This window comes from Ixodes scapularis, unplaced genomic scaffold (genome assembly GCF_016920785.2).
Source record: "Ixodes scapularis isolate PalLabHiFi unplaced genomic scaffold, ASM1692078v2 PGA_scaffold6__148_contigs__length_123643588, whole genome shotgun sequence".
Taxonomy (NCBI): domain Eukaryota; kingdom Metazoa; phylum Arthropoda; class Arachnida; order Ixodida; family Ixodidae; genus Ixodes; species Ixodes scapularis.
This window is the reverse complement of record NW_024609881.1, coordinates 28,238,823-28,310,911: the sequence shown is the minus strand read 5'-3', so window position 1 is coordinate 28,310,911 and position 72,089 is coordinate 28,238,823. Positions and strand designations below refer to the sequence as shown.

The 72,089-nt window shown below is 45.2% G+C and overlaps 1 pseudogene; it reads left to right on the top strand.

The window, feature by feature from the left end:
- The first annotated feature begins 49,897 nt into the window (after positions 1-49,897).
- Positions 49,898-54,670, top strand: LOC121046480 (annotated as a pseudogene).
- The last annotated feature ends 17,419 nt before the right edge of the window (positions 54,671-72,089 follow it).

Sequence of the window (72,089 nt, the reverse complement as noted above, 5' to 3'; positions counted from 1 at the left end):
AATTGCGGTGGCTAAGCTCTGCTATGCCGGGATATACGTAGCGTGAGCATATGCGCACAAAATGAGAGGCGCTATCAAGCGGCTCCGGTGCAGCGTCAGATTTGGCTACTGCGTAACGGAGGCGCACAGCTGGGCACGCGGCGGCGCCAGTGCGTCTGCCGCGGCTATGACGTCACTTTTCAACAATGCGCAGATCGGCGAGGCGGGCGCGGTGGCGGCGGAGCGCGCGGCGGCGGCGGCTCCGGCGCGCCAGCTGTGCGCCGTGTGACGTCACTGCTCCTCGGCCACGCGCAGCACGAAGCACGGCTCATTATGCTGGCCACGCGAAACTGCTCAACCTCGGCCAGTGTAGCTCACGCTACAAAAAGACCTCCCTTTAACGTACCACGGCATTCGGTTCCTGTCTGCAAAAGCTGCTCCTGTACCTATGATATATTCATGCTCATGGGGCTGCACAGTATATGGCGATGCCGTATGGCGGTACATCATGCTGATATCGATGTGGGGCCGGTGTATAAGTATTTTGTGGAACACATGTGTTTCCTTAAAGAGCTGTACAGGGCGCAGCAGCCTCAACCTGAGTGGCTGCCACTTCTGGAGGATTTGTCCTCCATCAAAGACTTCTAGCTGTGACATTAGCCAGGAAGGGTGATGGTTTTACCTTTTTAGTCTATCTTGATAACTATGTATGCCACCAATGTTAAACAGGCAATAAAAAAAAAGCGCCAGCGTGGCCGAGTGGTTACCGCGCTTGACTGTCGCGCCGTTGGTCTAGGTTCAATTACAGTCAGCGGACTGTTCTATTTATTTTTTCAACTTGGCGTACTCGTAAGTTCGAGAACATTCTCGTCTGATCGAGTTTCGAATGTTCTAGGCACCGAACGTTCTATGCCGAATTTCGCAGAAACCCGCCAGGGAACATAAAGGACTTCGCATGGCGAGCGGAGTCAGTTTCGCCCCAGCGGTTGATCCTGCCGTTTCGCCGATATTGACGCCTGCGACGCTAAGCTTTTTCTATTCTGTTTTGGGCACAAATTCGTCCAATTAAACATTCAGTTTATTCAGTTATTTGCCGCCTCATCACTTTTCATTCGTGACAATATGAACAGCGTCGACTGGGCTGTACCGCTTGTAGGCACTGTTGGCGTTTTCTCTCAAATAGCTGGCAAACGTGGCCGTCGCTCGATATTTTCCCGGCAGCTGCCGCTACGCCATTGGAAAAAACAAATTTTTAACGCAGAATTTGTTATTCAAGATATTAACAAATCTAAGCGGTGCCGCTGCTCCGGCTCTGCCGAATGCGCTCCATAAGCCAACCCAATCTGTCGTGCCTTTTTGCACTTTCGTCAACATCTCTTCTGTGTGAAATAATCCCCATTAAACTCCCGCTTGATTTTCTTTTAATGGTTAAACTTAAATTGCAATTAAGAAGTCAAGAGTGCGTGTGCATAACCTCCCAACGGCACTCGTGGACGTGCGCTTTGCGCTCATTGCCTCCTTCACCACCCCAGGGAGGTGTCGCCAAGCTGTTCCCCGTCCAGTAAAGAGCTTTCTATTGATGCTGTTTTCAGCGTTTGCTCATATAGCTCGTTTTTACACGCTTTTCAAAGCAATGAACGCGAACATTCGGGACTGTAGAGATTCCCCGCAGGGCTATATACGCGCACTGTAACGACGTGTGATCATGTTATTTAGAATAGCAAATATACGGCACTGGGTGAATTTATCATCTACGACGTGAAGTATTGCAGTCATACCTCGAGACAAGGCCTGCTCATGACGTCATCTTTAGTGGATCCCCGACTCGCCTCGAGCTGGGACTAGAGTTACCGCTAAGCGTCAGACACGTACGTCTTGGCGACGCTGCGTGCTATCATGGGGCTCATTGCGAGACGAAGTGAAACGCGCTGGAGGCAATGCTGACTCGAGTTAGGTGGCGCTGCATGCATCCACGAGGGATGATTTTGTGGGGGAAAGAAACAGACACGCAAAATTGTAATTAATATAGTACCCCGTGTTCCTTGTTTTTTTTTGTTTTTTTTTTCAATTTCTAAAACATAAAGCATGCGATGATCAGTGCAATATTTCTAAATATCTGACGAAGTGCACGCACATTACTTCACAAAAATACCTTGCAATGTTCTCCTTAACTTTGGTTGCTCCTTACTATGGCATCCTTATAACGACAATTGACCAGTAGGCTTAGATTCTTGTTTGTAAGATTTTTAAAAAAATATATAACTTGTAATTATCAGAAACCATATCAGGATGGCTTCATTAAACATGTCGTCACAAACAATTTTTTATAAGCCCCTTATTTAATGTACATTCGCCACATAATAAAGCAACAGAGACGCTCAACGCAATCACAGATGCAAAGAATTAATTAATTGCACAATCGCTATCGGCTTCTTATTTTTTCTTGGCGAATTAGTGTTGAATGTTGGATCCACAATTAGACCAATGAAATAGGTTTAATTAATGGCAATGCGCCTATAGCAAATGCGTAGAAAGCAACAAAATAAGAACTGAATATAGCACTCCTGAAAAGCTTGGTATTCTACATAACGGATAACGTTATCTATGATTTTTTAACACTTGATTAGTATGTTTGAAAAACTAAATGTCTCTGGCCTTCATATAAAACACGTATTTCTGAAGATTTAATATTACTCCAAGTCATGATGTTTCAAGGGAAATTTAACCGGAAAAGGCAAGAGAATTACGAAGCTGTGGTCCATTGATTCAGACGTATTACAACATTTTGACAGAATAGTGGACTTAACATGTGGCACGCAGTGTTTCGATTTGTGGCATCCACAGGTGGTGAGTGAGTTTAACATAGCAAATTCAGTTTGTTTTGTCTGACGTTCGATGACTAGAACAGCTATATTGATTTTAACTGGTCCTATTGATGTCTTACATTAATATAATTCTTTGGAATATTTGGGGTCTCCGCCTGTCCGTATCTATGTAGTGACCAAGATCCACAAACCCGAAAGCATCTTAACATCTCTCAGCATAAACATGACAACAAATTGTTGGTTTCTATAATGCACGTTAACGAACCGCTAACTAGCGGCTAGTCTTACAAATGAGATTTTGTTTAGCGGTAGACACTAGTGAGAAGGTATGCATTCGTTGTCTTTCGTCGGACTATTAAAAAAATTGCAACGAACTAAGACTAGTAGTTGCTGATTTTGTGGAATTAGACAAAATTCGTTCTTTCTCGTCTTTTTAATGAATTCCACTTACAAAAACAATGAAGCGCAATGATATTATACGAAGACGGAAGGTTAATTGTGAGAAAGAAAAAAAACTACTTCAACTCAGGAGAGACGAAGTGTAAAGTTTAGAGAAATGTGGGCTTACCGCCTATTTCTACCCCCATGGTGTGCGCAACTGCAAGAAAGAAGCATAGGGCTACGAGGGTTGCCTTCATCTTGGAGGGTAGATGCCAACGATGCCGTTGCAAATTTTTGTGCGGGTTTAAATAGTGCCCCGCCAGCATAGAAATTATTTTTGCTTTATGTTTTAATATTCAATAGCCCTTTTCGCGAAAACCGCGAACGCGAGAGCAAGAACTTACGCCATTGATAAAATTCTGAGCACGGTTACAGTGAGGTTCTTTGTACTCTCCCGGTGGCGTCCACGGCGTCCACGGGATGCCGCATAGGCGCATTGTATTCTGAGCGCGTCGGGTAACTAGCAAAGAAAAATATTTTATTGTTCACCTCAAGCGATGCTGTGGACAATTGTTTTGTGTTGGTCATTGTAAGGATTGGTTGCGTTGAACTCCCACGACGTTGTAGCTTTTCTTTGCGTCTCGGATGGTTTTTATTTGAAATAAAATGAAGCGCGTGCTGTTGGAAGCTGATGCAAGAAAGAAGGTGGAAATTTTTATTACCCAAAAATCTCTGTAGAACTTTTTACTGTCTAAATTATAAAACTGGACCCTAACTGGAATTGTTTCTGGAAACCTGACATCCAGATAGCGGTCAAAGGAATAATTTTTAATAACCTGAAAATCAGAGATTCGAGATAGACTTCCAGTTTCATAATCCAAATAGCGTAAAGTAATACTGTTTTTTATGTAGGGTCGTCATTCGTCTCTATTGGTAATTTTTTTGTAACAGCACTTTTTTGTTTAATATTAAGTGAAAACCCCAGTGCAACGAAATTGAATTCTGGCTGCGCCACGATACATTGCGGCGCGAAATGTTTAATATTAATATAGAATTCTGAAAATACTAGTTGTTGCTTATGGAAAATATTTAGGTTCAATACCTCGCTCATGGCGTAGACTCTTAGGTCTTGGCTTCAATAAAACCTCTCTCTGCTAACTATGTTTTAGAAACAAAGTGGTGCCGTAATTTTAGCAATCGTTTTATAAGTTTGGGACGCTGGGCAAATATGGAACTTGAGTGATATCCATAATAAGCTCCTGAACAAATTGTAGAGCTTCATTTTTTGTATATTCAAATTACAAGAAACTGAAGTAACTATCTTCTTGCATGTTAATAAGCGCCAAACAGGTAGCACGCGGTGTATGTTCTATTTTTAACGATGAATGAATGAATAACGTATACAACTAAATATTTTGTTGTGTGGGCAGTTTGCGCTACCAACCAACTCCGTCAAAAGAGCACGGTCACGCGTTTAGGAGACCGTTTTGAAACCCCAATACGATTTGCCTGAGGTCCAGTGTCATTGTTTAACAACGTCCCGACACTTTGTTTTTCTTGCGTTGCTTGGATAACAAGCTTTCTTGTTGAAAATGGCCCGTCAGCTCTGATGTGTTATAAGACCTTCTCAGCCGTTCAAGACCCTTCAGCTCATCAGACCACTCAGCCGCTCAAACCCCTTCGTCCCTTCAAACCCTTATGCCTTTCATAGCCTCCAACCCTTCAGCCTTTCAGACCTCTTTAGTCTTGCAGCCCTTTAGACACCTAAATACTTGTGAGCCATAGTACATTAATGCAGTTGTCTAAAACGTCATAGGAAGATTGTTTTGAACATTCAGGCTCACATACATGCTAAAATCAAAAAACGATAAGAACCAAAGTATACTCAAACCTCAGCCCAATCAGCTGTAAAAAAACGATCAGACCAGATAACGGCAACCGAGTGTTTTAGTGTCAAAAATATTTTTCGAGGTGCTCACAATGCTGCTGAGAAAATTCCTGGGATGTACGGTAGTTCAAGATTTAAAACCGAGCGGGTGCCACACACAAACCTGCACACGCACACACAAGCGCAGGCGCACACACGCGCACGCACGCACACGCACGAGCGTGCGGACGAGCACGAGCACAGCTACATGTGCAGGAACACGCACACTCACGCATACCGTCAATAGCCCTTTTCGCGAAAACCACGAACGCGAGAGCAAGAACTTACGCCATTGATAAAATTCTGAGCACGGTTACAGTGAGGTTCTTTGTACTCTCCCGGTGGCGTCCACGGCGTCCTTTTTACTCACTGGACGAGCTTCTTGAGCCAGGTGGACTAATAACTGCAAAAAACAAGGTACGCAGGCATCTTGCCGTTTATCTGCACATTTCGTTCCCACGCGTGAGATGGGAAGCCTCCACTGAAAGACTATTCGTTGAGGCTGTCCGATACAAAATGAATAAACGGCTTCGCAATCTAATATATCTTGAAGGGTCTCGTGATCCCTCCCAGATACTCCAGGGTTTTTTTTTTCTGGGTCACGAGCTTTCCCAAAATAAATCGTGAAAAAAACCACCGGCGTCTGAGCGACGGGAATCTCGGAGCCTCTAGAAATCCTATAGGTTACGTCACCTTTTCTAGAAAACTTTGACGGATAATTTATACCTCTCAGGAATTCTAGAATGGGACATTAAAACCTTCTAGAAATCCGGGTTGGACCCAACAACGGGCTTTCAATAGGGTTACTATAGTGCTTGCAGAGAAAGCGGGGAGAGGCTGGAAATTATAGAAAAATGAGACCATCTGTGGGTTTCAGAAGTGGTACTCAATGGTAGAGCTGAGGTGTATGGAATTAAAAACGTTTATTACTTTGAAATAAAGCGCCGTGTCTGAATCTGAAAACACCGGGGAGATCGGTATCGAGCCGTGTTTCGCCTTAAAGGTCCTGCGAAGACTTTCTGGCCATTGTTTATTTCGCATTGCGTTCGCTCGACCTAGTGTGTGGGGCTCGGGCAGCAGATTAAAAAAAAAAAAAAAGAATTCTTGAGTTTTTTAACCATGATAGGTGAGCTTCCACTTTTGAACACATTTTTACTGTTGGTGACGTCATTGGTCTGAACGAATACAGAACCGAAACTACAAGAGCGTGCAAGAACCATGCGCGATCTTCCCAATTGTTGGAATTAACATCCAGTAATGATGATGTGAACGCCTCGCCGATTTTTTTAGTCTTCCAAGCAAAAATATGCTTGAGAATCCTGCGCTTGAAAGGATCAGAAGGTTTCACGTGCACCTATTCGGCCAGTCTTACTTCTAGAATTCTGTCGTCATTATCCGACGCACTAGACCTAAGTCGTAAGTAAACGCTCGTGTTTTATTTCTTTCATTCCTTCGTGATTTTGCAGGAGATGGCCGGCAGGGAGGAAGAGGAAAAAGGCATTTCTGCGTAACGAGACCTCTCCGCCCGTTACAGCTGAACAGGATTCTTTAAAAAACATAATAGCAAACACACACAAAAAAAAGCGTAGCACTATACAGAAGTATTGTTAGCACAATATCTGCTGACGAACTCGCAATTCAGAAGTACTGAAACAAAATTAAGGACTTATAATACCTTTGTAACACAATTCAGGCAATTAAAGGGATTTGCTTGAAACTTTACTAAACTCGACAACAATCATCGTTAAAATAGTATCAGAATATTAGGTCAAAATATTCTTTTTTCGGGAAGGTATTGAATTTACAATTCTGGGTCCTCATCGTGTTTCTCAAACTGAAAGTCTGTACTAGAAACAGCAAAAGAGTGACGCCAATAGAGGGCAGGGGTTCACTTCTTAAACTGTCCATTTTGTTCCCAACTGATTTGAAACAGTTTCATAGCGTCAAATGAATGCTTTGAAGGCTCGCTCAAGTACGCGTGCTCCAGCACGTAACAAATGGTTGGGTTACTCTATTTTTTAGACCGCTTGCTGGACTGGCAATCCTGCCTGCCACTGACGCCACAGCACTGAAAAGTGCGGGTATATTTGAATGTTGGTTTTTGCATCATTTTCATTTGCCAATTTTACATTAACTATTATGACTTTCGCGATACTAAATAGCATACCGGAAAGGGTAAAGGCCGGGGAGTCAGAAAATACTGTTAGTTGAGGTAGCTAAAAAAATTGCCGGAGTACCCCCCTAAACACTTACACATACATAGTCTCCCTACAGAAAAAAACAACATTTTGCGCCTATATGAAAATAAACGGGTCCATACCGGTAACAGTTTAACCATACCGGTCACCAGTTTGTCAAAGGGGTCGCCCGTATGGCTCAAAGGGGTCCCCCGTATGAGCCATAACGGTCACCTATTTGGACAAACAGGTCCCTCCTTTGGCAAACGGGTCGCTCCTCTGGGCAAATGGGTCGCTCGTCTGGGCAAATGGGCGACTCGTTTGGGCAAACTTGTCGCACGTTTGCTCAAACCGGTGACCATGTTGCAAACTGTACCGGTTTAATAAAACGGCTCTCCGGAGCCCGTTTGATATCGAGCGTACAGATCGGCGGCGTGGGCACGCCTAGCATTTCAGCCGTGGAAGCCAATGTTTCCGGAAGGCTGGGAGCGCCGGTTCATCGATTTCAGATCGTGCGCGTAATGCAAGTAATTATATTTATATTTCAATTGCGCTGATGTTCGCTTATACTGCAACTAAAACTAACACTTTTTTGTTGTTGTTTTACGTAAACGCGCGACGTTGGTGAGCCGATATTTTTGACAGAACTTTAAAACTTTTTCCATCTTTGCTGCCTCAATTTTCTTATTCAGCTCGAATCTCTCTCGCCGAAGACGCGTCCGCGTGAAAGAATGTACGTCTAGACTCCGTTTCACTTTAATTCAAGACGCAGCGAAGGTAGGACGCGTACTGCGCGGCAGCAAGAACATCGAGCATTGCGAGAGCACGCCCGCCGTTGCAGCAGTCAAACTAAGCGCTCGTGCTGAGTACTTTCTTCGCTCGGGCGCAAGCCGAGCTTCTGGCCGCCCCGCCGCCATTTTCAAAGTTCAAGCGTGCTAAAAAGCGTGCGCGCGCGTGCGTTTGTTTTTCCTGGCTGCAAAAACACATCTCACTGGAATGCCTGGGGAGAGGGAGAGGGGCTGTCCCGGTGGTCCTGGCGCCTTGACCTCGCCCCCTCTCTCCTCTCTTGTCACTCCTGTCACGTGACCCGCAGCAACGCGCGAGCTACACGCTGATAAGCATCGAGATCCGGAAGGGTGCGCCTGGCAGCCGCTTTTTTCTTCGTCTGCGCATAAATACTAAGGTGGTCTTTTCTGCGCCAGAGAAGCTAGCCAGGCTGAGTCATTTGACGAACCCTTTCCGGAAAGCCTCGCTGGGTTGTGTGATTAGGCACAGAAATCCTTTTGTCGTTTGTGTTGTGGGTGTGGTATATCAGATTCCCTTAACATGCGGTAAGAAATATGTAGGCCAGACTGGAAGATGCCTGAACGATAGGCTCCGAGAAGATAGTCTGAACATCAAAAACTACCGGGATGGCCACCTTTCAATGCATTGCCATGACTGCGGGTGCAAGCCTTTGTTCGACTCATGCTCCGTACTCGCTAAACATAAAAATAGAACTGTTAGGGAGATTATCGAAGCGGACGAAATAAAAAGGGCAGGGCTGGGGTGTGTCAGCGTTGCATCTATCGACCTTTTCAATAAGGAGGTGCAGTTCATGCACGTGGCGGCTAGGCGTGGGGTTAGTTGATTGATAGGATCGAAGCGTGTATATATGCCTCATTTCCATGTTGATTAAATAGTTGCAGTCAGCGCTCGTGTCTGTCTTGTCTTTCTTTCTTTTGTCCTCGTCCAAAAAAGCGCTACCATGCCTTTACTTATTCAGCTCGAATCTCTCTCGCAGACGACGCGACCGCGTGAAAGAATGTACGTCTAGACTCCGTTTCACTTTAATTCAAGACGCAGCGAAGGTAGGACGCGTACACGCGGCAGCAAGAACATCGAGCATTGCGAGAACACGCCCGCCGTTGCAGCAGTCAAACTAAGTGCTCGCGCTGAGTACTTTCTTCGCTCGGGCGCAAGCCGAGCTTCTGGCCGCCCCGCCGCCATTTCCAAAGTTCGAGCGTGCTAAAATGCGCGCGCGCGCGTATTTTTTTTTTTTTTTTCGAGGCTACAAAATCACATCTCACTGGAATGCCTGGGGAGAGAGAGAGGGGCGGTACCGGTGGTCCCGGCGCCTTGACCTCGCCCCCTCCCTCCTCTCTTGTCACCCCTGTCACGTGACCCGCAGTAACGCGCGAGCTGCACGCTGATAAGCATCGAGATCCGGAAAGGTGCGCCTGGCAGTCGCTTTCTCCTTTGTCTGCTTGTTGTCAGTTCCAGTTCCAACTTCGCTCGTCCACCTGCTTCGATCTGTCGTCTAACCCTGCGGTCTTATTAGGATGTCTCTCGACAACGTATTGGATGTGCACCAAAGCTATCAGTGTTCGAAAAGTCCTACGCCTATATCGGCAACAAGCGATTCTTCAAAGAAGTCAGGAATTCTTGCGGTTTGGTTGGGTTCGGCAAATGGCAGCTTGTGCGCCACATCGTGTTGAAACTTCCAAGGAGCCGTTCCCTCTCGTTTGTGTTTGTGTGGTTGTCCTGCTTTGACCGTGTCGACAAATATCACAGATTATATCTTTCAAGTCCGCTATTTTTATGGCAAGTGCACTGCAACCTACTTCTTGGCAACGATTGACCGTTCTACTCGTATTCTTCCAGAATATCTATATAATTATGCAGCCACTATTCTCGCGGCAGCCGGGCGAATAATTTCCCGAAAGTCTACCTTCATAGTCTAGAATTACCTCGGTTCTTGTTTGCTTTGCTATCTTCTCAGTTGTATAAAAGCTTAGAGTGCCTCTCACATTTTACAGATGGCTAGCACGTTTGTACTTGTCTACAGAAGACGTAATAAACTTTGAGGAGAATTGAAAACAATCTTGTGTCTGTTTTCTTGTCCGTTTGCAAGCACCTACGTGAGCACATTTGTTCTACGTGTTTCCTCCATGTTATAAATAGGTTTACGAGTTTCGGACCGTCTTAAATAAGTTTAAGATTACCAACCTACCAGACGATCCCCATTTAGGGCTAGCGCATAATTTTCCGATTCGAATGGCACGTTCAAACGTGTGGTCACGTGCAAGGTCGAACGGGCACCCGTATCAAACGGGCACCTGTATCAAACGGGTACCGTTTCGAGCGGGTACCGTTTCAAACGGCTACCCGTATCCCATAATCACGTTTGATCCAAACGGGTCGACCCGTTTCTTTGAAACGGGTTGACCCGTTTGAATTTCAAATAATTTTTTTCAGTAGGGCCCCCCCCCCCCCCCCCCCCAAATCTCGAGGCGACCCTAAAAAACTGACCATTTTCGGTTAAAACACAACTTTAGAGAATGGATTCGGCTTACTTTTATCGGTTTTTATCGGTTTAAACCGAAACCACCCAACCTAAAAACTGTCCTTTTTCGATTAAAACCGAATTTCCGATATGAATTCGGCGTACTTCTATCGGTTTAAACCGAAAACTCCGAACCCTATCTATAACACAGTATGTGTGCTCCTTTTAAAACAAGAGACAAAAGCCATCACATGTTGTATACTCACAAACATAAAACAAAGCTTTTTTTTTTAATAACTTTATTTTTTGCCCGCCAGTAAAGCGGCGAAGGTGGCGCGCGTTGGGCCGCCCCTATTTCCACCCCCGCCCTTCCCCTCTCGGGTCACGTGTCAGGCGTGGCCGGAGGTTGTCGGAGGCCTGGAGGGGGGTAGGAAGAGGGGGCGCGGGAAATTCCCGCTCCTCAAGTGTTCTACGCTCTGCTTTCAGCCATGACACCCCGCGGAGGAGCGGGCCGCGCTGTCCGCCGTCCTCACCCGCGGAGGAGTGGGCGCGCTCACCGCTGTTCAGCGCGACACGGACAGCTGGGCGCGTTGCATGTAGGAATGCGCTGCGTGTAGGAATGCATTCCTACACCAGAGAAGTCTTAAGTGTACTCCTGTAATATTGCCGCGCGCAAGGCTGAGAAAGCAACGCTCGGTCACGGTCCTCCAGAAAGTTCCCGTTTATTCATGTACCGCACGTAACTTCTATCATTTATCCCTGCTTTTGTTTTCTAGAAAGTGCGTGTTCATTCTCGCCCCGATCACGCGACGCTCGAACCGCTTTCGCCGAATCTTCGAGATAGCGGCGCACTCTAGATAAGAGGCCGCCCGCGACCTTGTCGAGTCAGTCTCGCCCTAGCGCTCGATTCTGCTGACACGCCGACTTCGACGCCCGCGACGCTCTGCTTTCTTCTGTTTCCTTCTTTATTTTTTTGGCACAAGTTCGCCACATTAAACGTTTATTTCTCCCTGTTTATTTCCTGTTTTCTTTTGGTCACCACCCGTGACATTTTGGTGGAGGTGCGGGGTACCGCATGCCCGTACAGCGTTCCCCTCCTAGGGCCCGCAGTGCAAGCCCGATTCCAAGCCCTGTGACAAGACCACTCAACGCGGAACCTGAAACTCGGACCAGTCGCCGAACCCAAGGTCTACACCCGGAATACGGACTTCTGCCACCCAGGACCAGGCAGCCTACGAGGCCGACGATGGACGACCAGCAATCGCAGTCCCCGACCGCCGCCGCCGTCGTTTACCTGCCTGTTGCCCAGCGAACCCCGGCGACCTTCCATGGCGAGACCCACGAAGACGTAGAGGACTGGCTCCTGCACTACGAACGTGTAGCACGCCATAATGAATGGACCACTGAGCAGCGCCTCCAAAACCTCTACTTCTCCTTGGAGGGTACCGCGAGGCAGTGGTTCGAGAACCACGAGGCGTCGCTTACGTCGTGGGACACCTGTATCGCTGGCCTGAAGGAGACATTCACGAACCAGACACGACGACAGCGAGCGGAAGACCTCCTTCAAGTACGAACTCAAGGGCCCAACGAAACGGTAATCAGCTTCGTTGAAGACGTCCTCCGCCTGAGCAGCCGCGCCGACCCTCAGTCCACCGAGGAAAAGAAGCTGCGTATCCTGATGCGCGGCGTGAAGGACGACATTTCCGGTGGCCTCGTACGCAACCCACCGACGACGATTCAAGAATTTGTAACCGAGGCGACGAACATTGAGCGTGCACTGCAAGCCCGAGCCAGCCACTACCAGAGGCTACCCGGCGTCAGCGCGGTTCCGCCGTCCGCTTGCGACCTTGGCTCCAGCATCTCCAGCATTCGCGAGATCATCCGGGACGTCGTCCGGGAGGAAATTAAGAAGCTCCTGCCTGCTACCCACCAGCCGGCTTCGGTGTCAATAGCCGAAGTTGTCCGCGACGAGGTTCAGCGGGCAATTCAACTGGAGGCTCCTGCCAACGTAGCTGCACCCGAGGAGCCCACCGTGACCTACGCCGCAGTGGCCCGACGGCCACCGCCTTCTCCTCGAGCCTATGTTGCGCCGCCCCGACGTCACTCTCCTGCGCCGCAGCACGACCGACGCCGCGACGACCAGCTCCAGTACGCCAGTCAGGAGCCCCGTGCACCCCGGAAGACCGATGTGTGGCGAACGCCCGACCGACGCCCGCTCTGCTACCACTGCGGGGAAGCCGACCATGTGTACCGCCGATGCCCATACCGACGACTCGGGCTGCGCGGATTCCACCCAAACGACCCGCGCCCCCGGTATGGTGAACGCCCTCGGGAGATCGACGAGTACCTGCGACGACCTCAGTCCCCCGAGCCTGCGTCCCGCCGAGAGTTCCGGTCGCCGTCACCGCGACGTCCAGCTTCGCCGATGCACCGACCACGACGTGAAAGCCTGTCCCCCCTCGCTCCTCGCCGGGGAAACTAGGCGCGGCAACCCCTGGAGGTGGAGTTGCCGAAGACGACCGACGCCAAGATCCTCCACGAACGTCGGGGGGCCCCCACTCGAACGCCACCAGAGACCAAAACGACGCCGCTGCAGTGGTGTCCAATACCCTAAACGTCTTCATCGACGGCCACGACGCATCCGCACTCGTGGACACCGGAGCAGACTACTCAGTCTTGAGTGGGAGGCTCTCCCGCCGCCTTCGAAAAGTCATGACGCCGTGGGAAGGACCCCAAATACGAACCGCCGGAGGACATCTCATCACACCAGTCGGGAGATGCACTGCTCGCGTCGAGATCCACGGTGAAACGTGCCCTGTCAAGTTCGTCGTTCTGCAAGACTGTTCGAGGGACGTTATCCTCGGAATGGACTTTCTCTGCGAGTATGGCGCCGTCATCGACCTCGGAACAAACCGGCTGACGCTACGAAAACCTGCTCCACCAGCGGAGGAACCCCAAGCGACGTCACCCACGGTCCGAGTCCTCGCAAACCACGTAAACCTACCACCGCGGTCGAGTGTTTTCGTACTTGTCGGGATCGATGAAGCTTCCTGTGGTGAAGTTCTTCTCGAGGGAAGCCTCCAATTGCTCCTGGGAAGAGGCATAGGCGTCGCAAGGGGAGTAGCTGAACTTCAGGATGGGCGGACTGTGGCCCTCGTGACGAACTTCCGAAACGAAACGCAACACCTCACGAAAGGTGCAGCCGTGGGCCACGTCGAGAAACTCCGAAACCCCGCCGAAATCACTGCGATCACTGACGAATCCTCGCCGCCCCAGCAAGACAGTACGTCGCCAGCGCAGCTCGACATTGACCCTAAGCTTCCGGACCCTGAACGGCGTCAGCTGGTTAACCTCCTCGCCGAATACCGCGACTGCTTTGCGACGTCGTCGAAGGTGCGCCAGACCGCGGTTGCCAAGCACCGCATTGTTACTGAGGACGACGCGCGCCCTGTGCATCGATCGCCGTACAGAGTCTCCGCTAAGGAAAGGGAGGTGATCCATCAGCAAGTTCAAGAGATGCTGAATGACGACATAATCCAACCTTCAAGCAGTCCATGGGCCTCTCCAGTCGTGCTGGTTAAGAAGAAGGACGGAACTCTTCGGTTCTGCGTGGACTACCGGCAGCTCAACACGGTTACGAAGAAAGACGTCTACCCACTCCCCCGCATCGACGACACTCTAGACCGGCTGCGCCACTCTCGATACTTTTCATCGATGGACCTGAAGAGCGGCTACTGGCAAATCGAGGTCGACGAACGGGACCGAGAGAAGACAGCCTTCGTCACGCCGGATGGACTGTACGAGTTCAAGGTGATGCCCTTCGGACTATGCACGGCGCCAGCAACTTTCCAGCGTGTCATGGACACCGTACTGGCAGGGCTGAAGTGGCAGAGTTGTCTCGTCTACCTTGACGACGTCGTAGTATTTTCAGCTGACTTCGACGAGCACTTGAGACGACTCCGAGCTGTTCTTCAAGCCATTCAGACCGCCGGACTCACACTCAAGCCGTCAAAGTGCCGGTTCGCCTATGACGAACTGAAGTTCCTTGGCCACGTGGTCAGTAACGAAGGCGTCCGCCCAGACCCCGAGAAGACTCGCGCCGTCGCGGCATTTCCAGCGCCGACAGATAAGAAGGCCGTGCGAAGATTCCTTGGACTTTGTGCCTATTATCGACGCTTCGTTCGGGATTTCGCAAGGATTTCCGCACCACTTACGAATCTCACGAAGGACGCCAAGAAGTTCGAATGGGCCGAGGAGCAACAGCAGGCATTCGACGAACTGAAACGACGACTCCAGACTCCTCCTGTGCTTGGACATTTCGACCAGGATGCGGAAACAGAAATTCACACGGACGCAAGTAACGCGGGACTGGGCGCAGTACTAGTCCAAGTGCAAGAAGGCATCGAGCGAGTCATCGCCTACGCAAGTCGGACATTGTCCAAGGCGGAGAAAAATTACTCCACAACTGAGAAAGAATGCCTTGCGGTCGTCTGGGCAATAACGAAGTTTCGTCCGTACTTGTACGGCAGCCCGTTCCGTGTAGTCACGGACCACCACTCGCTCTGCTGGCTTGCGAAGCTGAAGGACCCGTCAGGACGCCTCGCTCGATGGAGTCTTCGACTACAAGAGTTCAACATGACAGTGGTCTATAAGTCAGGCCGCAAGCACAGCGACGCCGACTGCCTGTCCAGAGCCCCCGTCGAAACCCCTTCCGGCTGCAGCGACGACAATGACGACGAGTGCTTTCTAGGAGCAGTGAACACCGACGATATGGCACGACGTCAACGGGACGATCCTGAGCTGCGCGCATTAATCCAGCACCTGGAAGGGGGCAGGAGTACCGTGCCACGTGTCTTCTCACGAGTACTGCCGACCTTCGCCATCCGACAAGGTGTACTCTACAAAGAGAACTTCGGCAACAACAACACACCTTGGTTGCTGGTAATCCCGAGTGACCTTCGAGAGGAGATCTTCCAAGCCTGCCACGACGACCCGACATCCGGACACCTTGGTTACAGCCGGACACTGGCCCGTATTCGTGAAAAGTATTACTGGCCGAAGCTCCCCAAGACCGTCCACCTATACACACGATCATGCCACGAGTGCCAGCGACGCAAGAAACCGCCGACGAGGCCGGCCGGACTTCTGCAGCCCATTTCTCCTCCAACTACACCCTTCCAGCAGATCGGAATGGATCTACTTGGTCCTTTTCCGCCTTCGACGTCGGGGAACCGCTGGATCATCGTCGCCACAGATTATCTCACGCGGTACGCCGAAACGAAAGCTCTTCCTTCAGGGACTGCTGTGGAAGTCGCCAAGTTTTTCATCGAGTCCATCGTCCTCCGGCACGGCGCTCCCGAGGTTCTGATTACAGATCGCGGATCTTCGTTCATGGCCCAGCTGACGCAAGAGATCCTTCGTCTCAGTGGCACCGGCCATCGTCGAACCACTGCATACCACCCGCAGACCAACGGACTGACCGAGCGACTCAACAAGACAATCGCCGATATGATCTCTATGTACGTCGACGTAGAGCACAAGACGTGGGACGAGGTGCTGCCCTACGTCACGTTCGCCTACAATACGGCGGTTCAAGAGACCACTGGATTCACCCCTTTCCAGCTGGTACATGGTCGGAAGGTAACGACCATGCTGGACGCCATGCTGCCCCATGAGCCATCTGACAACGAGAGCGACGACGCCCAGGCGGTTGCTCAACGCGCCGAAGAAGTTCGCCAGCTCGCCCGACTCCTGATTCAAGACCAGCAACGCGTCGACGCCGGCCGCTACAACCTTCGTCGCAGGGACGTCCACTTCCAGCCCGGAGATAGGGTGTGGGTATGGACGCCCATCCGTCGCCGCGGCCTCAGTGAGAAACTGCTGAAACGGTACTTTGGACCATACAAGGTACTTCGTCGCCTCGGCGAGCTAAACTACGAGGTGATGCCCGACGGAACACGAACATCGTCACGCCGCCCACCACGACCTGAGGTCGTCCACGTCGTGCGCCTGAAGCCGTACTACGCTCGATAGGACTGTGAACCTTTTGTGCTCCAAAAGACTCTTTAGTTTATCGTTCTTTTTTATTTTGATTTGTTTTACACTGCATCGGGGCGATGCACTTTTAAAGGGGGGAGTAATGCCGCGCGCAAGGCTGAGAAAGCAACGCTCGGTCACGGTCCTCCAGAAAGTTCCCGTTTATTCATGTACCGCACGTAACTTCTATCATTTATCCCTGCTTTTGTTTTCTAGAAAGTGCGTGTTCATTCTCGCCCCGATCACGCGACGCTCGAACCGCTTTCGCCGAATCTTCGAGATAGCGGCGCACTCTAGATAAGAGGCCGCCCGCGACCTTGTCGAGTCAGTCTCGCCCTAGCGCTCGATTCTGCTGACACGCCGACTTCGACGCCCGCGACGCTCTGCTTTCTTCTGTTTCCTTCTTTATTTTTTTGGCACAAGTTCGCCACATTAAACGTTTATTTCTCCCTGTTTATTTCCTGTTTTCTTTTGGTCACCACCCGTGACAATATTTACATCTTTCCAGCCTTCGGAGGTTTTCAAAGATTTCACATATCTTCCACCGTGCGAAATATAGTACCCCGGGTATTAACCAATAGTCTTGATTCGGCCGCATAGATGATTTGAGCAGGTGAAAGAAACAAACATCGTTTAGATGTGTTGTTTTGGATGCGATAGCCTTTCTTTCCGTACACCGTGAGGAGGGCTTGCCCTTGAGGCATGACTGCAATACTTCACGTCGTAGATGGGGAATTCGGCAAGGGCAGTATAATTGCTATTCTAAATAACTTGATCGAACGTCATTACGATGCATGTTTATAAATTCTTAGCCGGGAGTGCAGTCCCTACAAAACAAGAAGTTCGTGTTCATCTCTTCGAAAACCATGGTAAAGCCGCGCTACATGCGCGAACGCTGAAAGCGGTGCCAATCAGAAGCTCTTTACTGTGCGGGGAACAGCTCGGAGCAACGTTACCGAAACCCCTCTGTTGCGAAACTGCCGTAGAGCCTGCTCTGAAAAAGCGGCACCGACCCGCACTCGAGAACTGAGCTAATGGCAGTGGCAACGCCGCCATTTTTCCCGAAGCGGCCACTCGGTGAACTACACGAAGTACCGCATTCGATAGCGTCCGCTGTGATTTCTATTTTTGCATGAAACGGCCATTTTGGCGCCGAAACATATACGGTGGAAAGGGCTTAGGGATGGAAACCCTCGTCTCCCAAGCGGACGCGCAGCGAATTACTACCGAAGTTAGGACGCGCCCAGGTCGGGACGCGCTACCTGAAATAACCGGTAAGACATGGTTATGTAAAAACGATATTCATTGTGCGGCAAAAGCTTGTAAACTAACGAATTAGAAAACATCAGACGCCCTGTTAGTTTGTACTAATCTCCAATAAAAGATGGTACAAAAAAGTTGTTTCGCTTTGTTTTTAGCAAAAATTGCAGAAAGAAAAGTGCACGCACAAGACCTAAAGACCTCTGAGGATCTTCCGCGTATACTGAAGTAAGTGTGCATGAACTACAACCCTCTTTTCATACAATTACGACCAGTGAATAACCGCTAAAGTTGTACCTTTGACCCTCATGGCGGCAATGGGGTCGCAGAAAACAGGCAGGTAGCAAGCCTTGGATGAACGATTCAGGACCCGGTTCACTGAACTACACTGTACACAGTGCCGATCGGGGTCACCATCGTACCCGATGGTGATAGTGATCGGTACCTTCACCGACGGGTCGGTATCGACATCACCCGATCACTATCGTGCCCAGGGAAAATGGCACCGTCTGTTTATGCACTGATTACCGCCAAATTATTTCCGAGACGTAACTTGTCCCCTTTCGTGATGCCAGGCGTAGATGGTATCACCAACAAAAACAAAAGGATGCTCGTGGTCATTCAAGATTAATCTCTGCAAAGGTTAGTGGCGAGTTTCTTTGAAGAGGACACCAAGCACTTCAATGCCTTTTTGACACCATTTGATGTCTATGAGTAAAACCAGCTACCATTGGGCTGGAAGAACGCTGGAGCCTGCTTTCAGACGATGATGATTGAAGCACTCAAACGCGTTTTGGGATATTTTTGCGGTGTTTATGTCGATGATATTATCGTCTATTCCCAAAGAAGGGAGTATACATCGACAACGTTTTCTGAGTTATAAAAGCACATGGCGCTTCTAGGTTGAATATAAACATCAAAAAGTGCTATTTCTTTCAAAGTGTAGTGCTGTTCCTCGGACAAGTTAAATAAATACAACAAAATAATAAACGCAACGAATCTCAACGCTGACCAAGACTCTGCGATCTACATTCACTTCGTGCTTCTCTTGAGCTTGCTGGACATTATTTGGGCATTTATAGTAGATTATGCCACGAAAACAAAATGCCTAACCACATAAATTCAGAAGGATACGCGCCGTTTGTATGGTCCGATGAATTGGAGAGGGTGTATTTGGTCAAGGTTATCTCTTTTGTGACGGTCTTGGTACTGGCTGACCTCGGACTCTCTTTTCAACTTTGTACGTATGCTTTGCATTATGGCGCAGGGGCTTTCATTTGACAGAGCCTACCAACTGCCAGATAAACGTTGATGGCTATTACTCGCACACTTTCTCTAAAAGCCAGGCAATTCACGCCATGACAAAAAAGGAAGATCAAGCAGTGAATGGAGTTGAGGTATTTCCGAAGTTACCTCAAACGTCGATATTTTAAACTTTTCACGCACAATCAAGCTCTAACTTAGCTCTTGAGGTGAACTTAACCGAACGGACGACTAGCCAGATAGATCTGCGAAGTTCAACAGTTCTTGATTGACGTTACCCACCAACGCGGTGAGAAGTTTCCTGGCTTAAATGCCTCTCTCCCGGCTCACCGTTCCGAAGGATAGTCTCATTGGGGGCATCAACTACGCCCGAATCTGGCAAGGTACCCAGAACATGAATTTACGAGATGGGAAATTTCAACCCACAATATTACAGCTTTATTATGTCAGCTCGGGATCAGGACATGATGAACATATTAGAACATATTGGAAAGTAACCTGAGGATTCACATGGAAGAACATAAAAGACGACACCTCAAACTATTCGTGAACTTGCCTGTCTGCCAAATATATAAGTCCAAGTACCGTCCTTGGTGAGACAAAATGGTGATGCCTGAATTCTCTAGCATCGCTTTCGAGCTCGATAATTTTTATTTTGCGGAAATCAGAAAGACGGCAGAAGGGGTAATTAAAGCGCAAGCATTTCTAATCGACATTGTTAAATATTCGCGCTTCGTGGCTACCAAGTCGGGCAGAGAAGACACCGAGTCCGCATTTCACTGATGGAATGAGACCTCCTTCCGCAACGCGTAGGGCACTGTTTCAGATAATGACCGGCCCTTTGAAGCGAGAATATCTAAAGATGGGCAGAAGTGGAAATCCAGCTTCAATTTCCCATTTCTTAACATATAGAAGCGAATGCATGGGCTGAACGGGTGATACGCGACATCAAACAATTCATGTCAATGTTTCATTTCATTTCATTTATTATACCCTCAGGGCCCGAAGGCATTACAGAGGGGGAGAGCAACAAGAAGGTTAATGCAAATAACATAATACATATTTAGACACACTCAGTAATAAAGTAATTAGTTATTGTACTTTTAAAGAGCTCAGAGTCCGTGATAATGGCGATCGACCGGGGAAGGAGGTTCCACTCCTGGGATGTACGGAGAACGAAAGATGAATAAAACGTGGTTGTGATAGAGGTAGGAATGCCCACCTTATGTTGATGATCAAGACGGGAGGAAACATAGACAGGCCGAGCAATTAATTTGTCGCACAGGAAAGAATTATGGTGATACATTTTATGGAATAGGGAAAGACGAGAAATTTTACGACGTAGGGATAAAGGTGGTAATGAGAGAGTTGTTTTCATAGAGGTGACGCTAGCGGTGTGGTGATAGTTTGTGAGGATGAAACGAGCGGATCTGTTCTGAACGGCTTCCAATGTAGATACGAGAGTGACTAGTCCGGGATCCCAGACAGAAGCTGCATATACTAACTTGGGACGAATTAAAACTTTGTAAAGAGTTAATTTTAGTGAGACAGGGGCTAATGAAAAATTTCGCTTGATGTAACCTAACATGCGGTTAGCGTTAGCTGAAATATGCTGAATATGTGTTTTCCATGAAAGGTTAGAAGTTATATGTACGCCTAAATATTTGTACGAAGATACCGGTTCTAGATGAGCATTATTAAGGAAATAGTTAGGAGAGTCCTGAGACTGGCGAGACACACGCATGACCTTGCATTTGTTAGTGTTAAGCTTCATAGACCACGAGTCAGACCAACGGTAAATAGCATTAATGTCTGATTGGAGTATACAGGTGTCATTATGATTGAGAATCTCACGGTAAAGTACACAGTCGTCAGCGAACAGAGACACGGACGAAGAGACACTAGTGGGTAGGTCGTTAATATAAATTAAGAATAGCAACGGCCCTAAGACTGTCCCTTGCGGAACCCCTGACGCAACTTTGACAAAAGAGGAGTTATTGTTATTCACAGTGACAAATTGAGACCGTTGAGTTAAAAAAGACTGTATCCATGCGAGAACGTTATTGTCTATGTTAAGTTTGGAAAGTTTTAGAAGCAGAAGATTGTGAGAAACTTTGTCAAATGCTTTGGCGAAATCCAGGAAAATGCAGTCCGCCTGGGATCCTCGGTTCAGAATGTGATGTAGGTCATTCGTGAAAGATAGCAGTTGGGTCTCACATGAAAATGTTTTTCGAAAACCGTGTTGGGCATTGTTGAAGAAGTTGTTAGATTCTAAGAAGTTGACGAGGTGAGAAAAAATTATATGTTCAAGAAGTTTGCAAGGAATGCTGGTTATTGAGATCGGACGATAATTAAGAGGGGAATGTTTATCTCCAGCCTTGTGAATGGGTACCACCTTCCCTACCTTCCAGTCTGATGGGAGAACAGCGTCTTGTATAGATTGTTCAAATAATTTTGTTAAAATAATTGAGGAGTATTGTTTAGTGTTTTGTAAAAACTTGGAATTAATGCCGTCCACTCCTGCTGAAGATGACAGTTTGAGTTTATCTATGATGCGACCGACTCCAACGTAATCAAGAAAAAGAGGATCCATGGGCAAGTAATCGGCACTCTCTAGCGAAGGGAAATCGTGCATGTTATCAGTAGAGAATGAATTTGCAAAAGTACTATTTAATAAATTTAAACACTCATCGCTGGCTATACAATCACCATTTGCGGTTTTTAGTGTGATAGATGACTGCGTCTTTTTGTTTATTGTGTTCCAGAATTGTCTAGGATTGTGGATCAACATTGCGGGTAGGCTATGAGTCATGAATTCTAGTTTGGCGTTTTCAATTGCTTTTATGTACACTTCAGCAGCAGTACGATAACGCAACCAACGGTGCTCGCACGTGGATAATTTTGCGGCGCGAAATAGACGCTTTTTTTTTTGTTTGATAAGCGTTTTAAGGCTCTGGTGAACCAGGGTGACAGAGAGTTTTCGATAACTCTCCTTAAGGGAATGTACTGATTTGTTAGTTTATTAACTTCGGTTTTGAAAAAGTTCCAGTTTTCTTCTACTGAGCGACTTGAAAAGAGTGATAAATATTCATCGAGGAAAGTTGCAAGGTCAAGATTAATTTTATCAAAGTTAGCTTTGGCGTAATCTCGAATTTGCTTTACATTAGTTGATGGTTTCGGTACTGCTGCTTTTACATTAAAATGCAATATGGAATGATCACTAAGCCCTGGAAGATAGGAGATGGGTGAAACGAGTTCAGGATGAGTAGCGAGAACAAGGTCTAATACGTTCGCCGTCAATGGGGTCACTCTGGTTGGTTGGGTAACTAGTTGCGTGAAACAAAAATCTAAACAGAGGCTAACAAAATCATTGCATTCAGATGAGGCAGATGAGGGTGTGCCTGTTGGTGGGTTATTACCTGTCCACACAATATCAGGATAATTAAAATCTCCCAACAGAAAAATTGGCGAACTGGGAAAGCGAATGACGACCAGATTTATGGAGTCCTGCAAAGCTTTAATGAAAGATGATGAGCACGAGGGCGGCCTATAGCAAACTCCCATGATCCACTTCATGTGATTAGTACCAAGACATACCCAAACTATTTCTAAATCACTAGCTATGTTTAAACAAAAAGAACAATATGACTTGCAATGGCAACTAAAACGCCCCCACCGCACCTATCTTGCCGATCGTTCCTGTAAATATTGTACCTTTTAGGTCCATAAAAAAGTTCGCAATCACGCACCCTCCCAGTGAGCCAAGTTTCCGTTAAAACAACAACAACAGCAGCTGTTGAATCCACAATAGAACACAAGTCGTCTCGTTTTTTTAATGAGGCTTCTAATATTTGTAAAAAGTACCGATACATCAGAGACAGGTGAAAGAGACACTCTACCCCTCGCGGCCTGTTATTGCGATGTTGATGGCTGAGATGAGTCAATAGCAGGCAGGGAATTCTGTGTGACAGTAACAACCGGCGTAGTAGAGGGACCAACCTCGTACACATTTTCGGTGGTGAGATCAAAAGCATAGCATTTATTGGTAATGTGAATTCTGTTACGTCGAAGCCTAAAAGTGCCGCCTTTTTCTTTCGCGAAACCGATTAGTTTTTTTCGTGCGATACGTGTCCCAATTGAGTAGTCTTCGCTTACTGTTATGCGTTTTGCTTTCAGGGGGGCTCTTGAGAGAAGAACGTTGTCTTTCAATTTGTAGGACGCGAATTTGACGATGACTGGGCGGCATTTGTTCTGACAAAACGTGCCGATTCTATGGGCCCGAACAATAGCTTCGTCCGATACTTGTAGATTAAGCGACTGTCGAAATATGTTCAGAATTGTTTGTTCTGTCTGCGCCCATGTTTCTGATATTGTGTCGGCCATCCCGAAAAAAACCAAATTATCACGGCGTGAACGATCTTCAGCATCATCTAGGCGTGTTCTTAGGACTATGTTCTCTTTCTGCACTTCTTCCGCCAAGCTTCGCGCTATGGTTACTTCAATCTGAAGATTAGGGACTGCAGCAGTTTTATTTTCAACCTCGTTCAGTCTCGTTTTTATTTCCGTTATGGCCTCCTTGATTGATTTTTGACTTTGTTTAACTTCGTTAAGTGTAGCAATTATACCCGATTGAGCCTGATCCATCCTAAGGGAGCGCTCGTTAACGGCTGTCAGCATTGAGTGCATCTCGTTAAACAGTTTAAGTTGGGCCTCGTTCATCGGTCCGGGATTAGATTCCACGTCTCCGGAAGTTTTTAGTAGAAGGTACACCACATCAACTGAGTCACAAACAGTTCTTTGAAGCACTTGTGAGCACGGAAACAGCAATAATCATATATCGCTAGTTTTTTTAGCGTATAACGAGGGAGGTGGACCAACCTGTACGAGCAAGATGACAAAATGAGTGGTCCGCATGGTTCGGCTGATCCCGTGCTCACTCAAGGGCTGAAGACGTTCCAAGCTGCTTAAATGGGCGTTTGTAGGCGGCGTAGATGACAGTGTCGCTGACGATGCTCGGTTGATGTCGAGGGAACAAGGAGAGATTGCTTGCAGATTATCCCACAGATAGGTGGTAGTCTGCCGATGTCGAGGCGATCCAGCACGATGATGCGAAGAACCGCTCACGAGAACGGCGGCGTCAAGGCTGGGCAGGGACTCAGGCACCGGAAACTGGAGGGCCGAAATCTGTACGAGCAAGATGACAAAATGAGTGGTCCGCATGGTTCGGCTGATCCCGTGCTGTTTTGATGTTTTACGGCGCAAGGGCAACACGAGGGCCAAATAGCGCCAATATCCTGTTTAGCTAATTAATATGTAGTATGTTAGTGCATATGGGTAAAACTAATGTCCTGTGTTTAGCTTATACATAAATGCGTAATGAGGCCTACAGAGTGTAAAGAGCTCCAAAAACTAATGTATATTAGAGAAGTGACTTGAGGCCACTTTTTTGAAGGAACGTGAACAAGAATTTGAGCGGAATCTGAGTTTCAGAACCTAACACCATACACGGATGAAAAGGAATGTTAAATCTTCTTAGTGGTGCTTAAAGTGGTTTAAGAGAAGGTTCGAGCTTCCTGCAAACAAAGATATGCATTACTGTAAGGTCTGAATCACATGGTTCGCACGAAGGAGATTCATTTCCAATTAAGAGATGTGAGTGTGTTAAGCGCGTATGTCCAATGCACAGTCGTGTTAACAATACACTGCCATGACGCGAGAGGTGACGATGGTCCTGAAATTTATTTATAGTAGGGTGAAGAGTTTGAAGCTTGTTACTTCCACATTTCTTCCATTCCCGCAACCATTTTGTCGCGACACTCTTGGACATCTCACGGCGAATGTCACTTAAGGGCAAAGGCATGTGTGTTCTGTCTTCGAACGAACTCTGTCGGGCAGTTTCGTCGGCAAGCTCATTTCCAGTGATGCTACTATGCCCTGGAACCCAAAGGAACTGAACATGTCTACCTACTGACTGGATTTATCATAACAGCGTATGAATATCTGCAATAAACGGGTGTTTCTTAGGCACTATAGCACATATAGACATTAGTGCACTTAAAGAGTCGGAGCATATGAGAGATTTCTTGATCCGCAGCTTTCTAATGTGCTTAAGCGAGGCAACAATCGCATACAATTCAGATGTGAAGATACTATTGGAGACAACTGGAAAGCATTTCTGGTGGTCTCAGAAACAAAGGCTCCTCCAACAGCATTACCGATTTTGGAACCATCAGTGTAAAATGCCCGGTAGTCCTTGAACTCTTTAAGAATTTCTAAACAACACTGTTGGTACACTATAGTCCGTTGCAACCTAAGAACGAAGGGCGATGGTAAGACGGGTCGGGGAGGAGGAAGCAGACGGAACGCTAAAGAGAGAAGGAGGTTTCCCCTTCTCTTCTCCAACGTTCCGTCTGCTTCCTCCTTTCCGGCCCGTCTTACCCTCGCCCTTCGTTCTTAGGTTGCAACGGACTATAGAGGCGCAGTATATGACTTCTAGAATTTAGTTAACCGCAAATCACAAGAAATGCTTGGGTCATACTAAGGGGGGAGTGGTGAACGGATAGATGCCACCTCGGTTACAGAAACCTTAGTGTCTGACGAAACTTGCTGGACACGAATTCCAAATGGTTGGGCGACTGATGGGCGTCGAGCAAACAGCTCAGTGAAAGATTGGGCTAGGACATGAGTGTAGGCTGGATTGTCCTTGTACATTGAAATTCTACCTGCATAAAATAGACCTACCAATTCTCTCCTAAGACGTAGGGGGTGCTCAGGGGCTGTTATGTACAGGCTCTCCACTGGTAATGTTCAAAAAGTTCCTGTGCACAAACAAATTGCTTAGTGATGAACAGGATCAAGCTGTTGAATTGTCATTTCTTTAGTCGATCCGTAAACAAGGCTACCATAATCCAGTTTCGAACGCACTGTAGCCCGGTAAATATGCAAAAAAGACTCCACGTGTCCTCCCTTAGATGTGCCTGCAAGCACCTTACGAATATTGAGTCTTTTTTTAGGAAGTTTTTGCGAAGACAGCCAATATGCTCTCCAATTGTTAGTTTCCGGTCAAAAATGACTAGCAGAACTTTTTGAGAGTTTTTACAGGTAAGTTGTGTACCATTTAGGGACAGTTCGGAATTGGGGTACACTCCACGTCTCCGCGTACAATGTGCAATGGCACTTTCTTCTGCCGAGAACTGAAATCCGTTTCGAAAACACCACTTGCCCAGTTTGTTTATGCAAAGCTAAAGTTGCCGCTCGGTAGCTCGCAGAGATGAAGACCTGATAGAAATTTTAAGGTCATCGGCATATAAAGAATGCTCAATGGGGCGGGAAATTTCACGGGAGAGTGAATTTATCTGAATCAAAAATAATGTAACACTTAAAATGCACCCCTGGGGAACGCCCGTTTCCTGCATAAACGCTTCAAAAAGAACAGCTCCCCGGGGCACCTGAAAAGTGCGATCTGTTAAGAAGTTCTTAAAGAACATCATGTTACCATTAAAACCCATTGACACCAGGTTACTAACAATACAATGCCTCCATGTTGTATTATATACCTTAGCAAGACAAAAAAAAAAACTGCCACCAGATGTTCACGCCTTACAAAGGCCGAGCGAATCTCCATCTCCAGAGACACAAGATGATCAAAAGTGGAGCGGTTTTTGCGGAAACCACACTGAGCTCGTGATAGTAAGTTTTTTTGCCTCTAGGCAAAAAAAACAAGCCTTGAATTTATCATGCGTTCTAGCACCTTGCAGAGGCAGCTGGTGAGAGCTATTGTTCTATAGTTCTGAGGATATGCGTGATATTTGCCTGGCTTTGGAATGGCTATAACGTTTGCTTTCCTTAAGGAAGTTGGGAACATCCCCGTTTTCCATATTCTGTTGTAGAACTTCAGAAGAGCAAGTTTGGAATCATGGGATAAGTTAGCAATCATTTTAAAATGTATGTTGTCTAAGCCAACTGCAGAATTCCGGCAATGCATGGTCGATAACTCTAGCTCTCGAAAAGATAAAGGTTTGTTGTAAGGTTCCTCGCTACTGAGTTTTATTGGCAGTGATTTTCTTTCTACTTGCGTGCAGTAAGCTAGAAAAGGTTTTTGATATAAAGACTTGCTGCATACAACTGAGAAAGTATGTCCCAACAGGTTTGCCTCGTCTATGGGAGAGCACACCTGAACGGTTCCATCTTTGAGAATAGAGAGTCGGGTATATAATAATAATAATAATAATGTGTTTTATTCCCTTTACAAATACATACAAATAATGCTGGCCTACAAAAGCAGTATTCTGCTTGTGCGTAGGACCAGACAATCCAGCAAAATACATATTAATACATCATGATAAAAAAAAAATCGAACGAGTGCATTGTGGCCATTGATACCAACATTAATACAAAACAAAGCCGCAATTCGGCACAAAACAAAATGAACACAACTATCGAAATCATCAAGAGGCAAGTATACAGTGATGGGAGTAAAGCAGTGTTTGTGGAGGTAATGAGAGGCACCAGTTTTTTATTTCTTTTTTTAGTACTTCTATCGAATTTATTTTCATTAAAGACTCAGTGAGCTCATTAAATAAGGTGGGAATAAAGTGAGCTCTGCATCTTTTTCCGTATCGCGTGTAAATTCTGGGGATTATAAACCTTTCTTTGCGCCTTAGGTCCCTAGGCTTGTCCACTGGAACCTTGAACGTTGCATCGCAGAAATAATTTATGAACGTAACGTATCTATGAAAATTTTTAAAGAATAAAATTTGGAGCTTCTTTGCTTTATCTTCCATATCTAATGTTCCGTATGTAGTTCCGTATGTGATGTTTTTAACCATATGTTTTAAAATTCTCTTTATTGCATTTGTCTTGTATGAAGAACAGTGACCATATAAAGTGATTCCATATCGTAGAATTGATTCAGCTAACGACCTGTACACCAGTAGTCTTATCTTTACGCTGCACAAGCTTCTTATTCTGTACAGATATGCTGAAACGGCTCGTAGTCTTTTAGTCACAAATTCCACATGCTGATTCCATGATAAATGTTCGTCGACGTATAATCCTAGATATTTTACACAATTATCGTATGGCAAAGGTTTACAAGTACAATTATTACACGGTCTCGAATGAAGTAAAATTCTAGGTGACATATCAATACGTTTATGAGAATTTCGGAAACACAGTAACTTAGTTTTGGCAAAATTAACGGAAATGGCATTTGAGTTAAACCAACCTATTAGTTCATTTATATCTCTTTGGAAGACTAAAACAGCATCATCATAGTTTTCATAAGGTAAAACTAGCACCGTATCGTCAGCATACTGAAATAGCTTAGATCATAGAGGTAGAATACCCAAATCATTTATGTAAACGTTAAATAAAATTGGTCCCAGAGTGCTACCTTGTGGTACACCACATTCGACTTTAACTGTACTACTTATATTATTCATAATTTTAACCATTTGTTGTCTGTCGTTAAAGCAATTCTGAAAAAAGTTATAAAACTGTCCCCTGAAGCCCAATCTGTAAAGCTTTTCAAGTAACAGAGAATGATCAATGGTATCAAAAAAAGCCTTCGATAGATCTATAAAAAGTGCCAGGGCAATCTTGTTATTGTCTAGTGCTTGATTAACACAGTCAGAAAAATCTTCTAAAAGTGTAATAGTACTTTTTTGTTGTCGAAAACCATATTGCGTACTAGAAAATAAATTAAATTTATCACAAAAATTGGTCATTGTTAGTTGTACCCACTTCTCGATTATATGAGCTAATGCAGGCAGAATGGAAATAGGCCTGTAGCTCTCCAATTCCTGTTTTTTACCCTTTTTATACAGCGGACGTATAATAGATATCTTCAAGCCCTTAGGAATTCTTCCGGTATGAAAGGTGTCATTAATTATTTTCATTAAAACGTGTTTTAATTTATCAAAATTATACCGAATATCTTGTACTCTAATATTATCAAATCCTGGTGTTTTAGTTATTGGCATAGCATTTATAATCCTCAAAAGTTCGCTCTCCGTCATCTGAGGTAAGTACGCCGAACTAGAGCATCTGACCTGTGAAGTGACGGGATTGGGACCATTCAGTGAAATGTTATTTCTTATGCTTCTTACGGAGTCAACAAAACACTTATTAAATGATTCCGATAACGTTAAATAAGAATCTAATCCAGGAAAGTTTTTTTAATTGTATCATCCACGCTATTTTTAGACTTTCTGCCAGTTAATTGGTTTACTAGGTTCCATGTCTTTTTTATATTTCTTCTCGAAGAGGTGAATTGATCTAAGTAATGTTTCCCTTTTTCTAAACGTATTTTTGCTGTCACTTTATTGCGCACTGCACGAAATTCATTTCTTAGTTCTGTGTTTTCGGGATTTTGCTTACATCTGCTCCAAAGCCTTTCCTTTTGATCACACAATTCTAATATTTCCTCGTTTATCCAAACATTCTCAGGTTTTCGTTTCTTCAACTTTATTTTTCTAGCACCTTTAGAATAAATATCTTGAAACGTGTCCACTAGTTTGTACAATATGATCGAACTCGCATAAAGAATTCCAATCGAACGATTGTATTAAATTATCGATTTTTTTAGCATCTAGTATAACTTTGTACCCATTTTCTAAATCTACATTTTCAGCAGTAATTTCGCCCAATATTGAAAGTACAGTAATGTAATGGTCAGCTACCTTTTGCTTAATGACTCCAGACAGTGTTTTCAAATTACTAATTCTTATAACTATGTGGTCAATACATGATTTTGTAATTTTATTACCATAATATTCCTCCCTCGTATAATTTTGAATGACATTTTCTAGACCAAATGAAGCGAGGGTATCAAGATAACGCGGTACTCCCTGTTTATTCTCATTCAGAACATCAATATTGAAGTCTCCTGCCAGAACTAGGTATTTGTTGTTATTAAATTTTTGAAGGAATTGTTCCAATTCATCACAGAATATAGGTATATTTGAACTGGGTGGCCTGTATACAGCACACACAACATAAGAAAAATTCATTTTGTGAACAATAGCAGCACACACTTCTGCTTGTACAGATGAAACATCTATTTTTTCTGATAAGCATTTGTCATTTATGTGCATCATAATCATTGGAGGGCTTATATCATTATATAAGCCCTCCATCTTCCGGAATTTGTCCCAGATTTCTTTTATTGATGTGTCCTGGGTAACGTCCGAGGTGTACTTGCACCAGGAGTTTTTCTTCTGGCTTCTGTTTATGCGGCGGAGCTCAGCTTTGCTTCTTTTAAGGGCAATCAGCCACTCAGAAGTGGGATACCTCTTGAACTTTCCCCAGTACTTATTTTTTTTTCTTGGCTTCTGCACATTCTGGAGACCACCAGGGGTTTGGATATTTTAAAAACCGTGATGATGTTCTTGGAATTGAAGCTATATATTGCTGCGTCAATTATGACAGTTGTCAAAGCAGACGTGGCCAAATCGATATTAAGTGCGGTGAAGACATCCTCTGGAATCTGGGCCTGTTGACTGAATTTCGTACAGTCTGCCTTCTCAATGACCCACCGGGGCACTCTTACAATGAAAAAGTGATCACTGTTATATGGGTTCTGGTGAACACGCCAGCACTATTTCGTAAAAAGAGGAGCTGGAGATAATGATAAGTCTATGACAGAGTATTTCACAGGCAAGCTTAGAAAAATATGCGTAGAAGGCTTGTCATTTAAGAGATTTACTGAATTTTTTAGCAAACACTTTTCCACCACTTTGCCTCTAGAGTCATCCAATTGACTTCCTCATAGTCTATTGTGAGCATTGAAGTCTTCAAGAAGGAGGTAAGGGCTTGGGAGTTCACTTACAAGCCGTTCTAGATCCATCAACGTGATCTGTTCATTAGGTGGAAGACAAAGAGAGCATACAGTTACCATTATACCGATGTAAATACGTGCAGCAACTGCTTCCAAGTTTGAGGTTAAAGGAATCTGCTCTGAAGGACACGATGGCTGCACAATGAGAGCCTGTCACGAGGTTCGTTCGTGTTGGGGTTAAATTAAGATAGTAAGATAATCAAAGGCGAGACAAAATCGAATTTCAGCAATTTGTAATTATAAAAAAAGCTAATCATAGAACATAAAATAAGATAAATAAAAACAAACTATTTACAGCAGAAGTCGCAGTGTTCAGTTCGGTTGCTTCCGGCGTAGGTATTCCTGTTTACACATGAGCCTTTGGGTTTCTGTTTGCCGGAGAGAGAATGAAGGTTGGAGGCTCACGGTGCAACGTCGGGTGTCCTGGGACTTCAGTTCGATTGGGGCTTGAATTGACGGGCGGCTGTGTCGGCGGCTCTGGCTTTCCCTGAACGGAAGTCTTTCTTGTACGCTGCCTTGGAGACTCTGACTTGGTACGGCGGGTTCCTGGTTGTCACTGACTTGCAACCCAGTCCTGGTTCGGGCCGTTTACCCGAGCGCCCTGGCCTGGCTGTCGGTCGCTGGCTGCCCCTCCAGGAATCCCTCGTGCCGTTATTTTTTCGCTTCTTGCGTCATCTTCCTTTTTTGTCCATTCAGCATAAGCATCATCACAGAGCCACTCCTCCACCTCTCACATCCAAAGGACGGTCTTTGCGATATACTGCACATCTGCCAAATCTGAACGAGGGCCGACTCAGAAAGGAAGGTTTCCTGAAGACAGGTCACTTCTCGGTCTAGGGCCTGCGCCAGATTCTTTAAATCATTAATGTTTGAGCGTGCTCCTCTGCAGTTCCACTGCACAATATTCACTGGCATTATGCTAGGGTGGTCCTGTTATGCGGGGACTCTTTTTCTTTTTTGATTGCTTGTCAACTTTCATGGGGGTAGCCTGATCTGATTGGGACGCTGTCTGCTTTTGTCTGCTATCAATACCCGGCCGATTGAATCAAGGCAATCCGCTTTCCAAAGACGTTGTCGTGCCGACAATTATCACGTTCATCTAGGCTTAGGAATGGCCAGAATCGAAAAACTATCTAAACAATGCGGCGAGGTCATTGCTCATACTTTGCAATTTAAGTGGTTTAAAGCAAAGCGAAAGCCTCCTGCACCGTTCGTTGCTGACTAACACGCCCGATATTGCAGCTACAACGACATCTTAGTTCCAAAGCGAGCGGCGCTCACTCAACGAGGTATCGCCATGTTTCCTCGCATCCCTACCGAGCCAGTCACGTGATTTTAAAATCCCTCTCCTAGGTACTGCGGCTAACTTTAGCCGCGGTTAGCGCTCCGAGCAAACTGGCCCTGGTTGGTTGAGCCTTGTTGAGTCATGGACCTCGCCTCACAAATGCTTTTTTCGACAGATATTTGCGATGTGACACGTCTCCTCGCTAAATCGACACGTGATCTTGTGAAATGGATAGGTTTCTGCGCTTTGCCAATCGTCACAGCGGCATCATCGTCTTTCAGTCTCGTCGGAGATACTGCTGAATCTGCTGCTGGATAGCTGACTCGCATCTGGAGAAGTACTGAGATCTGGCTTCGGAAGTTTCAGCCCATGTTGTTGCTTGCCAGTCTCATATCTGATGGCAACACCGTAAGCCTGCATAAATGTGAGTGTTGGCTCAACGAAAAGACGTTGATGCAGCAGTTCATCCTGAATTCCGCAGACCAAGCGTTCCTGTACATCACGTCTAGTTGTAGCATACGTAGATTTGAAGACGTGGTGTCTTTTGAACGTTGCGTCGATGACTCTGTTGCAGTCTCTGGAGCGGCAGTCGCAGTGAACACGCCGAAGTTGCAACCAGCAGCCAGGCCCTTGAGCTCCGCCACGCAGCAAGCAAATGAAACACCCTGGCCTTTGAAATGTGCTTCTACAGAAGAGTTCAGATGGCCTCAGACCGTAATGGCCTCGTCGCACAGACATAATATCCTCAAGGCTGACATCTCCCGGCCGGCGTGGGGAAACTAGCGTTTTGACCGTATTATAGGTTTCTACGTCGCAGAGAATCAGCAATAGAGCCCTTTTCGTCGCTGCGTCCTACACATCATTCGTCTCGAACAGGAAGTCCAAGCGTTCAACCCAGCCGAAGCCCGCTGTACCATCAAGCTCTTCAAGCTTGCCTTCCAGTGCTGTCATCACTGAGACGGTGCGAGGCTTTCCACGTGTAGTTTGTTTCTGCCCTCGCAGCTAGTGCTTTCTCCTGGATATTCAGGAACCGATTACCAAACGAATAGTGCTTAAGGCTCATTGCGGCTCAGCCATGGCGGCCCATCCGGATTATGGGGTGCGGAAAGTCCTTGCACTTGATGGCATAATTATGGCACTATCTGCGATTGGGAAGGACGGAGCCTGCCGTCCGCTCAGTGCCATGTGGAAGATAACAATATTACAGTGATATAAGAATTGCCATAATTAATTAGGCGAAAAAAAATAGAGCTTTGTATGGCAGTTTGACAACCAGGATGGAAAGCGCAATAACATTGATAGATTTTTCGAAACAAGAAAAACATAAAACTGTAGCTTCTAGACAAAAACACAGTTTTATTGGTCGCTTATAAACACGAATACGAAGTAGTTACCTTGCAGCATTTTTTTTTATCTTGGGTGGAAAATTACGTTGCGAATTTCGGTATTGTTTATTCACGAAAACACAATTCACACAAACGAAATTGACGTACGTCAATGCTCTCCTCACGCATACTTGCCCAGAGTCCGCCCAAAGGTCGAATATTACACCAAAAATAAAAAAGTTGCGTATTAAAAAAAATACTTATTTTGTCTGCCTCCACATGGACTCCAGACAATCGTTACTTTTTGAAAACGGGCGAGAAATTCTTACTTTTAGCTGGCAGACCTTCGTTTTTATATCTTTTTTGTTTCTTGTTCAATTTTGAATCAGAAGAAACTAGGTCAGGAGAAACATATTCAGTCTAAATGCGCAATGTGACTTAGAAAACACAATATGCATTGTGCTTTTCGAGAATAACACTCGCTGTTTTCGTTTTGATTAGGACTGTAGGTCTAACAGTTCCCCACTACTTATATGCGCTAAAATGTTTTCATCCTAAATTATTTTTCGGCGAAATTCTTTTTACAGAAAGCGGCAGCACGGCAATTTATACTTGGCATTAATTGGCTACCACAGCTGAACACAAGGCACGCACACACCCACACGCACGCATGCACACACTCACGTGCAGATAAATGTTCACACCAAAATGTCCACACACAAAAAAACGAAAGTACATCCTATAACCGCAAAGGCAAACACGCGCACAGACGCACAGAGACACGAGAGCACAGGAAACGAAAGATTTATTTACGAGAACAGCCAAGTGGATTAATACTAGGAGGCTATAGTTTGTGGTGTACCGGAACGGAGCAATTTATTGGTCAGAAAACCTTGGCCACCTCTTCTGCCGCCCCGCTCGATAGAGGGGATGTTACGGCTTCGCGGGTGAGGGGGTGAGGTGATGAATTGCAACTAGGAGCCAGCGATTTCCAGAAGATAAAGAGCGCAAGGACCCGATCAGTTGAATGCCAGCACGTTTAAAGCTAAAAAAACAGGCGGGTTGTGGTTGTAATAGCCCGGTTGCGCCTGCGTTGGACGTTTACGCCTTGGGCGCTCGGTGCAACCTTGCACAAATCCAATTGAAAACGTGCGTGTTGGTTAGTAGATACAGAACTTGAAAGTATAAAACAGAGAGGACGAGAACGGGAACAGGACATCTTGGATGTCCTGTTCTCGTCTTCGTCCTCTCTGTTTTATACTTTCAAGTTTTGTTGCACAAATCGTTGCACCCTAAGGGAGAAACCGGGTTAGAAGTATCACTAAGACATCCGAGTGTTCGTTTTTGCAAAGCCAGCATGACCTAACATTGTGTCTCAATGAGGTTTCTCCAGATCTTCGCCATAAAAACATCGGGGGGGGGGGGGGGGGGGGGGTTGGGTGAGCAACCAGCGTTGGCACTGGGGAAAGTAGTTCCTGCGGTAGACAAGGCCATCTCGTAGACGAAAGTACCGAACTTTAGAGAAAAACGCACGATGGGTAGCCGTCTGTGAGCCATTGAGGGGATATAATGCGAGGTTTCGACGTTTGCTCACTTGCTATTGTTTTCAAGCTTAACGGTTGAAGACAAAGTGGTTCTTCGTAAAATGGGCAGCTTGATGATTCTTCGGGGTCAGTCATTACATCATGTAAAAATGGCGTAGTATCAATGTATCAACGCTTACACACATATGACAACCGCAATAGGCTGTTCATTTCGTTTCACAAGCATGGTATCACAAATCACTACGCGGACTAGTTTTCCACGAATTGAAACATCAAGCGAAAAAAAAAAGCTACGTTCCCAAACATTAGCACACTAATAATCTGTTGTACGAAAATTTCACGTCGATGCGCAGTTTGGCGAAGCGTCTTTATCGTTTTGACCACAAAAGCTACATTTAAAGCGTAAACTCAGACCAAAAGAAAAATACGCAATGTTTTGTAAGAATACAAAAAACTCATCGAATCAAAAAAAAAAAAAACTGCAGAGATTATAACACTATATAACCGTTCGGAACATATCAGTGGAGCGACGTTTTTCAAGAGTTTTCAGACTTTATTTTTTTGCTGTTTTTTACTCCACGTAAATTGTGTTACAAAGGAGTTAAACACAAAGGGCAAAACACGGACAGCACATTTTGTGTGGTGTCCGCGTTTTGTCCTTAAAAAATGGATGCAATACCAACGCGCTTTATAAGAGCAGTACGACTAATACGTGCACATTGCCGGACCAGAACAATATATGCTTACCCATTTCCAAGCTTAACATTGAGGACGTTGTTGCGGCAATTTGGTCGTTACCACCTCAGAAATTGGCCGGAGCCGACAGAATTCCTTCGTTTATACTCAAACAGTGCGGCGACGTGTGAGCTTCAATTTTAATTTCTATATTTTTAATCGGTCGCTGAAAGATAAACTTTTCCGAACTGTATGGATGTTTTCACTAGTTCTTCCAATACTCGAAGATGAGTCAGCATAATCTGTCACTAATTATTGTCCAATTTATTCGTATTTCCATTTGCCAAGGTGTTCGAAAAGGCCATCCGTTGTCATATTATGCGTTTTTGCTTCCAGACGTATAAAAGCGCAACATGGTTTTAGGGCAAATCGTTCTGTGGAAAGAAATTTGATTGCGTTTACGAAATTTGTGGGTGCCACATTTGAGTAAAAGCAGCAGGTCGACGCAATTTACCTCGTTTTTTTTTAAAAAAAAAAAAGGATTTGATTTGTTTAAACTATTCATCCCTAATTAAAAAAAAAAAAAAAAAAAAACTTCAGTTTTATGGTTTTAGAGCGCAGCTCTTAGTCGCCCGTTGCGGTTCGGCGTCGGCGAAACAGCGCGTTGCATTGTGGGACGTTTTCCTTAATGACGTCACACGTCATGTCACGAGTGACGTCGCGAGGATAAATTTTTCTTGCTTAATTTTGTGGGAAAATTTTTCGCTACATTTTCCGGGAGAATTTTTTGACAAATTTAGCGGGGAAATCTTCCCGCCTAATCTATATAGAGTGAAACTTTTTCCTCTAAGTTTAGTGGGGAAATTTACCCGCTATATTTAGGGGCAGAAATTTCTCTGCTATATTTAGCGGGAACAGTTTCCCGCTAGGTTTAACAGAAAAATTCTAACCTCATGACGCCACACAAAATTAGCCCAAACATTTAGCGGTTTCTCCGCTAAATTTACCGGAGAAATGTTCCCGCTAAATTTACCAGGGAAATCGACGTCACGTGACCTCTACACCAATTCAGCTTCCCCGCTATATATCTAGGGGAAAATGTTTCAGCTAAATTTAGCGTAAAAATTTTTTTCACTAAATGATGGGGGAAAATTATCACTAAATGTTGAAGAAAAATTTGCCCTAAATTTAGCGGAAAATTTTCCCCGCTAAGTTTAGCAGAAAACGTTTACCCTCGTGACGTCACGTGGCGTCACGATGGTAAAAGTTTCTGCTAAATTTAGGCGGGGAAATTTTCGCTTATTTTAGCACGAAATTAAGGGAAAATTTCCCGCTAAATTGGAGGGGAGCAGGAGGGGAGGAGGGAGGGGGAGCAGGGGCACACGCTCCATTTTGTACCCTCCTTTCGTCCTCCTCCTCAAAAGCTGCGCTTTAATTCGCCATTACGGAAAATTGTAAACGTCTTTCATTTTTTTTCGTTCCACTTTGTGAATGGATTCAGAGCTATCTGCGGGACCGATGGAATTCTGTTCCATACGGTGGTGTACAGTCAACCGCGTACCTCTCCAGATCCGGCAGCCCACGGGGTTCTAACATATGACCTCTGCTTTTCAACTTGTTTGTGAACGATATTTGCTCATGCATTAAAAATCACTCTGAAATGTTAGAATTCGCCGATGACGTTAAGCGTTTGCGTGCTATTGTTGACATTTCTGAAATCGATAAACTACAACATGATATTACAGCATTGACAGCTTGGTGCAAAGGCAACAACTTGGTTCTCAACCCTTCTGAGACAAAAGATTTTTTTTTTCGAGAAAATCATTGTGTAACAACTGTTACTACACTATGAACACTTACTCGATTGAGTGCGTTTCAGTCGTACGTGATCTAGGAGTCTTCTTAGACACGGAATTGAAATTCACTTTCGAGCTTTGTATTACCGTAGAGCCTTGTATTATATTTGTAAAATAGAGTTTTGTATTACAGTCTGACAGCCAGGATTGCCATCAGATTGCATGGCTTTTCGAAACACGAAAAACATAAAACTGTAGTTTCTAGACAAAAATACATATTTATTAGTCACTCATGAACACGAATACGAAGAAGCGACGCTGCAGCAATTTTTTATCTTTGTTGGTAAATGACGAGGTTGCGAATTTCGGTAGGTTTATTCACGAAAACACAATTCACACAAACGAACTTCACGTACCCCAATGGTCTCCTCATGCATGCTTGCCCAGAGTCGGCCCAAAGATCGAATATTGCACCAAGAATAAAAAAAAGGTGCGTGTTAAAAAAATGAAAGCCGTTTACAAATCCCTGTAACGCCGAATTGGAGCGCAGCTCTTGAGGTGGAGTAGGGAAGGGTACTGAGGGGGGTCACGTCACCTGCGGGTAGTCACGTGACCCCGGGGGGTCACGTGATCTCGGGGGAGGGGGGTCACGTGACCTCAGAGGGGGGTCACGTGACCTCGGGGGGATCACGTGACCTCAGGGGGGGGGGGGGTCACGTGACCTCAGCGGTCACGTGACCCCCCCGGTTACGCCGCCGCCGACGGCGACGCCGACGCCGACGCCGCTCAGGCTGGAAACGGGCCCCTAAGAGCTGCGCTCTAAGAAAGAGAAGTATTATTTTGTGAGTCTCCACATGGACGCCACACAATTGTTCCTTCTTCTAAACTTGCCAGAATCTCTTACTTTTAGTTGGCAGACCTTCGTCTTTATAGCTTTTTTTTTTTGTTTCGTGTTCAGCTTTGAATCAGAAGAAACTGGGTCAGGAAAAACATTTTGAGTCAAAATGCGCTTTGTTGCACAGAAAACACAATATGCATTGTGTTTTGCGAGAATAACACTGTCTGCTTTCGCTTGGATGAGGACTCTAGGTCCAACAGTTACCCCACTATTTAAATTTGTTAAAATTATTCTCACCCTAAAATAATTTTCGACTAAATGTTTTTTTACCAAAATATTGAGTCGGCAGTACAGGAATTGGAACTCTGATTTTATCAGCTAGCACAGCTGAACAGAACGTACGCGCGCACCCCAACGCACGGAAGTACGTGCACGAAAATGTTCGCAGAAACACGCACGCGCACAACAAACAAATGCAGATCCATACAGCAACTCATGCACACGCGCGCATAGACGCACAGAGACGCAAGAGAACAGGAAGCGAACAATTTATTTGCTAGAACAGCTGCCTGGATTAATACCAGAAAATTAGAGTGGCTGAAAGCATGGCATTTATTTTACGTTGGCATGTTCTACATTCTAATAGACATAATTTTCTTGCTAGTACTGGTGTGGTATTACGGTTCAACGCATGATGTGTCGTGTAAGAGCTCTGGAAGCTATAACCATTTCACGGAGGTTAAGGGGTGTAGACTGTCGTGAACTTAAACCGAGATATTTCTTGGTAAATACTTTGAGGCGGTAAAAAGAAGACAGCGTTGTATGAAAACTCGACGGTAGAGATGCAAAAGGGCATGTTAAAACAATGAGCTTCCGAACAAAAGAAAGGTGAAAATTCGACATTTATTTATTTATTTGAAAATACTGTCAGCGCTCTCTTGAGGGCTATTACAGGGAGGGTATCCATCGTTGTGATGACACATAAAAGAAGACGCAAGCATAAAAAATTGTCAATGTAGCAGACACTGCCGTTCGAACAAGAAATGACAACAATGCACAACCTTGGCCCTCTAAACGAATAAACAAATTGAACAAATTGACCCACATAATTATTACAAATTGCACACTTAAAGGACATCACTTTCAGCTCCCATTATGTTAACAGCTTTGCAATGGAATCTTCAAAGGAGGACACGGTTTCCAAATTTACAACATCATTGGGCAAGGAATTCCAAGCCTCAATAGTTTTTACAAAGAAAGACTGTTTAAAGGTATCTATTCGGCTTTTATAAGCTTGACATGTTTTTGTATGATTCAATCTACTTGATCGTTTTAAGCTGGATGGGAGAACGTGTTTATTCGGGCTTAAATTTAGTTTGTCGTTGATCATTAAATAAAGCAATTTTTAGACGTGCGACTTCTCGCCTTATGTGCAGAGGTTCTATATTACTAGCTCTGAGCATTTCCGTTAGGGATGCTGTCTGTCTGTAGTTAGATTTAATAAAACGCGCAGCTTGTCGCTGGACCTTTTCTAGCCTATCAATGTCTTTTTTTTGTATAAGGATCCCAGACGACACTACCATATTCCAAGGTGGGCCTAACGTATGTTTTATAAGCAACCGTTTTGATCTCTTTAGTTGTATGTTTTAACTTGTGTCTCAAGAAACAAAGCTTTTTATATGCCGATGTGCAGACGGTGTCAATATGCTTGGTCCAGGTTACGTCTTTAGAAAACGTGACACCAAGGTACTTAAAGTGCTCGACATTACTCAATTCCATGTCTCCAATGCAGTATTTAAATGGCAAAACGCTTCGCTTCTTAGTGATATGGCAATACACGGACTTTGTGTAGTTCATTTTCATATCCAATTTGTCGCACCATTCTTTAATGCGTTTAAGATATTCATTTAGTGAAGTTTGTCGATCGGTTGAATTAACAGCTGAGTAAATAATACAGTCATCGGCGAAGAGCCTTATATGAATGTCTGATGGAGTGTCATGTACTATGTCATTTATATATATTAAGAACAGCAATGGCCCGAAGACAGAGCCTTGGGGCACGCCCGAGTAAAATGGAAGAAGGTTTGAGGCGTGGCCGTTAAGTTATACATACTGGCTTCTATTAGTTAGATATGACCCTATCCATCCGGTAATCGTTGAGTGAATTCCGATTTTTAAAGCTTTAATATTAGTTTCCTGTGAGGCACGCGAGCAAAGGCTTTAGAAAAGTCTATACAAATAACATCAACCTGTTGTTTATCATTAAGTGTGGATGCTATGTCATGGGTTACGTCAACCAGTTGCGTTATTGTCGAAAGTCCAGACCGGAACCCATGCTGATCGGAATAAAGCAACTTGTTAGTTTCAAGGTGATGAAATATGTGTTTTGCTATTATATGCTCCATGACTTTACATGCTACAGTTGTTAAAATAATTGGCTTGTAGTTGCCTCTATGGCCAGTCTATCGTCCGTTTTGAAGATCGGGACAACACGTGCACACCGCCAATCAGAGGGAAGCTGCGATGACTGTAGAGAACTTACAAATAAACAATGTAAATAAAACGAAATCCATTCCGCATACCTCCTGAAAAAAGTAGTCGGTATCTTATCTGGACCACATGCTTTCTTTGTGTCGAGGTCTAACAGTTTTTACAGAATTCCTTCTTTTGTTATTGTCAGTTGTGGCATGGGGGGTACGGTATCACTTATTCGATCTATCTCTGGCCCTGTTTCTATATCACCGACATTCTGTCCTGCCTTTCTTTTAGTCATGTTTTTCAAGCTACCCTGTGGTGTCTCGCGTGTAAATACTGACTGAAAAAACAGGTTAAAACTATTTGCAAGAACAGTGGTATCTGTTACTATCTTCCCGTCCAGGGTGACTTGCTCAATTTTTTCTTTTTCGGGTTCAGGTATCGCCAGAATTTTTGGGGGTTGTTACTTAGGAAGTTATGAAAAGTTACTGTAAGGTAATTATGTTTTGACTTTTTCACCATTTCTTTAAGTTGTTGGCATAGCTGCCGTATGCTAACACTTAAATTCTTCTTTTTTCTACATCTTTTCAATTTTCGTTTAATGTGTATTATATTTCTTGTGATCCAAGGATTATTCCTCCTCGGCTTTTTCACTCTATTGGGTACGTATTTATCGATGCAATAAGAAACTGTGTAATTGAAGTAATTCCATGCACGCTGAACATCACCACTACTACACAATAACTCGAAGGAGTTGAATGATATTTCCAAATGATCAAGAATGCTTGTGTCGTCGGCACCTTCATAGTCCTTATACGTAAACTTGCTTGGTACTGAAGTCGTAGATTTTTTGTCACAATTTATAAACAACAAAACCATATTATGGTCAGATATGCCATCAGCCACAAACACTTTGTATTCACTAATATTATCACTTACAAAGATTAAGTCCGACACTGATTGACCAGTGTCAGTTACTCTAGTGAATTCTTTTACTGTTTGGGTAATGCTGTGGCTGAAGGCAATCTCGAGCATTTTTTCGCCATTCACTTTGTCCACACTTCCAGCTTGCAAAAGTTCCCAATTAACAGAAGGCAAATTAAAATCACCCGCCAAAAGTACTCTCGTGTTGTCATTAACGTATTTATGCAGTATCAGATCGAGATCTTCTAGAAAATTTACGGGGCTGTTCGGGGCATGATATGCCGCGAAAACAAGAAAAGATAAGTCACAATACTTTATTTTACAAAATAGCATCTCATCCAAAAAATGTTCTAAGACAATACAATGTAAATCACTCTTAACAGCAATAGCGACACCTCCTCCCCGAGAGCCCCTATTTTTTCTTATTAATTTGTGGGATGACACAGTCACTCGTTAAGTCGGGCGTAAGCCATGTTTCTGTTATAATGAGAATATGTGGTGCGTGACAGAGAAATACGCTTTCTAGGTCAGTGACTTTGTTTAATATACTTCGTGCGTTTAAATTGATTACTCGGAGTTCGGCCGGTGCGTGTTCTTGCTTTTTTTGTCACTTACACCGTTCACTGCGGTTTCTTACAAGTACGCGTTGATCCTGCTTCGGGTCCCATTCATATGTCTGATTATTGATTGTAAGTTTATCGTGGACTAGAAACACGTCATCCCCATCCGCCCTGTTCGTCGAGGCGCTGTTCCATAGCTTTTTTCTTTTTTCTCTGGTTTCCTTGGCATAATCGCTGCTAACACTGATAGTCGTTCCTTTCAACTTTTTGCAGTTCTTCAACACGGACAGCTTCTCGTGGTAGTTAAACAGCTTCATGATAACTGGCCGGCATGATTCGTTTCGTTTGTATCCATCTTTAAAAGCCTATCCTTATTCCTCTTTGAACTTAGGAACACGAGCACAGAATATATTCGAAACACTGGAATGGTTTCCTTTGTCTTGTGGGCTTCTCATTTGTTGGGGTACCGCGTGAAAACACAGGAGGTCCGTGAATCGGTATTTTACTCGTTTTATTGGTGCCTCACCCCCACGCTTTGCCGGTCGGCGAACAAAGAAAAGAGACTACACGTTGCGCTGTCATATCAGGCAAATTCACATGGAACGGCCCACACTACCGTATTAGGTATCTTTGTAGTAAAGGGGAAGCTCCAAAATAATATAGAGGCTCCGATGACCACAGTCTCCCTCAGCAAGATTATACGGCTCGCCTCCCCCCCCCCCCCTCCGTCCCCTTCCCCGCAGCTTTCTCGGGGGTTTCGGGGCCGGCTTATATAGCCTGCGGGAAATGGACACGCCCGGGTAGAAGGTGTGTCTTAGCCCGCAGATAGGTCGCTTCCACGATCACCTCCAAGTGGATCACGTGGTTACCACACTCCTCCCCCATTGCCCCTAAGGCCAGAGGCCAAGAGATCTCAAAGCCAGATTTAAAAGCATGTCCGGAATGAGCTACATGTTAAAAATTAACTCTCAACTATTTCATAGCTCTTTTTTAATCAAGACAATCCCGGGACTTGTGCAAGTTTTTTTCCACGTCTGTACTATCGAACGCCCGTGTTTTCTAACAACAAAATGGCGACATTGGAGTTTGTTCTTTTATTCAATGGTGGTAGTATCGCATGAGCCAATATTTTGAGGTCCTGTGGATTCAACCTGGCTGGAACACCATAAAGTGCTGAAGGAAGTTAACCACACTGCAATATACACTGCGGACCTAGCGGCACGGCAGGTCACACAAGAGGCCCGGCAAGCAAGGCGATACGCCGAAGAGCAAAGCTATGTCCCTAACAATGACTATCAAGCGGACGGCTATTGAAATAAATTTGAGAGTGTTGGTGTTAATAATAGTTTGTTATTCACCTATTTGTCTTCATTTACGTTAAACTCAAATATCTCAAAACAGTGTTTTTCAGTACATAGGTAGCATTATTTCTTTAACACGCTATAATAGAGAGTATTTTTGTTTTGCCACCTACAAAGCTGTTGAAAATAACTAAACTAAGATTAAGATATACACCTAACAGTTTTTGTGTTACGCATTCTTAAATCACTAAATTCGGTATGAGATGGAAGTGCGACACCTTTTCAATTAACGTTGAAGATCTCTGTCGTTCTGTTCCGCATCCCGTACTTTTTAACACTGTTAGGAATTGCATCGACAGCAGCGGGAAACTGGCCTTCCGGAGCTTTTGCGGGATGAGTGTGAAGGGTTTCATTGAACTTTAATTTTTTTTTTATCTGGATCACATATGCCTCCTTTGGTGGAGAGGTTTTTGTACGAAAAACAGGGGATATGCATTGGTTCGCGAGTGGCCCTTGTTTTGTGCGACAGCTTTTTAGCACACTGCGACGAAACTATTTTTGAGAGGCTCGGGGGTGAAAGCGTTTAAAAAACATACAGGTATGTCGATGATTACCTTGTCATCGCCCGCCAAGGCATTGAGCTTACGGGCACGATAGTGGCTCAAGGGATCAGCACGTTTACATCCTCCTCTTATGGTTATAAATTTTCTCAAGAGAGGACCTCGGGGGGTATGTCACACTTTTTAGATTTAAAACCAAAATTCTTGGATGACCACGTGTGCTGGGCTTATGAGCCCGGTTCCAAGAAAGGTGTGCTCCCTTTTAATTCCGCTCACTCCAAGTTAGTAAAAACATGTATAACCTCTTTGTGCTTCGGAGCTGCTCTGAAAAAGTCCTTTCCCGATGAAATAGAAAGGGGCTTCCTTTCTCAGGTCGATCGGCTCGTGAGTGTAGGTTTTCCACTGAAATCCATTGTTGAAGTTGCAGAAGGCCTTAAAAACAAATTTAGAGGTGCTGAAAGAAATGTTCGTGAACGCCAAAAAATAAGACCTGCCGTCATCCCTTACATTCACGCGGTCTCTCATAACCTGAAAAGGTAGCGCAACGTTACGATGTTCCAATCGTCTTTTCAGCACACAAATATCTCTCTGCCTTATGCAGAAAAATCAATGATCCTGAGGGGGAGAGCGACAAATGAAAGAAACAACATCAGAACAAGTTTCTAGAATGTTAAACCGTTGTTGTCTATGACGTATCGCATTCCTGCGATGGCTCCTAAATGGGCCAATCAGGCCGTTGTGTATGATCACGCGAGAGAGCGCGCTGCCTCCTGCAAAGTCACCTTCTGAGCATTTGGCTCTGCGTAATTGCAGCCGATGTGTGTACATCAGTGTTCAATAACATTGCTATCCTCGGGCTACACAGCAAAAAGACTACCAGGGATATTCATGAGGCATTACGTTATTAAAACAAAGGGTGAAGATAAGTGCATGAGTGAACCTTCCTTGACCTTGACAAATGAAGAGAGTATATTTTTACAGCGAAGCTGTTAAGGGCTAGGTTCCCCGAGATCGTGTCCATTTATGTCGACACAAACCTACCTGGACAGCTGCTGCCATCTATAAGCGACGGCGGCAAGCACACAACCAGTATGGTTTCCGCCGTCGCTCGTAGATAGCGACAACCTCTCCAGCTATAATAGAAGAATGGATAGTTGGGCGCGTTGGTGGGAATTCATCGTAGGAAACAGCGCGAAAAAGAGACGAGGACGAAGAAGAAGCACACAGTGTATCGAGTACAGCTCCGCTGGTCTTCCTTCTTCACGAGAGTGGAAAGGCTGAACGTTTTTAAGATAAAAAATCGGCACGTGGAAAATGACGTGTGGTGTCTCAAAGTGTGTTTACGACAGTGTTTTTTTAAATAACAATATAGTTGCGAGTGCGCCTTGTGTTGTCTTTCTTATCCTGCCCTAGTTTTTGGCGCTTTTCTTTCCGTACCTAGAGACGCAGTTGATCAGCCTCAAATTTTAATCGCATAAGTTTGTGTTCCGAATGAGCTATTTCCACCGCGCTAGCAGTTTGAACGGCCACCAATTCATGCAAAAAGAAAAAAATCATCATTTGTGTATGTTGACCAGGACCCGGAGAAAAGCTCACCTCGAAATAAAAATATTATTTAAAGTGGTGGTTATAGTTCACTTATATTAGGACCACCAGGGGTTTAGGCGTCTCTCATGCAGGCTGCTCACCGTGCAACAGAGTTAGCGGGACGCGATTCTCCGCTTTTTTCTTAGAGAAGCGTTTCATCAGCGTTAAACATTAGTCGCATACGTTAGTAACCCTAATGAGCAATTATCACCGCACAATACTCTGTTTCGTACATAGCGTGCAACGCTGTCAATGCTACTGGAGCGAGCGCGCGACTTCATCTATGGTTTTGTTTGCGCGAAAACGCGTGGAAATAATCAACGAGATCAAGCCCCTTGCTCGCGCGAGTAGCTTTGAAAGTGTTGCACACTAAGTATGAAAGAGAGTATAGTAGCTTTGATGGCAACTACTAAAATATAAAAAAAGAAAGCTTATTGTATGTTTATGTAGACGAACACCCGGAGATAAAACTCAGCTCTAAATAAATGATTATGTGAAGTGGTCGTTATCATTTAATAGCAGTGGTGCTGCCAAGGTTTCAGGCTTCTCTCACGCAGGTGGTACACAGAGCAGCAGCGTTAGCGCGAAACGATTTTTTGCCTTTGACTTAGAGAAACAGTTGATTAGCGTCAAACATTTATCGCACAAGTTTTCTGCCCCGAATGAGCGATTTCCACCGCACTAGTATGTGACGTAATGCCAAGCACTAAAATGTAAAAAAAGAAAATTTATCGTTTGATTATGTTGACAGTATGGATACACATTTTACATACAGGGCACTCTGCCCTGGGCAAAAAACAACAAATAAAAATCAATTTAAAACAATCTGATTCATATTTAGTTGATTCGAATTGAACTAACCTCACTGTAGCCAGAAAATATTGATTCTTTATCACTATATACATTTTTAATTACGGCAGGTGTTTGATAAAAGCTTCCGATCAACGAAACATAATGCGGAAATAAGAATGAGTGCAATTTGACTTTTTTTTTTTTGAGAAAACCTTGTCATACTAGAACAAAACAGCTTAGTTTTTTTGTTAGCAAAAAAAGAAAAAGCTGTATTGAATTTTTTTTGCCATCAATTTTTCTTTTTCGCAACGACATTACTTTTTCAAGTTTACTTTCTACTTTTTTCGTTTTAATTTTATTGCAAAAAGATGTGACGCAACTAACGAACGAAGCCGTAGGTAGAAACAAAGCTCAACGCATCAATTTGCTTCGAAAACTGCTTTTTTAGTGTTTAATTTCATATAAATCTTTCTTATGGGATCAATATGTGATTTCAATACAAAGTACATGGTCATTATGCTGCGCTCAGGGCCTAGCAATAAACGCTTCGTCACGGAATTGAGGAAGATACCTTTTTATTTTTACTGACGTAACTTTTATCATTTCGTCTGTGTCTTCTTCTAGAAAGTGCTTGCTCAGTTTCGCCCCGAACCCGTGACACTCGAAGCTTTTTTGCTGAACATTCCAGATGCCGACACGCTCCAGATAAGGAGCGGTCCGCGACCTTGTCGAGTTCGTCTCGCTCTCGCTTGCTGTTACGCTGCTAAATCGCCGCCCGCTTTCTGGTGCCTCGGCGCTCGTTCTGTACTTTTTGTCTGGCAGAAGTTCGCCGATTAAACCTTTATTTTCATTTCACTGTTCGTCCTCTCATCACCTTCATTCGTGAGATTTATGGTGGAGGTGCTGGCTACCGCAGCCCGTGAAGCGTATCCCTCCGAAGCATCACAGCGCAAGCCAGTTCCCGGTTCCAGGAGACGGTCCGTGAAGACATCCGAGACCTAAGAAAGCCGCCGCACCAAAGACCAACCCCAGGAATTCGGACTTCTACCGGACCCTTAGAGGAAGATGTTGACAAAACCAACTATGACCTCCCGGGGTCCGCAAACGGAGACTCCCGTCGCTGCCTCCCCCATCCTTTACGTGCCCGTCGCCCCTCGTACGCCGACGCCCTTCTACGGCGAGATTCACGAGGACGTCGAGGACTGGATCCGACACTACGCCACAACGGACAACGGATGGACCGCCGAGCAGCACCTCCATAACCTCTACTTCTCGCTGGAAGGCACCGCGGGGCACTGGTTCTTGAATCACGAGACTTCGCTCACTTCGGGGGACATCTGCGCCACCGAGCTGAAGGGGACCTTCTCGAGTCAACACCGACGGCAGCGGGCGGAGGATCTGCTTCAAGCACGGATACAGGCTCCCAACGAAAGCGTAACCGGCTTCTTTATTCTTTATTCATTATTGTCCTGCAGCGCCATCAGGCATTATCGCAGGGGGCGAATAAACTCTGAAAAAACATTTCTGCATTCGCGGCACACACAATCGCACTGGGCAAGGCATTCCACTCCTTAATTGTTTTAACAAAAAAAGAATTTTTGCCCAATTCCGTTCTGGTGCGGTATTCTCTAATCTTATGAATGTGGTCTTTTCTTTTTGAGATATAATTTGGTGGTAATAAGTAAAATGAGCTATTAATGCCAGTTTTATTGTTATAAATGTTGTATAAAAACTTCAAGCGCAAATTTCTTCGTCTTAATGCCAATGTAGACCATCCCAGTTCTCTTATCATGTCGGTTACACTCTCAAAGCGGCCGTACCGCACCAAAACGAAACGAGCGGCACAACTCTGAATTCTTTCTAAAGCAACAATGTGGTTTTGCTGAGAAGGATCCCGAACGGTGCAGGCGTACTCTAGCACTGGGCGCACATAAGATAGATAGGCGAGATCTTTGATAGATTTAGTTGATTTTCTTAAATTTCGTTTTAAAAATCCAAGCGCTCTGCCGGCCTTCATAACAACGTCGTTAATGTGTGCGTTCCAGGTGCAGTCAGCTGACAGAGTGACGCCAAGATATTTAACTGTTTGCTGTTTTGTTACGGTTTCATTATTCAGTTGGTAACATGTTTCAACTTTTGTTTTGGTTTTGCGGGTAAAACTAACATGGGCACATTTTTTAACGTTTAACTCCATCTTCCACTTTTTACACCATTGCTCTATTCGATTCAGATCACACTGCAGCCGCGTGGAACTCCCCTCGTCTGTTATGCATGTTTAAACAACACAATCATCGGCAAACAATCGTACCTGTGAATTAACACCGTCATTAATATCATTAACAAATATCAGAAACAACAATGGACCCAAAACGGACCCCTGCGGTACACCAGATGTTACCATAACAGTATTTGAAGTTTTACCATTCAAAACAACACGCTGAAGACGTGATGACAAATATGCTTTTATCCAAAGATAAAAGCATATTTGTCGTAGCACATCGTTAAAGATGTGCTACGACTAAGTGCCCGCGCCGACCCGCAAGCCACCGACGAGAAGGAGTTACGCTTCCTTCTGAGAGACGTGAAAAGCGAAATCTTCGGTAGACTTATTCACAACCCCCCAACGACCGTTAAAGAATTTGTTGCCGAAGCATCAAGCATCGAGCGTTGTTTGCCAAGCCCTGAGCGCTGAAATACAGAAGGTGTATTGCCGCGCACCAGAAGGCGCGGCAATGCAGAAGGAGCGTGGCAATACAGATGGTGTCAGACGGTGTCCCGCCTAAAAGAAAAAATGCAACTGATGCTGGCAGCTTAATCACTTTGCGATTTTCTGTCCTAGCTCAACCGTAGTCGGTAAAGTAAGCAGTCATAACGTCAACGATGACGTCGAGGATGACTTTGACGTTCTGGAAATAGGCGGCGAAAGCGGAAAACACGATTGGATCATCAAAGCTCAAGTTTCTGCTCAAGAAGTCTTTTTTTAAAGTTGACACCGGAACTCAAGTCAGCCTGGTACCATTTTCAGTGTACAAAAAGCTGCAAGCGCCAGGAGCATTGAAGCCCAGTAGCTCTGTCCTGCGAGCGTACACAGGAGGAGTTATAAGAAACTTTGGAACGACGTGCCGGAAGGTGGCCGTCGGAAAGGTATACTAATAGTTGAAGTTCTTTGTCGTAAAAGATGGTCGCCAGGCCACTCTGGGACTGGACGCAAGCGAAGCCGTAGGTATTGTGCAGCGCACAGTGGACGCCATCGAAACCGGAGGAGTACAAGGCTACCAAAGATTTCAGGCACCTTTTCGATGGATTAGGCTGCTTGAAGGAGCCCTACAGCATGGTCCTGCAGCCTGGTGCCGCCCCCGTCGTCCAGCCAGCCCGGAGGGTGCCCCCGTCTCTCCGTCAGCCTCTTCGCGACGAGCTCCAAAGAATGGAGCAAGCGGGAATCATCAAAAGAGAAGACTCCCCCACCGATTGGGTAGGCTTTTTGGTTTTGCTCAAGGAAAAAGATGGCAGTCTTCGGGTCTGCATGGACCCAAGAAAAATTAACGAGCATGTGAAGAGGCAGCACTACCACCTTCCCAATCGGGAAGACATAGAAGGAGATCTGGCCGGCGCAGTCTACTTTAGCTGCCTTGACGCGAACTCTGGATTTCACCAGATACCACTGGACGAGAAAACGTCGAAAATATGCACTTTCGCAGCCCCTTTTTGCAGATATCGTTACCTCCGGCTGCCTTTTGGTATCTTGTCGGCATCAGAAGTTTTTCAAAGGACACTGAGTCAAGTGTTCGATGGTCTACCTGGCGTGCACGTGTATATTGACGACATTCTGGTGTGGGGCGCGACGCGGCAAGAGGATGAAAACCACCTAGTGTCAGCGTTGAAAGCTGCTGAAAAAGCTGCTTTAACGTTTAATGCACAGAAATGTAGGTTCGGCTTAACGGAAATACAGTTCCTGGGTGACATAATCGGCGCGAAAGATATTTCGCCCAATCCAAAGCTGGTGCAAGGCCTGCTGAAATGCCGTTGCCAAAAAACAAAACAGACTTTCAGCGTATGCTGGGGGTGATTAACCAGTTCAGAAAGTATTTGCCGCACTTGTTTGAAATAACGGTGCTGTTGCGTGCGCTTATCAAGACTCATTCGGTGTTTGAGGGGACCTAGAACCATACGAGGCGAGTGGAACAGCATCACGCAGATTCTTAGTACAGCGTCCGTGTTAGCTATCTTCGATCTTCGAAAGGAGACGAAGATAACGTGTGACGCATCGAAAGACGGCGTCGGTGCGGCCCTTTGTCAGTGTCACGGCGGTCACTGGCGACCAGTTGCTTACGCATCTCGAGCGCTAACGCAAGTTGAACAAAGTTACGCACAAGTTGAAAAAGAGGCGCTTAGCATTTTGTTTGGTTGCGACAAATTTCACCAGTTTGTCTACGGGCAGAAGGTAGTCAGTGAGACAGACCACAAGTCACTCCTGTCTCTTGCAATGAAAGGAATTTGTGACATGCTGCCTCGTTCACAAAGATTATTTTTTTAAGACTTCTCAAATACGACTATGTCCTGCAGTATGTTCCAGGGAAGCACCTAGTCTTGGCAGACATTCTGTCACGGGCGTCTCCCGTCGGTCAGGTCGACAAGGCTGGTGCCACAGACGACGTGGAAGTACACGCGATTCAGCTTCTGGGTTCCATGGTCACGGAAACAATGCAAAAAAACTGGCTGACGAGATTGCTCGGGACGACTACGTGCAGTCGAGCATCAGAAGCCCGTCAGCTGGCCAGCCACTCCAAGGTGAACTCAAACCTTTTGCATCGGAACTATCTGTGTTGAACTGAATACTTTTTAAGGGAACGAAAGTGTTCGTATTAAAAAGCATGCGACAAGAAATCCTACAAAGAATTCACGCCGGTCATCTCGGTTTACAGAAATGCAAAAAAAAGGCACGAAGCCTTGTTTTAATTGTGGCGCGGGTCTCAAAGGCGACATCGCCCTGCTGATACAGAACTGCTCTAAATGTAGATTGTTCTCTTACAAGCAACCAGTACAACCACTACTAATGCGCCCACTTCCGAGCTATGCATGGTGCAGGGTTGGTGTTGACATCTTTGTTTTTGGAGGAAACTCATACCTCGTTGCATTTGACGCATTTTCCAAGTTCCCAGAGGTCGAGAAGCTGACGGACACAAGCGCAAGGACCACAATTGCGGTACTCAGCTCCATGTTCGCAAGGTATGGCATACCGCTCGAAGTCTGCACCGACAATCAACCGCAGTTTTCCAGCCACGAGTTCACGGCCCTATTAAAAAAACCAGCACAAGCTGGTCCCAGCATCCCAGCTTCATGCTGGATTATTGCCCCAGTATGCCTAGCTTGTCGTGCTGGTCCCAGCATCCCAGCCTCATGCTGGTCCCAGCATCCGAGCTTCATGCTGGGTTATTGCCCCAGCCTGCCCAGCTTGTCGTGCTGGTCCCAGCACAAGCTGGTCCCAGCATCCCAGCCTCATGGTGGTCCCAGCATACCAGCTTCATGCTGGGTTATTGCTCCAGCATGCCCAGCTTGCCGTGCTGGTCGAGCTGGTTGGATTCTGGGTCGTGCTGGGTGAATGCTGGGCAAATGCTGGGTCATGCTGGGTGAACCGCCCATGCTGGTTAGGCTGGCGTACTTCCCCACCATTTTAACCAGTTTAAATGAATACACACGATAAACAAGCCAAACTCTTCAGAAAAGCCAGCTCGGCATCGAATTTATTATTTTTGTATTTGCAGTCTGCACATGAGCTCAGATGCTACACATCCACTACGCTGACACAGTACTAACCGGCGCACAGATAGCGGTTCTCGGTGCAAAACAAACAATGCTATTAAAACTAGATTGCTTATCTCTCAACACGAAAAATACTAGAAACACCCCTATTGAAAAAACCAGCACAACCTGGTCCCAGCATCCCACCTTCATGCTGGGTTATTGCCCCAGCATGCCCAGCTTGTCGTGCTTGTCCCAGCACAAGCTGGTCCCAGCATCCCAGCCTCATGGTGGTCCCAGCATCCCAGCCTCATGGTGGTCCCAGCATACCAGCTTCATGCTGGGTTATTGCTCCAGCATGCCCAGCTTGCCGTGCTGGTCGAGCTGGTTGGATGCTGGGTCGTGCTGGGTGAATGCTGGGCAAATGCTGGGTCATGCTGGGTGAACCGCCCATGCTGGTTAGGCTGGCGTACTTTCCCACCATTTTAACCAGTTTAAATGAATACACACGATAAACAAGCCAAACTCTTCAGAAAAGCCAGCTTGGCATCGAATTTATTATTTTCGTATTTGCAGCCTGCACATGAGCTCAGACGCTATACATCCACTGCGCTGACACAGTACTAACCGGGGCACAGATAGCGGTTCTCGGTGCAAAACAAACAATGCTATTAAAACTAGATTGCTTATCTCTCAACACGAAAAATACTAGACACACGCCAAAAACAGGCAATAACAATAAAAATACTACACGGATGTGAAAAGCGAACTTGTGTCCCACCCGTAATGGGGGCGAAGCGTCCTCTTGCGTAGTCGGCAGAGGCGAGGAAATCCGTGTGGCTTGGATGGCATTGGCGAAACTCCTCGGCACGACCGTATTTACGAGCACACGGATGTTCGAAGACACGAAACGACGCCCCCGTCGGGGCATCCGATTTCTTCCCGCGCGGAACGGACTGCCGCTCGCCGCCTCCCTAAATCCCGCTTCGCTTGCGCCGCCGTTCAGGTAGTCGTCAAACAACGCGCACACAGCCGTCCCTTCGAAAATCTGTCCAAGATAGCCAAAGGTGCCTCAGATTCTCCGTTCCTACCACTCACTCTCTCTCTTTTCTCGCACACAAAGGAAGCTCGCAGCGTGCCTGAAGCGCCCGGTCGTCCACCGAAAACGAGAGGACAAAGAACAGGACGTGGCATCTTCCCCACCCCTGCCGACCTTGGCGCGCGCGCTCCCGGCAATGCCAGTTCGACAAGCTCCCGCCAACCTTGGCGTGCGCGCTCCCAGCAAGACCGGCTTGAACCAGCTTGGGCAAGATCAGAACCAGCTTGAACCAGCATGACCGGCTTGAACCAGCTCAAGTACCAGCTTGCCCATCCGCGGTGTCAGCTCGAACCAGCTTGAACCAGCTTGACAAGCTTGAACCAGCTTCAGTACCAGCTCGAACCAGCTTGACTACTACCTATAGACCAGCTCCAACCAGCTTGAACCAGCACGAACCAGCTCGAACCAGCTCGAACCAGCTCGAACCAGCTTAAAAACCAGCTAAACCAGCTTGCCCAGCTTGAAATCCTTGCTGTTTTTTTCAATAGGGCGCCTTCTCGAAGAGGTATGACTTCTAACACGTCACGTCCAGGCCCCACTACCCTTGAGTCTAACGGGCTCGCAGAAAAGAGTGTGCAGATTGTCAAACACATTTTGAAGAAAACTGAAGAATGCAGGGACGACTTCTGGTTAGGCCTGCTGGCCTACCGCTCCTCTCCGCTAGAAGACGGCCGATCTCCGGGGTAACTTCTTTAAGGCAGGCGTCTTCGGACTAACATTCCGGACTTTGGTGAAGTAACAACCACTACAGTAAAGAAACGCGTTCAAATTCGAAAAGGGCAACCACTACCACCTTTAGCTCAAGGGGACGTTGTGAGGATTAGAGACACTGCATGGTCGCGAAAAGCCAAGATGGTTGCCTCGGCCGCTCCCAGGTCTTACCGTGTCTTTACAGAAGATCGTCGAAAGCTGAGACGTAACCGGCAGCACCTGCTACATACCAGAGAGCACCATGTGGAAGCGAGTGACGACGACGACTGGAGTGTGCCCGGTCCAGACGAGAATAGCACCGAGCTTCCAGTCCAGACAGAGTCGACCCCGAACAACGAGGCGACGTCGCAGATCCAGGAAACTCCAGACGGCGGTGCAGCACCTACGGCCAACAGAAACCTGGCCACTGTTACGACGACGCAGCCCTTAGCACCGTCACGCAAACAGCAACCTTCAGGCGATGGCGGGTCAGGGTCACAAGCTACTCGCACGGTGAAACCTCCATAGCGTCTTCATTATGGCTCTTACTTCAATCAAGTGGCATCAACTTGTACTTTGAACTTTGTCTTTGTTACCCGTGAAGAGATGTATTGGGCTTATCATGTACAACGCCTCGCATGACAAGGCACTAGTCATGCGCAGTTCGCCCGGCGCTATCTGATAAATACTGCCGCCGTCCATTAAACTACGTTCCTGTTGTTCTGCACGCGAGCCTGTCGACTGCCTCTTTATCGTCAATGATACAAAAGGATTTAAATATTAATAATAAAAAAAGGAGTCTTTTTCATTTTTGTTTTAGGGCCAGGTTTGATTTACATCATGCGTTTAAAATCGGTTTGATTTAAATCATTTTTTAAGTCTTCTCGATTTTCATTCTCCACCCTGGCTGCATCATTTGGGACGCTTTTATGTGAACCTATTTCGCGTGTTACCACATTTACTTGTGACGTAACCGGGATGGAAGAAGTATGACTTTTTTTTTTTTGTTCGAAATAGGAAATTACAGCTTCTTAAACAAATGATGAAATCTGGAGTTTCATCAATGCGGTGTCGGTAGACCACATAAAAGGTCATTCCATAAATCAATATTCAGAAACTACTGAAGCGGCCGCTCTCCGCACTGGTTATATTTCCCATCGTTATTCTTTCAATTAGTGTTCTATGGAAAATATTTATTTATTTTCGTCGGGCAACGCGTCACGTGTTACAAGATGTTTTTTTATTTTTTGAAAATAAATTCCGCTAGTGACATGCAGAGGAACCGTATGTGCATAACGCATGCCAGCATACTTCAGATGAGTGAGTATTTCACTTGAGTGAACGCTCAGTTCTTAGATTCGCAGCTGAGCTTTTCTCCGCGTCCGTCAAAAGGCCGGTGATCTTTTTTCTGAATCGGACAGTTTTTCGGTGAGCTATTCTCCGATATACTTTATTCCGGTGTATCTCCGATAAGCTTTCCTCCTGTGAGCGTTTCTCCGTTGTGCCTAGATAGGGAGAGAAAGAGCACGTGGTTACCACAGCCTTTAGAAATAGATGTCAGCGATTTTCTTATAAAACCTTGGAATGGCTTGAGGCTGTGCGGGCATAAGAATTATTTTCCTTTTTAAATTCTAATTAAATTTTTTACACACTAATATTTCACTCTCCGTCTCACAGGATAAAAAGAAAATAACTGTTTTTTCGCATCTAAAGATGCTGAAGGCAATCACTGCCGCGTTACACTTTGCAAGAGTTGTATAAAATGAAGCTAGGAGATGGTGTGCGCTTCGTTGTGCGTCTTCGCAGGTGTAGAAATATCTGTTGTTATTAGATTTAGAAGCATCATACAATAAAGCTTGCATTAAAAAAAATGTGTTTTTCGCGACTCCGTTTGGCGCGTGCGGGCTTCAAACCCAGAATAATTCGCGATTCTTTGAAAAATACAATGCATCTTTCAGACGTGGTAACCGTGAAGGGGTCAGGACGGAAAACACAAAGCTCCAAACACAGCTTTGTGTTGTCCGTCTCGTTTTTCTCCCGCTCCTGGGCAACCACATCTGAAAGAGGCATTGCTTTTCTCGGAGAATAGCAATTCATAATCGGTGTGACGCCCTCAAGGGCACCACAAAGTTCCGAAAACAGGTTTGTGCTGTCTGTCTCGTTTCTCCCCCGCTGCTGCGTTAGTATGTCTGAAAGAGGCATTGTCCTTTTTAGGAAATAACGACTCGCTCTGGCAGTGAGGTCCTCACGGACAGCTGAAAAGTCCAAACGCCACATTTTGTTGTCCTTCTCGTTTTTCCTCCGTTCCTGAGTTACCATGTCAGTATTGAACCAGCTGGCCTGCACACTTGCTTTGGTTTCATAAAACCTCTTTCAGCTTGGATGCGTATTCTAGGTCCGGAAAGCTTTCCATTAAGCACTGTCACGGGTTTATTTTACTGTAAAGGTTTTTTCACTGAAGTATGTTTTGTGGAAAACAAGAAAACTGCTATACAGAGGCCAGATTCACGAAGAGCTTCTTAGTTTACGACAACTTAGCTAAGAATTTCTTAAGTTAAAAACATCGTAAGAAGAGGAAAATTGGTATTCACGAACGCGTTCTCAAATGAGAGGAGGAAAGCGACGTTCTCGTACGGAAAAACTAGAACCTACCGGTGCTGTTGCTATGGCGACGGCGTCTTCGGCAGCACGAACAACCAATCGGAGAGCTCGGCACGGTTTGAGCCGTTCGGACACGTGGATTTTTAATAACAAACACAGGCGGCCTTTCTGCCACCGCTTGTCTGGGGTTCGTGTCCCTGCAGTGATATGTCGACGCTAACACGATTTAAACACTCCCGAATGCCGAGGCCGGGATGCGTAACCGCCTACGTTTACTGCTGCGAACTCGATCGCTACGAAGTCAACACAACTGTCATCGTTGGTAGAAGACGGCCCGTGTCAGTCGTTTGCCAAGCGACGTAAAGGGAAACAAATTGCCGCGGCGTTTTTCGCGGCCTCGGAGATGCAGGAGCGAGCCGACGTTAAAAAAGATACGTTTGAACTACGAGAGTGCCAGCAAGAGCCACGTAGTACCTGTTCACACTGAGAGCGGCCGCGCGCGTTTGATCGAAGTGCTGGATTTGCGCTGTTGGGCCTCGAATTGATAAGCGCTTCGGGACTGATCCTTTACGACTGCAACTCGATGCTGACGTGACACCCGGCAAAGAAAGGTTGGACCGGCATTGCGACCCACGAACTGTTATAGCGATCGACAGTGAGCTGCAGTCGAGTCATAATAAAAATGGCATAATAATAACAAAGTGTACACACCGTGTTGCGAAAGTAGTTCATACGGCGTTTATTTGAGCTCTATATCACACAAAACCAAGCTAGAATCGATGAAAGTCCCTTTTCGACGACTGCGTTCGCCACCGCTGCCTCGGAAAACAAGGAGATGACACGGGGAAGAAATTACCTCTTAGTCTAAAATTGAGGTGAGCGATGAAACTATAATAGGGGAGGGGTTCGCAAAGGTCGCGTGGGCATATTTCATTCAGCACGCCAGCCGGTCGTGGGAAGACGGTCTTGGCCAAGGACCGTCAGAGCACCGCTGCGCCGAGTCGGAGTGCCTGCTAGGCCTATCTGCCGAGCTCGCTTGTGGTCGGTGGAATTGTGGCCGTTGGAGCTTTTCCCGGGTGTTTCTGGATCCAGCGTTGTTGTTCGTCATAATCTGTTTCAAGTACTTTTTACTTTTTTCTTGCTGCTTTAAGTCGGGACGCGTGAGACGCGCACGTAGAAACATAAACATCCGTTGTTCGTCGCGAAGTAACTGAGCGACGCTGTCGGCCATGCTAATTTGATCGTAATAAGTGCGTACGACAGCTTCGGAGGTGTCATAGGATTCCGTCGTAACCTGCGCAAAACTTACGAAAATTTCGTGTCGTGAATACAAATAGACCGATCTCACTAGGCCTTCGGCGCATGGGTGTCGCCGCCATAACTTTAGTTCACAGGAGGCAAATAGCCGTGCATGCGAGGGCTCGTGTCGTCTCGTGCTCTACAAGCGCAGAGGTTCAGCGGGGTTATCGCACGCGCAGAAAGACTAAAGTTCCCTCGGTGCATTGCGGCAGCGGTGGCGTAGTCACACTGGCTGGTGAGATCGGTCTATTTGTTCTTAAGTTTTGTCTTACGCACATTTTTGGCGTAAGATCGTTTTGTGAATCTGGCCTCAGAATTTTATTTCCTCGGACACAACTATCATTTCAGTAATATCTACGTGTGTTTAGCGTTGTAGAGTTTTAGGTTTCATTAGAACTCACCTTGAAAACAGTGCAAGCAAAGTGATTTTATTACGAACTCAAAGTGAACAGTAATAACACAATATCACTTTTTTTTATTTTACACACCTGTCATGATCGTGTATTAGTGCATGAATAAAAATAAGAAAATAATCTGAAAGTATAAATCACGTGGAACAATGTAATTTACTATAAACATGCAATTCGGTATTGACGTTAAAGAATATTACTATTATTATTTTTATAATAATAATAATAATAGTATTATTGTTAATAAACATATATTAAATAAAAAGTACTTTCTTTTATTCCTTGTGTACGCGGGTCTCAAAAGATTACCCACAAATATGGAAAGTTGAAAAAAATTAAGTCCTATGAGGAAAGGAAGTCGTCTGCTTCTTGCGCGGGACCTTATGTGACGTCATAACAACGAAGCCTACCTCTGATTGGCTTTGATTGATAGAATAGTGGGTAGACCTCAATGTTAAGTGCCATAAGGTCTACCCACTATTTGGTTCTATCGATCAATAAAAACTTCAAGAACAACTTCCGTGGACACGGCGGTTTAGTTCCAGCTTTTAGCGTGACAGCGAACTCTTCTTGAAACACCAGACAAAACTAGGCCTGAATTTATTCCGGCAAAACAGTCGATAATCACGTTGTCATTGCAATAAAGGGTAGCGTTTTACCGGTGGGGAAGCTGCTTTCTCGCCTCGCGTCGTTGGACGAGACAGATCGGAAAGCAAAGCAAAGGCGCTAAGCCTAAAGACCCACACGACCACCCATAAAACCAATTTTAGAGTGACGAGGTTTGAAGGGAATCCGCACTAACCCTGTCTCCACGAGCACGCAGTTTGCTGAGGGACGTCCTGTCGCTTTGACTCGCTGGCGGCACCGGTGCTAAGCAACACTTTTGTCAATATAACATCGTTCCCAGGGGCCAACGCCGGCGTCAGAATCGAAATGCCGCGTGCCCTGAAAGCGACGCGGGCAATACGTGCGGCACTCACCTAATCAGCGCTCAATCAGAAAGCCGGCGGCTCAGGCAGAAAGCAAACCCCACAAACTGGTGGTGGCTTTCCCCGTGAACCTATAGAGGGGCTAAACGGGAACCAGAGATGGCATATGGGCCGCAGAGCACAGGCAGTCTCTATGCTTTTCTTTTCGGAGGAACTGATTGCCACATGCTTAGACTTACTTTGTTGGTTGCTTCATAGAAAAGCTCATAGCGCATTATCTTTCCTTCTTTCTGTCTCCTGTCATGCTTTCGGGATGTCGCGGAGTCTTGTCATCCCGAGACAAGACAACACACGCGCCGCGGTCATAAACAAACGGAGCGGTTGCCAGTCTCGTGTAGTTGCGTCTTGACAGAACGTCTTCAGCCATGGCAGCCACTTACTGCGTATTTAGTGTATTTCGTGCTGACTATCATAGTAAACACCAAAAAGAAGATAGCAAAGCAGATAAAGTTCTGCAGTGTGTAAGATCTGGATTTCAAAACTCCGAAGAGGATCAGGCAAACATCCTCCAGTTCCGGCGTTCCCTATTGGTAGCCACATTCAGAGTTGACTAATTTTCTCGCATTCGTTAGAATTATTGAAGCTCAGGTGAGTGCTCCGCGGAACGAGTCAGTCCGGCTTGAAGTGGGACCAAAAATGGACTACTCGAGACGCCATCTGTCCAAAGCCCTCAATGTCCTTTAATTATTACTATTTTTTCATGTTTTTTTCTATTTTATTAGAATAAATAACCACAAATATTTTTAATCTTAACGGACGTCTTACTGAAAGTCTGCCAGTGAAGTTGCAGGTTTAGCTTGGTCAGCGGGACGTACAACCGTCTTGCAGAGCAGTGTTACAAGATTGGGCTAAACATTCCCCCTTCGTCGAGAACATATGTAAAACCATTCGATTATGATTTGCACCGATGTACTTTCTTTTTTACTACTTTCCATTTAAAGAAGATGTTGTAATAACGATTACATTTGTTTTCGTCCCGCTTTTGTGAAACAAATTCTGCTAAACCTCCTAGAACTCGTAATTTTAAAGGGCAAAGCAGGCTTATTGATTAAATTAATAAAAATGGAAAGCAATGCAGGTATTGTTTTTATTAGTAGAATATTTTAACTTGACCCTAATACCAGTGTTAGCCGCCGCCACGGCTCGACCGCACAGGTCTCGCAGCCCTGGCAGACGCCGTTATTGAAATTGCCACTCCACCCGTCGCCAGCGTTACATCGGCGGCAGAAGACGGTAGCGAAGCTATGCCTGCCCTGCCAGGCACTCCATCGTTTGACGGCAACCTCGAGCAGCTTTGCCAGTGGTTGGAACAGGGTGTTACCGCAGCAAGTCACCGGCGAGATCGTCCACGCACTCAACAACAACGTGGACGTTCAACATCTCATAGGAGAAATGCTGACCATACCCGCTCGGCAAGTTCAGCGGACGTCTGCGTATACCATTAAATAACGTGGTAGGGCCTCGCCCCCCCCCCTTCCGCCCCCCACACACACACCAGAATACAGCACAAATGCATATGTGCGTAGTCAAGATACACTTAATCAAAAGATAATCTCGGCTGTAGCATTGGAAGGGTTGGGCAGAAATACTAAAAAAGGTATTTGGAAATACAAATACTGGGATACATTAAGATAGTAGCTAAAATACTGATTCTAAAATATATCGGTAAAGACATATCGATACGTATCCGAAATACATTTTATATAGAAGCAAAAAGTCTTTAGAAATACTAATACAGAAATACAATTTAGGGAGGGCAGAAATACAAATGAAGAAATACTGATACTGCAATACATTTCTCAAATTTGTTTGAGACACCAACTGAGATGATGCTTGAAGTTAGAGTCCGCAAAAACTATGTCAATTTTTCCCTAACCAGACAGACCTCTGTCGAAGCTATTTACGTTTGAAGTTTGAAATGGAAGTTTTTGATCACAAAATTACTTTCCCGTGGGCTTGGCTCTTTGCCTTGAAGGTAGCTGTTTCGGACGACGAGGAGTCTTTAATGGGCGTCAAAAAATGTTTCATGAAGGACTGACCGCGGTCCCTTCCCTTACATCCTGTCTGTCTGACGAGGGATGCGAAAAGACTTCGACCTCTAAATAAATTTTATGTCGCCCTAAATCCCATCAAAACGTCACCGCACCCCTGTCCAATAAGGACGCCCCTGTCAACATTGATCACATAACGGCACGGTGGACAGAGCTGGTATTCTTTATCTGTAGGTGTGGCCTTGAACATGAAACTTTACCACGCTGCTGTATGGAAGGACAATACGTACTTTCGTTGTAGGTTACCTCGTCGAAGATCGTGCAGGCAGTGTCATTTGGAATTTTTGAGAATAGTAGACCACCTGAAGCATCCTGGAACAAATGTCTTATCTTCTGTTATGGTTGAAAAAACGATACGGTGGCATCCCTGTTGTCAAAGTCCTTCCTGTCGACTCTCCGCCACCGACGCTTGGATTGCAGTACTCGAGTTTCGACTAGCATCATCCAAACAGAGACATCGTGGATTGCGACCTGATATTGCCGGCACAGGTGTGACCTGGCCGAGAAAGAGCGCGTTCAGGCGAGTCGAAGGTGTACGAAGTCTGGGTCGGCACAGCGAAGCCACGCATGGCCTCCTTCCTGGGTGTCGGATCGCCAAAGCAGCGGGTCACGTTCACGTCGGCTGATGGCGTACCCTTGAGCCGTGCAATATTACAGGCGCAGCCCAGACAAATTCGAATAAGTGTTGAACTACACAGCGTGAGTCATCCTACTATTTCAAGTCAACCACCGCTAGTCTCGTGCTGCAGCGGCTGTGAAATAGCTTTGCCGGCTGGGTGCACTGTTCCGCTAAGGCAAGAAAGACGGTGAGCAGCGGGCATTGGATGCCAGAAAACAATGACTCGAGAAATACCTACCTAAGCACCTGCGGCAGAAGATGCTCTGACTCTACACCTGGCATGCCACGTGGTTCAAGCAGTGTTGCCAACTCAAAAATTGAAAACCAGCAGTCGGAATTCCGAAAACCGCTAAGAACCGCTAAATCCAAAGCACAGCGCAAACATGTCTTTTGAACAATTTGATTTTTTGATTTAATTCTTACCAAAAATATAATAAGAGTACAGATCATATCAATTTCATCAGAAAGAAAGCTTTCCTTTTGTTTAGACTAAAAATCTGTCACGCCACGCCACAGTTCACCCAGGCGATCCGAAGCCAAAATTGCCGTGTGAGCGCTTACTGACATGGCAAGGGGCCCTTCAGCAGTGCGTGACTGGTCAGACTTCCATTCAGCTCGTAGAGTCGTCTGCCTGCCAGAGGATAAAGGTGCAGCGGTCGAAATATGTGTCTTCGTTGCAGCGTGCTCAACGAAATCCACGTGCTTCGCAGATAGTTCCGTTCTGCAATAGCGGCACGTGGCTTCGTCTGCTATCACCAGGAACCTCCAGTAGCCAGTTTTTAAGTTTGGGGTCTTGTAGCCAGTCCTTTCTCAACTTTTGAGCAGACTTTACCCAGCTCATTTGACGAAGCAGTGACAAAAACGTCAAAGGAACATTGAAACATTCATGGTGTTCAGACGTGCACGCACAAAACAGCGAGGCATGTTCCGATATTCGACACCTTAATGTTTTGACAATGTCACGGGCGTTACTGACCAGAACATTACTGAGAGTAAGCAAAGACGACTGTGGTTGATTATGGATATGACAGGTCGATACAAAACTCTAAGAAATCGATACAAAACTCAAGAAACCGCCAAAATTACATAAAGCCGGCATTAAAACAAATACCTCCGACTTGCATAACAATACCAACAATTTATCAGACGTTTCGTCTCCTATGCGGGAGACATCATCAGTGCGGCCTGGGAACACCCGACTAGCTACCAGCAATCCAACGTTTCTTTTTCCTTCTCTTCATCCGTAGCGCTGATTCTGCCGACTTCTTCGTCCATGGCATACGGGAGACATTATCATCGTCTGCACTCGCTTCAACTTCTTTTACGTCCGTCGTGGATATGAAGTTAAATGAAAAGTTATTTCAAGATGTCGGTGTACACGTCGGGGGGGGGGGGGGGGGGGGCGCGGTTAGAATTGCAGGCGGATGGGTCACTGCGAATACACCATGATTCCAGAAATCTTCTGGGGCCCCACCGTTGTTCGCGTGCCAGGGTCACAGTGTTCGCAAGGTCAAAAGTGTGACCAGTCGTCCAACAATGGTCCACCAGTTCAGTTTTTGATCTTGTGGCATGTGTTGCCTTCTCCACGTCTCTTTTGAGCTATAAAACTTTGGTTGGGGCTAGTTGGTTCATATCGATTAAAAGGTTAAAAGGCGCGAACAAACAGGACGAAAAAAGAGACACGTACGACACGGACAGGCGCCAACTTCCAACTCGTCATAGGTGTACTTGTCGTACGTGTCTCTTTTTTCGTCCTGTTTGTTCGCGCCTTTTAACCTTTTAATCTTCTGAGCTCTTGGAGGCGGGTACTCCGTTGGCGGCAAGTTTCTTCGATGTAACACTTGTCACAGTCCTGACAGTTCACTTTGTATACAATACCACTTTGAGATTCAGGAGGGGTTGGATCTTTTGGCTTCGAAATCAGGCCACCTAATCTTATATGGGGTTTGAAAGTTGTTCGTATACCTAGTGGAAGGAGGGACCGGCGAATAGATTCCGAGACGCCTTTTACATAAGGGATAGTCACCACGCCTGCTTTGTAAATATTAGTCGCTTTTGTTCTTCCCTGCTGCATTTTTTTACGTGTGTTTTTAATAAAACCTTGTGAATACCCGCGCCTCAAAAGGGATTCGATAACAGTCTGAACTTCCGATGCTCATAAATCTGAATTTTAAGGGAAATGTTCTGACCGGCTAATTAGTGTTTTTACAACAGCTTGCTTAAGTTACACAGGGTGGTGAGAATTGAAACTAAAAGAATTACCGGTATCACAAGGTTTACGATACACGGTGGTTTCAATCTGACCGGTGTCACTTCGGCAAACAGCTACGTCCAGAAAAGGTAACGTGTTATTTTGTTCTACTTCTCGTGTGAATTGTATGGAAGGTTTAATGCTGTTTAGGGTTGCATAAAAGTTCTTGACGTGATCCTAATTTAAAATAACAAATGTGTCATCTACGTAGCGTTGATAGAATTTGACAGGGCATGCTTTTACTTCTAACGCGGTTTGCTCTATGTGTTCCATTACCAGGTTAGCCAAGGTCACAGATACCGGACTACCCATTGGGCAACCTTTAATCTGACGATAAAATTGTCCACGGAAGGTGAAATGTGACTGATTTAGACAAAAACGCAAAAAAATAACAATATCCTCAAGTGTAAGAGATGTCCGTGACGAAAGTGTGGAATCATTACGCAGGCGTGTTTCGGCAACTTCCACTGCAAGAGTGGTCGGAACATTAGTTAAAAAAAGATATGACATGAAACGAGACCGTTACATCTCCCTTGTCCAGAACATGACCTCGAAACAGGTCAACAAATTCTAGGGAGTTTATAACTGTAAAGTTGTTATGCCCTGTTATGGGAGAAAGCATCTCTACTAGATACTTTGATAGGTTGTCCGTGGAGGGACCAACAAACGACACAATCGGTCGTAGGGGACAATCGCGGGTTTGTGAATTTTGAGGTGGCCGTAAAGTTTTGGAGTACAGCCATCGGAAGAGAAAAGGCGGCGGTAAATTGTGTCATTTAAGCGGTTCTTCTTTTTTAGATCACGTAGATGGTCAACCAGAGCCCTTTCAAAATTTTTAGTCGGATCCTGTGCTAACTTTACAAAATGAGCAGTGTCCTGCGGGATGGCATCCATTTTTTGAAAATAAGTCTTTTTGTCAATGACAACAGCGCCCTTTCCTTTATCTGCAGAAATGACAAAGATGGATTAGTCGGACTTAAGGTCCCGTAGTGCCACTTGTTCGTGCTTATTCAGATTCGACGGAGTGGTTTTTGCGTTATTTAAAGTAGTCATTGTACGGCTGCGTGCTAGGTTAATCCCCGAGCTATCATGGAGATGACGCAGCTTCTCTTCTATTTCAACGATAATGTCTCGTTTGGGGACAACGCGCGGGGCCAAAGCGAAATCTAGTCATTTTGACAGAAGGCTTACATGACTGTCCGAGAGATGTTTATACGACAGATTATAGACGGAAGTTGAAGTTGATCTGGTGGAGGGCTTGGGTATAAGTTGTGATGATTTCTTGTCGTGGATGTTCGTGACCTTGATTTTCTCGAAGTCTTCAGCTTGCTTATGCGCGCCAAAAACGTGGTGCATGTCTTCGGGTTGAATAATCCGCTGCTGGAATTTCTCAGCTGCAGCGAGACGGTGCCGACAGTCGTTGATCCTCTGCTTGTTGTCCAAGATCCGGGCCTTTAGGCAGTTTCGGCTGAATTCTTGCGCCAGTTTTCTGCCGTAGTGGGTGTCAACACGAGGCCGGCAACGAAGAGCTAGAGTCATCACATTGTGATTGAGGCACTCACGATTGAAGTGTTGATGACATTCCAAGTGGATAATTTTGGTTGCCTGGTTAAGGTACTCTCTCAGGTGTCCCAGGGTAGCAATGCCGTACACAGTACGAATAAATGCAAAAATGTTCCAAAAGCCGGGATTCGTGATTAACAACAAGTCACATCTACGACGGACGTAAAAAAAAAAGTTGAAGCGAGTGCAGACGATGATAATGTCTCCCGTATGCCATGGACGAAGACGTCGGCAGAACCCGCGCTACGGATGAAGAGAAGGGAGAAAAAGCGTTGGATTGCTGGTAGTTAGTCGGGTGTTCTCGGGCCACACTGATGATGTCTCCCGCATAGGAGACGAAACGTCTGATAAATTGTTGGTATTGTTAAGCAAGTCGGAGGTATTTTTTTTTAATCATGGACCCCGGCTTTTGAAACATTTTTGCATAAAACCGGCTAAAATCTCTCCGCCCGCAAAACAATAATTTTTCCCGCTAAACAGAACCAAAAACCGCTAAGTTTAGCCGAAAAACCGCTATATTGGCAACACTGGGTTCAAGTCCTCTAATAACGCAACAGTTCTCAAAAGAGAAAAGAGGACGCATCGAAAAATAGTTTGGAGAATCGGAAGGGACCTTGTTCAGCATAGCAACAATGCCCAAACATCTGCTTGACACTAGTGCCCTCAGAAGCAAAAAAAATAAATAAATAAATACGCTCAGGGAGTTGTGTAGAGGGGGTTGACAAGTATTTGTCAAGAAATGTAACGAAAAACATTTTATCCTGATTGTATCGCGATACAAAAAAAAAAGAAAAAAACATTCCAATGTATTTCGATACAGGAATACAGATACTGGTGAAAAAAATGTATCGCAATACAGAAATACAGATGCGAAATGTATTTCTAAAATACTATCGCGATACTGCCCAACCCTGGGCATTGGGCTAAAATGCCGGCGTAAAACTTGCAATTTGCAGCGCTGTAGTTTTAAAGGGAAGAAGCTGATGCAACATTTTTTTTTATAAATCAGCACAAGATTATGATGGAAAACTGTCATTAAAATTTAAAAAAAAAATCAATATTGAGTTTTTGTTTTAATTGTCTCCCAAATTTTCTTAACTTTGAACGATAGGGCAAGTTTGGAGCGACATAAAAATTTCAATTCTTGAGATAAGGCAATTATTTAAAAATCATTCGAAACAACGTTTCAATACAAATAAATGACATAAGCTGAAACTTTGTAGCTTTTCGATTTGGTTAGATAATGCGTTAAACATCTAGTGACCAAACGCTAAAGGTTGTTTGCGCACTTGTGACGAAAATATATAACATGCACGATGCTCTACATATTTAAATATGCTAGTTCTTATAATCTATTTCAAGTCCAAGATATTTGAAATTTTTTTTAATATATGGAGGTTGCGTAGTAGATGTCCCGAAACATGACAGAAAGGAAAACTTTAAAAAATCGAACATGCTATTCTGGAGCACTAATTTTTTTCTCTTGCAATAATATGATTTTTTTGCAAATATTTTTTTATTACGTTCCCCACTCATGTTGAGTTGTAGCATATAAAAATTACAAAAATAAAAAAATACGCTCAGTCTTGAGTGCATTTTCTTTTGTGAACAAAGCGTGCTGTGAGAACTTATTGCATTTTTTTTTTCAGACATTTTCTGGTACTTCAAAAGGTATTTTTTTCGTGAGGTCTCTAAAGCATATATTAACGTTATCGAAATGTTTTTTTTATTAATGTGATTATCTCGGTACTAGTGCCAACAGTTATAAATATCTTTCTGTACTGCCGTTACGGCTAATTCGTAATTTTTGTGCTCAAATACAATTACCATGCCATCTGCCTCGGCGTCCGTATGCTTTCTCGGCACAAGCATGTAACGAGCCGTTCGAGCGTATTCAACATATCTTTTACAAAAATATGCGGACCAGCCTTTCGAGGCACTTTGGTAAATACGGCTGCCGCAAAGGACAAAAAGAAAATCCAAATGAGGCTGTCTTTTTATCATATCTTTAACACTGCACATTTTCTAAGCATGCAACATTTTTTTGTGTTTTGATTCTAAGAGCAAAAGCGTAGTTCATCAGTCATTCAACGAAGTGGAGGGGGCTTATTTTCAGGTTAATGTAATGGGATCATTCGAATTCAAATACTACAGAACTGCATAAAACAGAAGCACTGATTATAGAAGCAATAAAGTCTGTATTTAGAAGTTTGCTTACACCTATGCTAAAAATGACAATAATTAATGAAGTGTATTTTAATGCATAACTTTATTCGAACAAATGTAGGCACCTTGTTGCAAAGTATTCTTCAATCAGCAACAGATGACACTGTCTCCAGAGCCAACAACGAGGTCGCTCAGGATTATCTCCCTGAAAGATAAGCGCTTCTTTAATATCATGACAGTTCGAAGTTGTAGGCACTTCTAATTCACTCGCTCTGCGTTCTAGTGCAGGAATTGCACACCCTCTTTTTTAAATTGCAATTTTTAAAATGTTTAAGTGTATTTATGTACGCACTGAGTGCACCAATGGTACAATTGTGGTTAAATTAAAAGTGGCAATTGTCAATGGCACGATTCAACTAGTAAAGCAGAAGAGAATAAACATACTACAAAGCGGAGCGTTCCGGGATCGGCTAACCTTAGCCTCGTATATCGCAAAACCTCAATAATATGCTTCAGTGTTTAAAAATACCGCTGTTAAAATATGACTCATAATCGTTGAAGTTTTGGGTTTCTTTTATTGAAATTACCCAACTAACACGTGGCACGCCAAGAGTGGTTATGACAGGAACAGCAGCATGGCAAGTAGTGACGGAGCTCGGACACAATTGACCGTCACAGTTTAATCAAACAATCAACTCGACATACTAGACTGCACTGCATCTGGAACATTCGGAGACTGGGGTTATCACATTTGAGTGCAAATTGTTTAAGCCTTGCTTTTAGTGTGGAGCAATGAATGATTGCTATGATAATAGATATGCTCCCTTGGACCAGTATGGACATGCTAAAGTTTTTAGTTTTGATATTATTATATGATGCTCGTTAGAGGACTCAGACGAGAAGTGTTACTGTGGTGATCAAATAGGCTCCTGTACAGTCATGAATCACATTCTTTGAACTCGAATGTTTGTTAACGTCTTCCGAAATAAATTCTGAATGGCAATGCTAGCTTTCATTAAAAGTAGTTATGATAAGAGAAGATAGAGATCAGGATCACATGTGACCTGTTGTTGATCGCTGTACATTAGTTATGGGTTATTGCTTACTCGATTTTTATTTGGCTGTCGGGACAGCGGCTCCCGTGGCCACTCACAAATAATAAAACACTGATATGGACGAAGGATAGACACTCACAGAACTGTGGGTGTTTCTTCCTTGTTCATTTCAGTGTTTTATTATTTCTGAGTGAATTACTCTATTACAAACCGTATATTGGGCCCACCAAGATTTCTTAAATGTTTTAGCATACCCTTAAAAAATGTTCGAGGGGTTTGAGATGCTTGTCGAAGTAATCTAGGACGCCTGGCGTTCCCTTTAAAAATTCTTAAAGGGTGCAAAAGACCCGTCATAGTTTTTTTTTTTTTTTTGAGGCCTGTGTTGTCACTCTTAATCCTTTCCGTGAAACCACAGCACCCATCACAACCGTTTTAAGGGGTTTCTGGAAGAGACCACGTGACCATTTAGAATATATATGTTCTTGGGGAGGCCGCTTGACCATTTTGTATCGGGCGGCTGCAACGAGTGTCGGAAATTGAGGAGACGTTCCCCCGTCCCTTTCCTGTCGTGACCTTGGTTAATGCGCCCCCTATGCTGTCTGTGTCCTGTGTTTGTGTTTCACGGCCTGGACTAGGGACGCCCAAAGACGCCAAGTCCTCGTTCACGAGGGGGAGAAGGTGCATGGAGAAAATGGGAAGGGGACTTTTTGCTATTTGTTTCAAGATAACCTGTTTTTAGTCAGTCGAAATGCAAACTTCGTAAAAAGCTGCTCGATCTCTTTTTTCTTCTTCTTTTTTTTTTGTAAACGAGGCCAAACTATATCCACGACAGCAAGCGGACGCTCAATGTCGGTTTCCCGTCCCATGCGTGGGACCTAGCTTCTAGAGAAGCAGGGTGTGCGTATCGAGGTTTGTCAGTGTACTGTTTTGGCGCCTCTTTGTCCGTCTGGCTTCAGAAGCATTCAGCGAGCGAAAAACACGACGAAGACGCCACCGTGGCGGCACCAGGGACGGCACCGTGATTGTGCTCAGGATTTCTCAACGGCGGCAAATGTTGGTTACACTTTCGTGGTTTTCGATAAACGTGCTACTGACAGTGCGAATGTGTGCGTGTGGTGCACCTGCTGAGTTGTCCCTATCTGGTCTGATCGCTTTTGTCTACAGCTGCTTGCGCCCGGGTTTGAGTAAACGTTGGTTCTTATTGTGTTTTTGAGTTACAACATGCATGTAAAACTAAATTTCTGACAGATTTTCGATAACGTTTAAAACTGCATTTTTGGTAAATGAAATTTGGGCGCCTAAGGGGTTAAAGGGCTAAGCGGATCTGAAATGCTGAAATGGTCTAATGGGAAGAAGAGGATTGAATGGCTGAAGGGGTTTGATGAGCTAAAGGTGTTTGAAGCGCTGAGACGGTCACATTACACATCAGGGCCGAACTCTTTTTTTCGATAGCGCATAGTTATTCCAAAGTGTTCTGCTACGTGTACAAAGACACAGATTAGACAATATAAAACCAAATCTACAATCTATATGTTGTTTCTAGGCAATACCAAAAAAAGAAGACTGAACTGATTTAAACTTAGCTAAAAATATGAGCCAATCACTTCGGCTGACATCACCGTGCTCTGTGGTATTTGGAGGACGGTGTTATCGCAATAGGGTGGATTTTCAACGTGGACCGAAGAATTTCCAACGTGGACTAAATGGTTAGACTGAAAACACCAGCTCAGTTACTTTAGAGCTGGAGGGGCGTGCGATTGTTTCATACTCCCTTATGATTTCTGTATGTTTATTATAAAACCCAGCCTGGCCGTGCCACTGTAGCGACCTGTTATACTTCCTATAGAGTCGTGAACCAAGTCTTGAATCTTAATGCGGATTAACGTCACTTTATATAAATTTTGTAACACTATGTTAGCTCGCCTGTCGGTGAATATTACTTACTGTATACTTAGCGGCCTGGAGCAGGGGCTCCCGCTGTTGAGCAAGCAGGCACAAATTATAAGCAATAGAAAACCACACTTGAATTTTATATATTTTCTAGATAATTAAATAAAAGACTTGACTGTTACTTTGTTTTAAATTTTATTCAATCATTTTTATGCAGGGGACACATATCGCCGCGATCTAAGGCATTTAGAGACCACGCTATCGCACTGCAGTCCAGAAGGTTTGAGCAAGATGTTAAATATTACTGAAGAATTAGACTTTAAAATACTAGCTCAGTATTTGTTTTTAGCTGTAATGGCTCTTATTTTGCATTCCTATGCGTGTGTGCTATTTAAGTTATCTTGTGTGCTTTTTTACAATGTAACTGATCATACTTTATTTGATGTTTCATATTTACGTCCAAAAATCTTTTAAAATTATTTTTTGTCGCACACTAGTTTTCTCAAACCACTTTTTATATTACACAAAATGTGCGTGCATGTGTTTGCTTGCTATTTACGTTAGAATTCATATTCAGGACTGTCATGGTCGTTGCCGGACAGAGAGTGAAGAGGAAAAACATTACGGAAGGGAAGAAAAAGGAGAATGAGGGGCTCGGGAGAGAGGAGTGGCACGCAGGGCTCGGGACAGTCGAAATCGAATCGCAGACCATCCGGGACGAGCACCATCGACCTCCGTCGGGGTTCCCATGCTCCGAGAGGCGAAACATCGGCCGAGACTCGAGCACACAGCAACGACCTCCGTCGGGGTGCCCAGACCCCGAGAGATACGATTGGGCTGCTTCCATGCGCTCGAGGCGCCGGCCCGTACGAGGTCGACTCAGCTGCGCGGAAAGCAACCGGCGACGACAAACGGAACCTTCAAGCCCCGGACTCCGTCCGACTCGCTGACCACCCGGCTACCCAAGTGACTGACTGCTCGACCCGGACGACTGACCGACTGCCCTCCGACACTCTGACCACCCGACCACCTCGCTGACCGCCCGACTGCCTG